Here is a 72,089-nt window from a genome sequence, read left to right on the forward strand (position 1 = left end):
TGTGATTTTAATTTACTATTTAAACCCTAGATACATTTCATTTTGTTAATACAAACACTTGAGGAAGCCCTCTGTGTGAAAGTTTTAACTTGAGTGCTTTTACTTATCTTATTGTGATATTATTAAATTTGAACTGTGCATTCCAACTGTCTCAGTTCCAATCACTTTTTGTTTTATGAATATAAAAGAACTTAAGCAAGAGGGAGTGTATAAATATTTTGGAATTGATGAAGGATGAACATAAAACATGAACACATGCGAGCAGGAAGGAATATTTTAGAAGATTAAAATTAATACAGAAAACAGCACTGACATCTAGGAACAAAGTCCAGGCTATAAATTAATTTGCTCTTCTTGTCCTAACTTACAGTTTTGGAGTGAATGACTGGCAACAAAAGATGTTGGATAGGTTGGACATGAAAACAAGAAGGATGCTTCATGCTCAATACATGATTTATAAAAATCAGTGTATACTAAGACTGTATTCCGCTGTGGTACGGCGGTAGCATTGTTACCTCACAGCAAGAGGTTCTCCCGTTTGATTCTCGGCTTGGCTTGGGAGTGCCTTCTTTGTGGAATCTGCATGTCCTCCCCACAGTTGGGTAGCTTTCAAAAGACATGTGTGTATAAGTGGGTGTGCCTTCGTTGAAGGTTGGGTGTCAAGCTGGCACCTCGGCATTTCATAAAAATCTACTGCCAATCATTAGTGGACCGGAGTTCTGCTGTGGCGACCCCTTACCAGGAAAAAGCCGAAAGACAAACAAGTGTATACTAAGACTATATATATTCCCCATTTTGAAGGAGGTATGGATACCTTTAAATTGATTATATGTATAGATCTGCAATCATAGGACTGCATACACGTCTGCTGACTTCACAAGACCCAAACATAGTGAAAGTTTTAAAACATGAGGGGAATAAGTCTAAGATGACTTCTCTGCTTAGTTTAGCAGAAGCATATCACTGTCAAGCAGGAATGGAAATCAAACCAGCAAAAATCAGGCAGCAACTGAATGTGCCAAAAAACAAAAGAAAGAATATAAGGTGATGGATTAGATGAGAAGGCAAGAAATGTGGAAATGTATAAATATGGATTTAATTATAGAAAACTCTTTGAACAACCTCATGTTGATCATGATTGAATGCAGGAATGGTTAAGGAGAGGTGAATTTAAACCAAAAGACAAAATGTTAATATTGCCTGACCAAGATAGTGAACCTCATATACGTTGATTTACAAGGTTCATTGAACATGTGGGAAAAACAGACAAATTTAGGTTTGGTAAAAAAAATTGGAAACAGTCACACATTTGGTTGTGATATACTAATGGCAGAAGGATTGTATACTGAAAAACATAATAATGTGGCGAGTGTTGGAGTGGGGATTGCACAAATATTGTAATACTGAAGTAGCTGAAAAACATTGGAAACATAAGTCATAATGCATTACAGAAAATAATGAAGTTTATATCACATGGGATCATGCACTACCCCCAGTTCAAAAAAATAGGTGAGAGAAAATCAGATATAGTAGTCCATAAAACGAAGAGAAAAGCAGCATTAATCATTGTAATTTCTACACCCAGTGTCTAGTGTCGTTCATACAGAGAGACACAAAGTCATAAAAGTCCACGATTTGCAGGCAGAAATGAGGGCAATGTGGAAGAAGAATACCCAGAGATTTCCAATAGTAGTGGGAGCAAGGGGTCTTATAAAAAGGAATTTACAATTGTACTCAGATATGTTACTGATACATGTAACTCAATATGAATTGCAGAAGGAGTCATTTCTGGGCTCATTGTGGCTTCTGTGAAGAATATTTCTGACTAACATCAAAGATTGAAACAATACTAATTTCATGAACTTTGATCATACTTTGACTTAGGAATAGGATCCATTCCCATCATGGTATTAGAAACCCAAAAGACTTTTAGAAATTAAAAAAAAGGGGAAAGCCAGAAGATATAACAAACCTACTGGCAGACAAATTCAGCTCTAATGTTATCCCACTCTTTCCCTCAACCTCCCCTCAGGAAATACTATCAGATATAACTTCATCTACTGTCACTCGGAAACAGGTCCTCAATACTCTCTCTAAGGCCAAGATGAATGCACCAATGGGCACAGAAAATATCTAAGAATGTCTTCTTAATAGCACAAAACATAACATATGAGGCACTCAGGAATTGCTATTTAACTCTATCCCTACATAAGCTTTGTGCCTCACAAATTGAGAACATCATCACTCATCCTTCTGCACAAAAATAGGCATCTATAGACCCTGGAAACTACAGAACCGTAAGTCTCACTATTCTCACTTGCAAAGCCATTGAAAAAGTTATCATGGAAATGATCAGTAATGACATAGGAACCTCCAGACACTGGACACAATTCAATTTGTTTTTGTCAGGAGCAGGTCATGCCTACTCAGCCTGGTGGACTTCTTTGAGAGGGCCACCAACAAAATGGATGAGGGCAGAATGGTTCAAACTGCCTACCTAGACCTAGCAATGTGACCTGGAAGTGTTATGGTTCAATGACTATGCATAACCTTTAGCTACCTTAGTATATTCCGTTATCCTTTCTGTCTACATATCTTTTTCCATAAAACAATAAAACTTTTTATATTTAGTTGTGTAAATAAGCCACCATTCAGGGCAAGTGGAGCAATAGTTATGTACACTACTGATGTCAGATTCTTATACTTTCCAATTTTCATAAAGCTGTGTTTAACAAACATCCAGTAAGCTTTTAATGCCTTTACCTACACTTATACATGATTTATTCTAAGATAAAGAAAATATGAAGAGTGCTTGGACTGATATCAAAAATTTAGTTTTTTTGGAAATCTTGTAAAAGTAATGCAGAGGTGTATGCAAAATAGTCTATTTCTTTGTCCAGTGCCCCTCTTGTGTAAGTAGGCCCTAAACTATGGTTCACTGGTAATTGACCACATAAAAGGACGTCTGAAAATTGGTCCTTGTTACTCTTTCCTCGTTGTTTACAAATGTGTCAGTTTTAATCACCTACTAAACTGATATTCATAGAAACAGACTCATGGCTTTAACATAAGAAACAATCGTTCAATATTTTTCAAGTTAGTAGGTACATATACAGCAATAAAATAGATGAGGCTGAAAGGGCTGGTGAAATCACATACAAGAAGTCTACCAGGAATAGGAATACCTGAATCTAGCAATGTTAAACTATTTTTATATAGCATGGCTAGACCACTGCATAAATCATTGCTAAAAGACCAACAATTTTATGACCCCCCACAATACCTGTGCATTGTATTGTTTGCTAGGAGTCAAACATTCGAAAGACAGCAAATATCTGCGTGAATAGTCTTACAATTTTTAGTATGACTAAATGCCTTTTTTCGTTAATAATTCTATTAACATTAAGAAAACATATAGTTAGGTTATCCCTTCCCCTTTTTAGCAGACCGTTGGCTACCTTTCAGTTTTCTTTACCTGGACCTTTTACCAACAGTACTAGAAGCATCTACAGTGTTTTCACTAATCTTATTTTCTTTAGAAGTCATGTCTGCTTGGCCACTATTATCACCTTCGTCGTCTGTAACATTAGTACCATGTGTGTGAATTGTTCACTTATGTCACGCTCTTTACTCACGATACTATAAAGGCTGTTGATTTTCTAACAATTTAATTTGAGGGCAGTCAAACCAAAAATTGTCAGTACTTTTGCATTTTCTACAGAATGTTTCTTGTTATGAATAGTACAACCAAACTCTGCACTGAGCACATTGACTCTTAGAACATGTTTGTATTAAATGTTCAAACGAGCCACAATCAAAACAAGTCTTCAGTTGTCCCTTACAATAGACAAAGGCCCTGTAATCAGAGTTATTAAATACATTAGAAATGTGCACAATTTGTATTGCTTACATTTTCAGTATCAGCCAAATTTCCAAAACACCTGTCCATACTTTCATGTCATCAGACATTTTTTATATCCAAGACAGAATGGCATAATATGGAAAACTGATCCTGAGTCTGAGATTGCTCCACAGTTCTAAATTGCAGAATAATATATCTTTTTGGCTGTATATTTAATCGCATTATGCCCAAAAAGTGTAAAGTTTCACTAAGTCACACAGCCAAAAATATCTCCAGCAAATGCAAATTTCTCAAAGGTGACATCGCAAAATGAATCTTTAACAACATGCATCAAGGCCCGAGTTTCTTTAACAGTAAATTCAAGAGGAGAAACAATATTCTCCCAAACTGCATACCTGTCAATTACATAATTGTTTTTAGAAGATACTTGCATTGCAGGCAGTTTTCTTACATGTTATAAAACAGAAGAGACAGTAGCAGAAGTAGATTTAAGCACCTGAAAATATGTTCTTGGAAAATATTATTCCCAAAAGCAGCAAGCTGTATACCTGCAGATGTAGACTTTGCAGTGGTAAACTGTGCCAAAGCTTGAACTCTGACCTTTATCCTCTGACACAGGAAGGAAGGCCTCTGCTCCTTCTTTAGCATACCAGTCAATTATTTGACTCCAACCTTTAGCTTAACAAGTAGCAGGTTTTATTTTCTTCCATCGGCTGAAGCAGTTTTTGTATTTGATAATCCACCTTCTACAAGTTCAGTAATTTGGGCCATGTCTTGAGCAGAAATATGTTCAGTAGACTCCATTCTTTCCTGTTATGTGATATCAGTACCCTCCTGGTTATCACTCAAGGGAAGCACTGAAAAGAGTAAGTGTACTTTATTTTATACAACATAAAACAAACTTATTATTTACATACAAAATGTACATATTTAAAGCCAAATATAAGCATATTTCTATTTGTTACCATTTATTTTTCTCAAAAAATCTTCATTGTTATTCTTCCAGAATTGACCCCCCACTCCTTCTTCCACAACCATAATCTAATTTTCAAAATATATCTGCCAAAATCCATTTTCCATTAAACAAATTTTAATTCAATCTTTCATTCCAAATTACCCATTTTACATAAAGCAAATTCTTATCTACCCTTCTCACATTGTCTTTCTTCTTGTTCTTATATCAGTACATAATCATATTCATATCTATGTTGTTTATTAATATTCTCAAAACATTTTCTTCACATGTTTTTCAGAGTTTCACCACTCTTTTACATTTAAAAAAAAACATGATCTGTTGTCGCTTCCTTCTCTCAAAATAAACACACTCTTTCAACTTTTTTTATATGGTATATTTTCCTTTACTGGTGACTTATTTATTACCAATCTCCAAAAGAAATCCTGACATTCTGCCATCTTGGTATACCACATTTTCTTGAATTTAATGGCTTTAATAACTTCTTCTGGTAAATTTTCTCATAGATTTACATATCACACTGTTATACCACATCTTTCCGTCTTTCTCTATATCATCAATTTTTATTTTCCATGTTAGTTTTTTGATAATTTTTAATTTCTTCATTTATATATTCTTTTTTCCTTTTTTCCTTATTCTCATCATTTCCCAGAACTTTTGTACTCATATTTAAACATTCTCAGCATTACGTTCTAATTTTTTTCCTTTACCAGCATTAATAATCTATACAAGTAGCAGAATAAACCACTATATTAAAAACCCTGGATGCCATATTTGCTCTAATTGCAGCTGAAAGCCCTCCAGGTGTAGCATATCTAGTAAGTGTCCCTGGACTAGCTGATAGTTTTTTTTAGCTAAGTTCTATCTGGAAGGTGTAGCCCCACTCCATTCGCTCTGCTCACTTTGCTCCCCTCCCACCCCCCCATATCATTACCTTTATACCTATCCATACAACTACACCCCCTCACTTCCTCCCAAATCCCCCACCCCTCTACTTCCTGTTCTCATACTACCTCCCTTCTTTGCTCCTCCCCACACTTGCCTATCCACTATCAAAGACTAGTATACCTTACTCCCACCCCTTTCTCTCATCCTCTGTTCTACATCTCATAAAATGACATGTCTCTTACAACTCAAACTATACTCTTACCTTCTCTACTCCTTATACTCTATCACCTCACCTCCTATCACTCACAATTACCTACTCCCTATTTCCATCCCTCAAACACCACTCTTAACTCAAGTACTACACCACAACCCTTTCTACTAATTTGTCCCTCCATCCTTTCCCTCCACCACTCCCATTCCTAAAATAAAAATATCTCTCCCTCCCCTTTAAAACAAACAAAAAAAAAACTCTACTTACTCAAATTAAAACCCCATTACAAACCTCTACTTTTATCTGGTGACATTTGTCCTAACCCAGGCCCTACAGACACTACCCTGAACAATAACCCCCTGTATCTCAACCTTCCAACCCACAAAAACAAGTACAATTCTGCTTTATCAAGGTCAGGAGCCTTGTAAATAAAGTTCAAGAACTCCGTGCTTGGATAGCTAACTATACTCCTGACATAGTTACCCTAACTGAACCATGGTTAAAACCACACCATCTGGACAGTGAAATCATCCCTCCTGGCTATAATATCCTTAGATTAGATTGACCTAAAAGAAAAGGAGGAGGAGTCTCCATGCTCTTCTCCAATTGTCTCTCCCAAATCAGTCCCACACTAGACTTACCCTCCTTCTCACCAGCTGAATTTCTACTGACCAACCTCAAACTTAACAGTTTCAACACCATAACTGTTGCAGCAATCTATATTCCCCCTGATGATAATATTAACATACTTGAGAACATCCTATCTCACCTCTCACATACTATCCACAATAAAATAATTATATTAGGAGGTGTAAATATTGATTGGCTTATGATACAAGCACCCAACACTACTTTCTGTATAAACCCATATGGGTTTGAGCAGCTAATCACAACCCCAATCTACATTAATAAATCTCACCTACCTAGCTCTCTTCTTGACTGGGTATTGGTCTCCCACCCTCAGGACTATCATAACTCCCAAACCCTTCCAAATGCCCTCAGTGACCACTGCCCTATAACAGTTACCAGACATACTCCCCACCTTACCAAACCTAACAAATTTATTACCACCCATTCACTTTTTCATTTCTGTCCTAACTCCTTTATTCACCAACTCTCCAAAATTGACTGGTCTTACCTCACCACTCTTCCTTTAGATGAAGCTGTCCACTCCTTCAACACTACATTCCTAAACATTCTTAACTCCCTTGCTCCTCTTTGCACAATTAGAATCAAATCTAATACTGCTCCCTGGCTCACTAAATCTACCATAGCCCTCATGAAAGACTGGGATAGGATATGTAAAATGTGGACTAAAACTAGGACCCCTTCTCTTCTTCAGAAATATAAAAAACTCAGAAATAAAATAAAAAAAAATCATCCATTATGACAAAATCAACTTCTATGCCAATCCTCCCTCTACTCTTAAATCAGTCCGAAAGAAATTCTGAAGCTCTATTAAACAGACTCTTCATCCAGAAAACCCTTCCTCTCCTAACCCATGTCCCAGTGCAACACCTGAAGACATAACCAACACATTTAACAATAATTTTATAAACTCAATAACCTCCATAATAAATTCCCCCCCAGAAACAACAGTAGCACCCCCACAAACTCTATACCTCTTCCAAACCCTCCTAACTCCTTCTCTCTAAAAGCAGTATCAACTATGTAAAGTCATTACTCTCTAAACTTAAACCTTGCTCCCCATCTGTTGACAAGCTACCCTCTTACTTCCTGCAGACTGCCTCTGAAACTCTTGCCTATCCTGTATCCATCTTAATCAACCGATCCATTTCTGAATCCTATGTCCCCACTATATGGAAGAATTTCTTTACTCTACCCATTCACAAAGGGGGCAACTCCTCAGACATATCCAACTTCAAACCGATTGCCATACTCTCTCCACTCTCAAAAATCTTAGAGAAATGCATTCACAAGCAGGTAATGCATTACCTTCACCAGGAAAACCTTCCCACACCCACACAACATGGTTTCCGTCCCAAGCATAGTACAACTACTGCACACATATCATTCATCAATATAGTCTCCCTAGCTCATGACAACAATAAACTTGTCTCATGCCTATTCCTTGACCTTTCTAAAGCCTTTGACACTGTCTCTCACCCACTCCTTCTAGATAAACTCACTAACTTACATTTCTCTCCCCCTACTGTCTCCTGGTTCTCCAGCTATCTCTCTACCCACCGGCAATCAGTTAAATGGCTCTCTGCACTATCCTCCCCTCTCACTGTACAAATGGGAGTCCCCCAAGGGTCCATACTTGGACCAATACTCTTTAATATTTTCACCAACTTGCTCTACTCCTCTTGTCCCCAGTCATCTGTTGTGTAATATGCTGATGACTCAACTGTTATAACCATTGCTGAAAACCCAACTGACCTCCACTCACCTACCCAGGCATCCTTCCACATGATAGAGACTTGGCTTAGTGATAACAAACTAATACTTAATCCAAAAAAAACTAAGCTCCTACTCTTCCTCCCTACAAACCTCACCATGCACAAAAGTACATTTACCATCTTATCCTGCAACAACACTATAATCTCAGCTGAATCTAGTACTAAATTGCTAGGTGTTAAAATAGATGATCAGCTTAAGTTTGATCTCCATATTACTAACTCGGTAAAAAGAACTCATCAGAAACCTGGACACCTTTTCCTGTAGCAAGGAATACTTAACTAACACTGCCCGAATAACTCTTTCCCAGGCTTTATTACTCCCAGCATTCCTGTACAGCTGCCACATATTCACAAACCTAAATTCTACACTTATTTCCAAGCTTGAAACTACCTATAATAAGATTGCCAGATTTGCAGCTAACCAAACCTACAAGTCACACCACTGCTCAGCACTACAGCAACTAGACTGGCTAGAATTCCCTCAGTTGCTCCAACTATACTAACTACAAATCATCCACTCTATCCTCTACTGACCCTCCTTCTGCCCCAGCCTCTCCACTATCATTTCCAAATATTACCCTGCTAGGATGCTACACAGCTCAAATCAAGAATTATTAGACATCTACAACCCCAAAACCAAAATAGGCTGCCTTCTCTATAACTATAACCTAGCTACATCCTGGAACCAACTCCCCTTGGAAATAAAAGCCCTCCAGCATAGCAAAAGTTTCAAATTAGCCACAAGGAAATATCTAAAAACAAAGTGGTCTTGCCACTGTAGCCAAACAACCTGAAGCCACCATCCTTTCACCTATTTCACCACCTCACTCTTAATGTATCTCTAATTCTATTCACCTGCCTCTTCTACCTCTTCCCTTCCTCTATCTCCAACTACTCTTAATTCTTACAGTCTCAAAACAACCTGTCTAGTCTGTTTTCTATACTCTACTTCCCCTACATCTCCTACTAGCCATTATTACTTTCCTTTCTTGTTTCCAAACTCCTATACATCTAGATCCTACCCACTTTAAATAAGCATCCGCCTAACTATTAACTCATTTTGCTCTAAGCAGCTTAAATAATATTGTAACTAGTCACATTTTCTTCTGCAAATTGTTTAAAACCTTGTTTGCAACAACTCACAGACTTGTCTGCCAATTGTTAATACTCTGTATAATTGAATTGCCTGAGGAGCTTTTTCTCTCTCCAGGTCTCTGTTTGTAAGATCCTATAGCTGATTGTTATTACTATGTTACTAAAATGTAATAAATTGTTTTCTAGTCCTGATGAGCTTTTCTGCCTGGGTATCTGCTGAAAATGAGCCAAAAGCTCAGCCAGACTAATCCAGTTAACAAATGTAAAATAAAATAATAAAATAAAATAAAATAAATAAATAAAAATATAGTAATTCTAAGCCTCTTTCATCTGCACTCATGCACCTCTTTTCACTAGGTTTAATCTTGAACCCCATATGAAAGAAAATACAAATTGCACAATTTCCTTTCCATATATTTGTGGATCATAAAACATTTGACATATATGCTATTTTCCCATTAATACAGAATTCCCTGAATAAACTTTTTTCCTGACTGACCTCCACAGAAGACATATTCCTCTCTTTTATCATTAAATGGTATCATACCTACATCATCTTTCCCAAATTTTATGCCTTGCAACGACATCTCATTCATTGAAAAATACACCCCCCAGTTTTCACCACATCATCCAAACCCTTACTTTTATCTTTATTCAAAGTCATTCCCGTTTCCTTTAAACATCCATTCAGACAAATCAAAACTTGTCTCATCCATATTTTGCTCATAGCAACTAAAACCATATTGTCTATGTATGTCAAAACTACTGGAATCACCACCTTCTTTTGCATCACATATCTCGCAACTTTCATTTTATAAGCTACTCCACTCACTATCACACTCATTACTGTTGCAAACAATATTCCACTCTTGGGAAATCTCTGTCTTATACCACACTTTATGCATATTTTTTAACTCTGCCACCAATTCATTAACACTCTCTACCTATTATTTTGATATGCTGACATACACACTCCCGTAATTATATTACCGATTCCATACTTCTCCAGAACATCTAACAAAGCATCACGTCCTACTGTATTAAATACCTTGCTGATCTTACAAACCATAAACTTCACATTCTCCCTTTTACTTATATCATCCACAGTTTCTCTCACGATCAATAACAGTTCTTGATGCCCCTTCCCTTTTATACATATATACTTTCTGCCATGATATCTCTTGTCTTTACTTCTATTCTCCTGTTCTTTGTATTCTCAGAAAATGCATAATGTGCATTTAGTCTGATGGGTCTCCATTTTTTATTTAATTCTTCACTTCTTTCTTCCATATTACTTTTAATACCCCATTACATAACCATCATAAACAAGCCCTTCCTGCAACCATTCATTCAGTTCATTTACAAAATACTCTCTTTGCCACTAATTTCTTGTACATTCTATATCCTATACCATCTGGGCTTGATACTAAACCAACATTTACTTTCATACGTACTTAATCCAATTCACTAATAGTACGTTATTTTTCAATGTCTTTCTTTAACCAATTCTGTTTTTTTAACTTTCCATTCTCTCTTATTTTCCTTCTTTGTACTCTTATACATATTTTCCACATGCTGTATGCAATAGGCATAATTTTATAGTGTGTTCATTTTACTTCTCCTTTTACATTTTTAATTTCCCAGCATTATACTAATATCCTCCTTTACCATTTTACACAAAATATGCATATACCTCCTCCCTTCTTCCTTGTAAATAATATTTCTGCCTAAACAGTAATGCCTTATTCTTTCTTGATTTCTTTTCTATATTCCTTTTTCTATATCATAATGCTCTATTGTATTATTCTCTCATTTTTCTAATATATTTCTACATATTTTACAATACTTCAGTTTCTCTTAATTTCTTACATCATCCTGCCATTAAAAAAAAACACACTTTTTATACTTCTATTTAAATTCATTTGGATCAGATCTATATAAGTTATTCATGGTTATATGATCCTTCCATACTTGCAATACTTTCCCTTTCTAATTTCATCCCATAATCCCTCATTTATTCTTTTTATTCTATTTCTTATTTTAATACATTCCCTTTCTTCCATCACCTCCATTCATTCTGCTACATGGTCTGAAAACCTCGTCATAACTGTATCACCAGCTGCTGACCCCAAACTTTCCAATAAAATAATATAATCAATTTCAGATTCAATTGCTCCCTTCTATAAGTCCATTGACTTTTGTTCCACATAGTTGATTTATCACACTTCATCATTTCCAGTATTTTTACATATTTCCCTTTCTTTTTATATTTTCCCTTAAATCACAGATACAGTCCCCTGCAATTATAATGTTCATGTTAACCAACAGATAACCTAATATTTGATATAATAGATTCTCTCACTCTCACTCCTTGCTAGTTATATATGTATACATTGCTGCAATTCTGTAAACATGTTCTGTCCACCTCGCATCCATAACAGTTAACTTTCCCATCCTTACCAATGTTACATCTAGTATGTTCACTGTTTTTTTTATACAACACAGACACTCCAGAACATTGTTCACCTCCTATGTTCTGTAGAATATTTCCACCCTACAATTTTTGTCTGTTTGCAGTCTTTCTTCACTTGTCAGGAGTCTTACATCCTCTAACTGAATAACGTCCACATCACATTTAGCATACCATTCCAGTATCCCTATACTTCGTACAGTGTTAATACTACTTTTGACATTTACTGAAAGCACTTTAAAGTTGGTGCTTTCCCTTCTTTTTAAGTTTAGGTGAAATATTTTAAAATTTTAATTTTCTTATTTTTACTCTTTTCCTCATAGAAATTTTTACCTGGGTTTATGTACAAATAATCCTTGATCCTCAGAATCAGATTTTTCACTTGCTAGAAATTCAAAAAAATATTGGTATCGATCCCTTCTCCTGGCATATCTTCCTGCATGTACTCTCTCTCTCTTATTTTCCCCTCCATATTTTTTACTTCAGTACAGTTTCCTCTTTACATATGTCACCCTTTTCCGAGCCTCTGTCCTTCCTTGTGTATGTTTTCTTTCCTTTCCACTTTGTTTTCAATTTTTACTGTTTGTTCTTGACAATCCATCCATGTGTCCTTTTTTTTACATAATCTGCATTCAGGCACACATCTTCTTGCTGAATGTCCTTTCTCCCCCTTACTAGTTACACTGTACCTTGTCACATTTATTAATTAAATGAGAAAATTCCCCATAAATGAAAAATGTTTAGGTTGGACAGCATATTTTAATCTTCTCCTATGACCAGACACAAAAATAACACTTAAGTGTTGCACCGTGTTTTTTTTTTCACATTTCAAAACAGCTTCTAATCACCACCCTCCATCCCATAAGTTTCTTTCATCTCTAAATTTTGCAGTAATATTAACAGTTTCACCCAGACCTTGCATGCATTTTTTTAACATTGTCTTCTTCCAGTTCATCATTTCTAAACTGAAAAGTTATATTTTTAATCATTTAAGTTACTAACAGAAACAAATAATTCTTCAAGGATAAATGTCCTTTTTGTTACATCTGGATATTTCATCATCAGTCTATCAGTTTCAAATGTGAAGTCATCAAAAGTCTCTGTACAAATATATATATATATAAAACTTAATTTATTGAGCTTTAGAGCCCAGAACAGACACCAAATTGTCCCATACATAATAGCTGTCTATTATGATGTCATTTTGTATTCTTATTCTCACAGTTGGTCTTCTCTTCTTCTTAAAAGTAGTTTTACTTACAGTTTGTTGCTACTCTCCTTTATGCCTGCTGCTACTACTGCTGCATAAGTTTTAGTTACTGCATCAAAGCCAGATACCTTCTCAGTTTGTTGCTGTTTTTCTCTTTTATTTTCAGTCACTGCTGCAAAGGTTTTAATTGCTGCATTTTCTGTTGCTACATCACCTAGTTCCTTTTCCATATGTTCATAGGTTCATACTATGCTATCTGCCCAAGGGCATTTATAATTAGTTTGAATAAAAACTATGCCTATCATTTTAGCAGTGACACTCTCCCATCCATTGGTCAAGATTCCTCTTGAACAAGGCCAGGGTGCTCTGCCTCACATGTACCGGGATTTTGTTCCACAGCTACAGAGAGTTAGTTTTTGTTTGGGATTGCCTGATCCATGCAGTCCTACCAGTATCCCATGTTTATGATGATGAGATCAAGTATGTTTTAGTTGTTCCATGGCATGGACTTTCATGTTTTGGGGGGTTACCTGATGGTGACTAGTTGTTTCTTTGCATTAGAGTTTATGATCTTAGGTAGTGTAGTCGAAGTATGGTAGTGTGTCCAAGTCTATTTATATATTAGTGTTTTGTGTACATTTATCCCCATGTGTTGAGTCCTATTGATGTATCCTGTTCTCAGTGTGAGGAGGTGGAGAGTTTCTGAGTTTGAGTTGGAGGCTCACACAAATGCAGAATTGCAGAGCTATGGTTAATTGCACCTGGATGGTCTCTAATGCATCTACGACGTGTGTTGCCACTGACCTTGGTATGTGTGGGTTCCTTTTATGATGTTGTCCACGATTTTTGGCGGTGTTGTGAATATTGGGTGCTGGGGTGCTAGTGCTGAGGTGAAACTAGGAGTGCTGGGCTGCACAGGAGCCGATGTTCTCCATATTGGCTACAGCCTAGACATTGCATCTTGAGATTGAGACTTCTGGTGCGGAGCAGCATTACGCTGATTGTTTTTTGGCATTTTCTTTTTCCTTCCTTAGTTTAGGTGGTAGGTTTAGTGTTCTAGGGTGGTAGGTTTAAGGGGGTGCAACATATGGCAAGGCATTTGCGAAGCCCAGGAGTAGGTTGGCAATATAGTGTAAGTAGCCCCCCAGCAGCAATGTTTGTCCAGCATGCGGCACATGTCAGGCAGACTTGTTGAGCCTCCAATGAAACACACACCAGAATTTAAGCCATCTTAAAAAGCTGATCATCTTATCACTGTATTGTGGCATCATTGAAGGTCATGGTAGGAGAAAGGTCACTGTCTAACAAGTCATAGGGTCATACCCGCCTAGAGCTCAGAGCTCCCCCTTTCATGTAGTCCAAGGTACCTCAGGAAGGACTCTAGGCTCAGCTGGACGACACCAGCGTGAGCTGTTGAGAAGCACCTTCTGTACCTGTTGAGAGACCTGAGTGGATGCTGCTATGTGGATTTATTTACTGTGACAGCAGCTGACTCACCCTTTTCTCCCTCTCTCAGGTGTGAGCTGGACATCAGTGTGTCTGACTATGGAATCACCAATGACAAGTGTGTTTTTGCTTTTGTTGTTTTGGCTGGCGACTGTCTGACTGTGTGGTCCTGACTGTGTCTATGTGTGTTGCATGTGTTTGGGTGTTTGGGTGGGTGTTTGTTGCTGCTTTGGCTTGGTGGCTGCTTTTTTTTTGGTACATTTTTGATTTGAGCCTCCTGTTGTGGTGTGTGTGTGATGAATGTTTGAAGTTGTGTGACTGGGCATGTATTGTGTGTGGTTTGTGTGTGTGGTTACCTGGTCCTCCTGTGGTCTGTCTTTGAGAGAGTAGAAGCTTCAGCCCCTGTGGCCAGTTTGGTCTGCATTCTGTATTCTGTATTTGTAGGAGTGGGAGAAGGAGAAGGAGGATTGTTCACATGAGGCAGCTGTACCTCAATATCAATCAATATTCCCAGCCAGCTGAGTTGAGCTGGAGAGGACACTAGCAACCTGACCCCGATAGACTAAGAGACTTAGAAAAGACTCAAAGGAGTGGGGGGAAGAAGTTTTAGGGGCTGTGGGTACTATCTATATAAAGAGTGCTTTATCAAGGTGCAAAGTAAGTACTGTAGAGTAAGGCTAGAATAGATAGGAGAATAGTCTACTTGGGGAACAAAGAGAAGAACTTTTCAGTTGTTGGATATGCTGGTTAGATCAGCAGTACAGTTTTATTTAGCGTGTTTTAGGGCAGAAAGGGAGCTAGGAATTGGCCCAAAACGACTACTGGACTACTAGTTTCTGGCTGAAACTTCACAAATCGTCACCAGTGCTTCAGCCCACTCCCACCCACTGGTAAGCAAAGAAACTTCCTCCTTCCTAATAAGATGGAATGGATCAAGGACAACTAAAAACCGCAGGGGATCAGCAACTCTGAAACTGGACTACTCTAGTTATCCTCAGCAATTCTCAACAATAATGGTGTAAATGGTATATATAAGTTATCTGCCATCTCACTCCATGAAACAGAACTGTCACCTGGCTCATCCTACTCCATTATGTTTAACAGAACATCACCTGTAAGCCCTCCTGATGCCAGTTCTATCTCCACCACTCTAACAGACTCACTTGCTTCCTTCTCCATGGAGACAACTAAATGCTGCTCATTCATAACATCCACCATAGAACAGCATCTAAATGCTGCTCATTTGAAACATCTACCATGGAACAATCTTTGCTTACATTCTTTATCTCCACATTGAATTTTTTCTCTAAATTCTCACATTACCTCCAAACTCTCCATAGCTTTCCCTCTTTCCCCATGCAGTTACTTCCCTTAGGCCTCTTCCTTGCTGCTGTAGAAGCCCTCTGGCATCATCTAGCAACTTTAAAGAGAAGGGGTCCTTTATTTATATACAACAATAACTCTTATTTACAAATATTTACATATGTGAAAATATATAAATATACAAGTCTGTTTATATATATATCCATAGTTTCCTTTACAATCATGCTAAATTAGACCTCTACTCCTTCCTACATAACCACCATCTGATTCTACTTAATATTGTTGTTAAAATCCATTTACCTTTAAACATAATTTCAGTTATTCTTTCATTCCTTATAACCCATATGATATAAAAAACTCTGTATATATTCTTTTATCATATTTTTTACTTCCATTCTAATAGTATTTATAGTTAATCATATCCATGTTTATTTTATCCACTTATTTTATATCATCAAAACATCTTCTTTACATAGTTTTCCCATGACATTTTTACTCTTTTACATCTCGAAAACACATGCTCCATAGTTTCTTCTTCTTGACAATGTAAACATATTCTATCACTTTTATTTTATATGGCATATTTCTTTTTATTGGCAGTTTATCTATTACCAGAAAAAAGTGGCATTCTATTTTCTAATTACACCATTTGCTTCTTATTTTTATAGCTTTATTTTTTCATCTTTTAGATTTCCCATGGCTTTACATAATAATGTTTTACCATTACATTCTTATACCATACTTTTTATCTTCTTTTATATCATTATTTTTTATTTTCCACAACAATATTTTTCTTGTAATATTTTATTTCCTTGTTTATATACTCATTTTTTCTTTTACTGTTTTTACCAAACCCCAAAATTTATCATACTTATATTTACAGATTTATTAATCTTTTTCTTGTATCCACTTTAACACTTTCTACAGATTTAATGAACCAGCGTATACCATCCTGATAATTAACACTAAACCTCCTTCCTCTTTGTTTACATACAAAACTCCTCTTTTTACTGGATTTAATCTAGAACCCCATATAAACAAAACATTTTCTGCAATAATTCCTTTTCAAATACTGTTGGCAACATAAATACACTTGCTAAGTATAATATTTTCCCATGAGTACTGAATTTATCAAATAAGCTTTTTTCCTGAATGATAATTTATATGTTCTCCAGAAAAGACATTTGCGTTATTTGTTCTATTGTTTTTCCCATAGAATTCTACTTAGATCTTTATTCCCAAATTTTATACATACCACAGACATTTCTTTCATTGTAAAGTATATATCCTGATCTTTACTACATCACCTAAACCTTTACTTTTCTTTTTATTTAAACCCATCCCTATTATTTGTATCCAAAGTTTGTATTTTTGCAATTGTGTCATCTGCATATGTTAACAGAATTGGAATTCTTAACCCTTCAGGTGTTCCATACCCTACTTCCTTCATTTTGTAATTTGTTTCACATACTATCACATTCATAACTGATGCAAAGAGTATAAAACTCATTGGACATACACCGCTCTTTATATGTAACTCTTGGCTTAACCAGCCATTTACAAGTATTTTACTTTATTCTTATTATACACTGACATGCATCATTTCCTAACTTTCTCACTTGTATTATATTCTTTCATTATTACCCATAAGATTTCACATCCAGTTGTGTCAAATGCTTTAAGGTCTCCTATCATGATTTTCACTTCTTCTTTCCTGTTTATAATATCATCTGCAATGTCTCTATCATTATTTTTTGACAGCCCTTCCCCTTTATGCTATGTGTGTGTGTGTGTGTGTGTGTGTGTGTGTGTGTGTGTGTGTGTGTGTGTGTGTGTGTGTGTGTGCTGTCCTTCATAATATTTTCCATTTTAGTTTCAAATCTCTTTTGTATTTTCATAAATATCTTATTATCATTATAATCTCAAGAATCCTTCAATAAATGTGTAGTGTAAGAAAAATAGGTTTCAACTTTCTGTCAATACAAACTGCTGAGGAAAAAGTCTTGGAGTTCCAGACTGCCACTGTAGGTCATACACTACACATTTATTGAAGGATTCTTGTAATTTTTTGGCAGATTTAAAGATTAATTAATTTGTGGCGAGTTTGTTTTTTTATTTTTTTACTATAGATGTCACAATTTATTTACTTGTATCACACAAGAAATATGTATGAATGTTTTAGTGAGGTACTTTTAGATTACTTATTGAATTCATGGGCCTAGTGTTAGACAACAATTTTTTATACTTCAAGGGGGAGTACAATTGGGAAGTGAATTATGTGTTTAACAATAATATATATATATATATATATATATATATATATATATATACACACATATATATACACACACACACAAAACTGTGTTATATCTATGGCACCTGGATGACATCTTCATTTTATGGAAGGATGATGATGAACTACTTGATAATTTTATAGCCTATTTAAATAGCACTATTGAGTTCCTTAAATTTACCCATTGTTTTAAGAAGTCATCCATTAACTATTTGGATACAACAATCAGTATAAAGGATGACCATTTTTACTCTGCTATCTACAGAAAACCCACATTCAGTAACTCGTATTTACATTTCTCTAATCATCAGCCATACAAGCAGAACGTGAGTATTGTTAAAAGGCAGTTTATCATACTAGTCAGTATGATTTCTGGTGATGATTTATACAAGTTTGAATGTGACAACTTGGGAAGAACGCTTTTGGAAAGAGGTTGCCTGGGACCTTTGATTAATGAGATTGTTATTGAAGTCAATCTGCACTGACGGAATAAGTTCAAATCCCTTTTAGGTAACACCTCTGTTCTTAGTGAAACTTCTAACAACAATGCCAAAAACATTAATTCTTTGTGTAGAGCATTTACACATAAATATTGCATCAAATCTTGATTAGTGTGTAATATAATCAGGAATAACTGGGATATTTTTAAGACTAATGAAGAAGTTTTTAAGACAATGGGGAAAAAACAATTTTCACATATAAAGTTGGCAGAAATTTGAAGTCAGTTTTTGAGAAACCTCCAGTTTCCTCTGATATTTATAAAAATAATGGTGGGGCTAGGAGGTATGGAGCTTGCTCTCAATGCCCATATATTTTTAGTAATGCCTGTTTATTTTACACAACAGCATATTGACCAAGATTTTGTTTTGCAAGGGAACATGTAATTCCAAATGGATTGTGTACCTATCTAAATGTGACACCTGTTCAGCCTTCTCTGCAGGGAAAACAGATTGTGTGCTCAAAAAAAGATCTACAAATCTACAAACACATGTATGACATTAGAACAGCAAACACCAACACCACCCTATATAAACAATCATTACAGTGTACAAATTTTAAAAAGAGTTCTTTTGGAATTTTGGAGTTGGTTGATATAAACGCAAAGGAAGGCTCATGGGAGACTTGTTTAGAATACAGAGAACTATTTTGGCAGCTAAAACTGGATGCCACCTGTGCTCCAGGTATTAATGATAATATTTCAATACACCCTGTTCTTAAGCTAAGAGCAGCAAAATTATAGAGTTGTTTTGCTTTAGTCTTAAACTTACTGTCGTAGTTAATATTTTGTTTACTATCTAATATTTATTTCATGGTTATTCCACCCAGGGGTGTAGCAAGCAAATTCCACTTTGTATTCACAAACTCTTGGTGCCTCCCAACCAGGCACCTCTTGTTTAAGGAAGGACACTGCTCTCCCCAAGCATTCAATAAAGGCAACAGTTTCAGTTGTTTCCCCTAAAACTATTGAAGATATTGTTTTTAGATTAGTAATATTGCACTTGTTGTTCGAGGCATTAATTTCAACAGCTGTAGACAAAGTTTGATCTGGTAAAAACAGCCATAAAGATGTGATGATTGGATAGAAGTGTGCTCAGTGGAGTGCAAGGAGTATGCCTGGCTAGACCATTCCACCTACAGGGCTTTTCAGCATATTAAAGTTGTACTACATTTTGAATTTTTATAACAACATATTTATTCAATAATATGGGCTCTCTCTTTCTCTCTCTCTCTCTCTATAAATATATATATATATATATATATATATATATATATATATATATATATATATATATATTTTTTTTTTATGCTATCAGTGCTTGATTAGTTGTATAACATGCATTATTTTTTGTTACCATTGTACCTTTAAGACTTGAATTGCTTGAAGTGAACAAGGTTATCTGTTTATTTAAACTGGATAAATGAATATGCTTACAGTTCTGATGAAATCTCCTTTGAAATGATTAGGTGTGAAAGTGCTCAACTTTGTTTCTTATTTTGTTTTTAATTTGTATTAAATGTTTTTAACTTTTGCTCTGACTGGATTTTTACCGCAGACTTACTGCAGTTTTGGTTTATTTTACTTTTTCTGGTCCCCTGTGTGACTACTTGCCTTTTTCCACAAGTAGAGTACATTCCTTCCTATTCACCCAGACTAGACAGGTTGTTTGGATTACTGGTTGCTTTTCTGGTAGTTTCTCCTTTGGTCATCTTTGTTTGGTGTATTTTCAATTTAGTTCAGGTACTACTCTTTAGATTTTATCCAGATAAGACTCCTGCAAGAGGTAGGCCATCATTTTTGCCTCCTTATCAGATGAGCTTGGAGCTTGGCCTCATGCCTTTAAGGTGCTGCCATCATTTAAAATGAGTACTAAAGTGAAGAATATAAGCACAGGGCTGTGGTTCAGAAGGTGTAAACTATATCCTTTGGGGTGTGACATCAGAATAACCAAACCCAACTACCATGTAGATTGTTTGGATATGGAACTGCTATTATTGCAAAGTTTTTTTAAAAGGAATATTTATACATTTTTTTGTGCAATGGTACATAAAAAGTGGTTATTAAGTAATTCCTGGTGATTTAAAGAAATCCATGTAGGAATAGGGAAAGTTCTACATGGAAGGTACCATGGCCGTTTATGCAGATCCCCCTTGGCAGCACCTGACATAATAATGAAGGCATGTTACTGAGGGAGAGCTGTGTAACACAGTTAGTGAATAAGCATAGGGGCTGTGTTCATAAATTCATAGGTGTGGACTAGGCTAATGGCCCTGGAGCCTTTACAAGCTTACCCCATAAAAGTGCCCTGGCATTGTGCTGCCCAACGTTAGTTCCCAGTGCCTCTATCAATTAGAGCCACTGGAGTGATCCCCAGGGTGAACTATCTATTTCCCATCCACTCATCAAGATTTATCTTGAAGAGGCCAGTGAAGTGTTCTGCTCGACATTTATGGGACGTCTATTCCAGAACATGGGCAGTCTCTGGGTTATGAACCTGTCTCTCCAAAATGTTCTGTTGATTGTGGTAATGAGGTTGAGGTCTCTGGAGTGTGTGGTGTGGAGGGATTGGGATTTCTTTAGATGTAGCATTATTAACAGAGCTGGGTCAGACATGGCTTTGTAAGTCAAGCAGAGATCGCCTCTTTGTAGACAATATGAGACAGAATAGCTGGAGTTTTTTGAGTTTGTCCATGTGGGACATGTGGTTAAGGTCTAGAATCCTCTTCATGAGGTACTTTTGTGGGCTCTACAGCTGTTGCAGATGTCTAATGAGGTACATGCCAAATGGGGCATCTTTATTCCCAACTACCAACTTGGCTGCTGTGCGTCTCCTACCTGTGCGGGTTGGACAACTAGGATATTCTTTAGCTTTTACTATTGGGACCCAGCTATCCCTTACATAAGAATCTCTGCCCTCCTGGAAGACCAGAACTGTGTCCACTTAGCCCCAACCAAGAAATTCGTCGGGGATATCATCTAATATTAAAAGGAAAGACTGTCAAAATATTCTTTACCTTTTACTATCAGGACCCAGCTATCCCCTACATAAGAATCTCTGCCCTCCTGGAAGACCAGAACTGTGTCCACTTAGCCCCAAACAAGAAATTCGTCGGTGATATCATCTAATATTAAAAGGAAAGACTGTCAAAGTATGTTTATACTATATGTTTAATCCTAAATTTCCCACCTGCGTGCCTAGTCTACCTACTTGCCCAGGACTGCCAGCAGCCAACAGCACCAGTCCCCTACACCTTTATGACCAGACCCTCATTCCTTACACTGCCATTACTACCATTGTTATTCCTATCTCTTATCCCTTAATACTACTTTTTTTCTTACTCTTTTCCTTTTTCTATCCCCTTCCTTACCTCCATACATCTGATTCTAAACCTTTGCCCACTAGGTGGCTCCCTTCTACTTCTAGGTTCTCCTTCCTTGGCTCTTTGCTACACTTACTGGTTAAACTGACTTCTACCTGGAACTTTAGTCTATTAAATATACTTTTCCTTTCCCCTGGCCCTTGCCAAACTACCCTCCTATTTTAACTTGTCTACTACAAATCTGCTTATAACATACCCCTATACTTCTTACTATTTATACTACCTGTTTTAACTTACCTGCTGTTATTCTACCTGACTGACTGATTTCCTCTCAGCCTTTTTCTACTCCTTTGTGTCTTGCTACTACTCTTATCTTATTTCCCTACAAGATCTTTCCCTACCTATTTCACACTCCTACCTCACCTACGCTTAACTGTCCACACACCTCCCACTTCATCGGGCCACCCCCCCTAGTCTTGATACTTTTCTCCCTTTGCTTATTTTTCCCGCCTATCTCCCATACCTGTGCCCTTCCCCCTCACCTCTCCCAACCCTCCTACGCAACCTTACAAATATCTCCCCACATCCCTGGACGCCATCTTTATTCCCAACTACCAACTTGGCTGCTGTGCGTCTCCTACCTGTGCGGGTTGGACAACTAGGGTAAGCTTCATGTCATCACTTTGTTTTTGAGTTACTCCTGCATTTAACGTTTTGATATAGAATGGTTTTATATGCTGTTTATTTAAAGGAAGTGCCTCTGTTAATAGCGTCACACCAAGGCAGCGCTTTTGCTTCCCCATGCCTTTATAATTGAAAAGGATTCCAGCAACGGTTAAGCTTATATGGTACTGTGCATATGCTTTTTAAAATATATTTAACAAATTAAGCCTTTCTGCATACAACTGTTGACTACTTGGTCTTGGATGTGCCTCAGTTTGTTTAATGAACATTTTCTTATTTACTCCTGCATTTAACGTTTTAATATAGAATGATTTTATATGCTGCCTTTTATAGGATGTGCCTATGTTAATAGTGTCACACCAAGGCAGCGTTTTTGCTTCTCCGTGCCTTTATATTGGATTAGGATTGTAGCAATAGTTAAACTTAGATGGTACTGTGCAATGGGTTTTTACTAAATATTACCTAATTAATCCTATCTGCTTATAATTGTTGTCTACTTGGTCTTGGAAGTGCCTCAGTTTGTTTAACGATCATATAGCCTTATCGCGTATCTGTGAAGGCTTAGGCTTTACCCATTATTTTTGGCGCCTTTTTCAGATAGTTATGTTACCCTGGTTTACTCTGCCTATAGTTATGTTGATATTTACTCCTGGTCTTGATCACCAAGTGTTTTAACTTTGTGGATACCGTATGACAGTACAGCGTAATAGAGCTTTGTTATATAACTTAAAAGGGTCTATAACAGCGTACAGCGCTTTAGAACTTGTTTTCTTTAGAAGCTCTACAAGAGCATACAGCGATATTTAATAGCCTGTACTACAGAGTACAGCGCTCTTAATCTTTGTAGTCCCGTCTTTGCCTTGTTTCTTTGGGCTATATAACCGTGGTGACTCCCTTGGCAATCCCTATATTTTATTGATAAATTTTGCAAGGATATGTAGATATGGTGTATCCCTAGCTAGTATAATAGTAACCAATCGTTATTTATTATTTTATAAGCTTCATCTACTTTAAATTGACTGTGTCTTACTGTTGTTATTATGGATTAAAAAGGAAACTGTATTAGCTGTTTACTATAATTCACAAGTGAATGTATATTAACTGCTTTTTCATTTGAGAAATTCAAGTTAAACATAGAAATGTTTAGTACTCCATTTTAATTCATATTTGGTAGAAGTTTACAAGTACTCTCTTGTTCTTTCCTCACTATCTTTCTCTCTCTCCCAGATATTCTTTACCTTTTACTATCGGGACCCAGCTATCCCCTACATAAGAATCTCTGCCCTCCTGGAAGACCAGAACTGTGTCCACTTAGCCCCAACCAAGAAATTTGTCGGAGATATCATTTAATATTAAAAGGAAAGACTGTCAAAGTATGTTTATACTATATGTTTAATCCTAAATTTCCCACCTACGTGCCTAGTCTACCTACTTGCCCAGGACTGCCAGCAGCCAACAGCACCAGTCTATACACCTTTATGACCAGACCCTCATTCCTTACACTGCCATTACTACAATTGTTATTCCTATCTCTTATCCCTTAATACTACTTTTTTCTTGCTCTTTTCCTTTTTCTATCCCCTTCCTTACCTCCATACATCTGATTCTAAACCTTTGCCCACTAGGTGGCTCCCTTCTACTTCTAGGTTCTCCTTCCTTGGCTCTTTGCTACACTTACTGGTTACACTGACTTCTACCTGGAACTTTAGTCTATTAAATATACTTTTCCTTTCCCCTGGCCCTTGCCAAACTACCCTCCTATTTTAACTTGTCTACTACAAATCTGCTTATAACATACCCCTATACTTCTTACTATTTATACTACCTGTTTTAACTTACCTGCTGTTATTCTACCTGACTGACTGATTTCCTCTCAGCCTTTTTCTACTCCTTTGTGTCTTGCTACTACTCTTATCTTATTTCCCTACAAAATCTTTCCCTACCTATTTCACACTCCTACCTCACCTACGCTTAACTGTCCACACACCTCCCACTTCATCACGCCACCCCCCCTAGTCTTGATACTTTTCTCCCTTTGCTTATTTTTCCCGCCTATCTCCCATACCTGTGCCCTTCCCCCTCACCTCTCCCAACCCTCCTACGCAACCTTACAAATATCTCCCCACATCCCTGGACGCCATCTTTATTCCCAACTACCAACTTGGCTACTGTGCGTCTCCTACCTGTGCGGGTTGGACAACTAGGGTAAGCTTCATGTCATCACTTTGTTTTTGAGTTACTCCTGCATTTAACGTTTTGATATAGAATGGTTTTATATGCTGTTTATTTAAAGGAAGTGCCTCTGTTAATAGCGTCACACCAAGGCAGCGCTTTTGCTTCCCCATGCCTTTATAATTGAAAAGGATTCCAGCAACGGTTAAGCTTATATGGTACTGTGCATATGCTTTTTAAAATATATTTAACAAATTAAGCCTTTCTGCATACAACTGTTGACTCCGTAAAAATCACCTTGGCAGACAGGAATCCAATAAGAGAAGGCTGGATATATAAAAAAAATATTTATTGACCTCTCAATAAAAAATGAGCGCTTTCGGCGGCTAAGCTTACACCACCTTCTTCAGATTACACAACGGAACTAGAAGACATATCTTTTTATACATTAGCATAAAAAATCATCCAATAGGTTGCAAGTGCATTATTAAATGAAGTCTTGCCATGACAACCTTAAAGCCAAGTCACCCACCATGTGGAAGTTCTTATAAACTATGTATAATACAATACAGAGGACATAAAAGCCAAGATCTTTTTCTAAAATATTTCATTATTGAACCAAACCATGAATGGTGATTAAATGCGTTATGAATAAAGCAAAAACCATATCTAAGATCTACGACAGTGTGCTTATGGAACTGAATAATAGCAATACAAATTTAAGAGTGCCACATGTTTAAATAAACGCTGCATTTCATACTCTATGTCCCTGAAATTACAGCCTTACAGAAAAAAAGGAACCAGATTTTCTAGGCTAAAAGATTTTTTTATATATATTATTTAGGTTTACCTATTATAGGCTAACCATTTTAAAACGCATTTGATGGAAAGGGCCTCATTTATACCCGGTGCTGTGTGTGCCCTGGTACGAATTTGCCAAAGCAGTTCGTCTATTTCCAGCTGAACTTGCCAAGGCCCCCCCCTAATATCCTGTGTTCGTTGCTGTAAAATGGCAAAGCTAAATGCATGGCCATTATGATCTCCAATATGTCGAGCAAGAGCATTGTTGTCATCATTTTTAGAAACTGCATTCATATGCTCATATATCCTGATTTTCAATTTACGCTCGGTTTTCCCTATGTAGAAAGCCTTGCAGTGATTGCACAGGGCCACATAGACCACAGCCTTGGTTTCACAATTGAAGTACCTATTGATCTTGTATTTCTTACCATTAATGGTGACAGAAGTGTCAACTTTAATATGCCTACATTGACTGCATGTCCCACATTTATACATTCCATGTGGTCGATTAGACATTTGTTTAGACTTAGTTTTTTCCAGAATGGATTTGAGATTGTGACCCCTTCTATAAGTTATTTTAGGTATTTCACCTAAACAAGTAGTTAATGCCTTGTCCTGTTTAATAAGTTCCCAATTCTTATTTACAATTTCTCTGATATGATAGAAATCCAGAGAATAGGTATGCAAAAAGCTACTACAGTAGTTGTTCTGTTTAGATTGGGTAATTACAGGAATTTCAACTACAGTTAAAGAAGTTTCAACAACATCCATAGATTTATAAGGAAGCAAGGCAAAATGCCCTTCTTCACGTTTGTTTGAAACTTCTAAGATAATATTGCTGACCAAGTTTTTTGGGTAACCCCTTGATAGAAACATATCCATCAACTTCTTACATTCCATTTGGAAATCATTGTCGTCCGTTACCATCCGTGCTGCTCTAACTATTTGTCCCTTTATCACAGATCTTTTTTGATAATATGGATGGTTACTGGAGAAATGTAACAGGGAATTACAATAAGTAGGCTTCCTATATATAGTACTCTTAAACCTATTATTGATTGTATCCTTGACTAAAAGAATGTCTAAATAATTTATTTCAGTATCAGCAATTTGGTATGTAAACTGGAGGAATTCTGTCATTCTATTCATTCTATCAATGAAGTCAGGAATGATTTCTCTGTCCCCTTTCCAGATACAGAAAATATCATCTTGATACCTGGTATAATAACTGACATGTTGTTGGAAAATCCCATCTTTAAACAAAAATTCATCTTCCCAGTGGGCCATTACCACATTTGCAAATGAGCCTCCACAAGGAGAACCCATTGCCACCCCTGATGTTTCTAAGTAAAAATTGCCTTCAAAAGTGAAAAAATTAATTTTTAACACAAGTTCCAAAAGGGTCTCAACTAAATCGATGGTATCCCCTTTAGTATTTTTAGCTAAAAGGAACTCCCTGACCCATGTTAAACCGATGTCTTGAGGAATGACCGTATATAGGTCTTTGACATCTATTGTCATGAATACAGAATCAATAATATAAGGTTGCTTACCAATTTCCTTCAAGAAGGACCAAGAGTCTTTACAAATATGCTTGACACCTCCTATAAGTGGCTTCAATACACTGTCTACAAATTTAGCGCATGCATATGTGATGGACCCTCTGCCATCTATTATAGGTCTGAAAGGGGGGGCTTGTAGTCGCTTATGCAACTTAGGTGTGCCAAAAAAGGCAGGAATTCTTGGAGCCGTCATCTCTAGATATCGATAAGTATCTGTATCTATGAAACCTTCCAAGAATAAATCATTCAAAATACCATGAATCTTTTTATAGGCACCGGGTATAAATGAGGCCCTTTCCATCAAATGCGTTTTAAAATGGTTCGCCTACAATAGGTAAACCTAAATAATATATATAAAAAAATCTTTTAGCCTAGAAAATCTGGTTCCTTTTTTTCTGTAAGGCTGTAATTTCAGGGACATAGAGTATGAAATGCAGCGTTTATTTAAACATGTGGCACTCTTAAATTTGTATTGCTATTATTCAGTTCCATAAGCACACTGTCGTAGATCTTAGATATGGTTTTTGCTTTATTCATAACGCATTTAATCACCATTCATGGTTTGGTTCAATAATGAAATATTTTAGAAAAAGATCTTGGCTTTTATGTCCTCTGTATTGTATTATACATAGTTTATAAGAACTTCCACATGGTGGGTGACTTGGCTTTAAGGTTGTCATGGCAAGACTTCATTTAATAATGCACTTGCAACCTATTGGATGATTTTTTATGCTAATGTATAAAAAGATATGTCTTCTAGTTCCGTTGTGTAATCTGAAGAAGGTGGTGTAAGCTTAGCCGCCGAAAGCACTAATTTTTTATTGAGAGGTCAATAAATATTTTTTATATATCCAGCCTTCTCTTATTGGATTCCTGTCTGCCAAGGTGATTTTTACGGAGTTTCACTTGTTTGCTTGTTTGTGAGTTGCGTGGATGGCGACCGGAACCGGAGGGGCTTCTCCATCATTATTTTCACAACGGAACGAAGACAACGATACAAGGGACAATTCTAATTCCAACAACAAAGATAATTCTACTTGTAATTTAACAGCACTCATCGAGGCATTGGTAGGAAGGGTCGATGCCTTGACACAGAAAGTAGACGCCATGGCGCTTCCTGTTTTAAGAACCGGAGGCGGTTTACCAGCGTCGGGATTTACAACATCAAATGGAAGTTCTACATTTCCACCGAATGGCCAACAATCCCCCGTGTTTTGTAGCGGGGCAAATGGATTAGCAGCTGGTAATAACGTAACAGCAGCATCTAATGATCAAGCCGTTCCATCGGTCGTTGGCAGTCTACAGTCAGGTAACAACTCTGTCAATATGCATTGTGGTGGAAACATTGAAGGAATCCCAAATAAGCAAGGGATTCCGATGATGGCTAACTTTTTATCTAACAATAATTTCTTTAGTCAAGAATTTAATCCACATGCAGCACCCCCTTTGAGGGATGCTGCAGACAGTGGCATGTTAACAGATAAAATAGATATATTTGACAGTAAACTGTACAAATGTAAAAAATTACAGCTGGAAGTTTCATACTTGACTGAATGTATGAGAAATAAAGTGATTCCTAAAGGTCTGCGGCAGTGGAGATTCCCTGCAGGCCTTACAGAGAGTTCCCCATTTTATCAAGAATTGATTGACTTGTTCGACCGGCAGGGCATGGAATTTTTGCAAGCTCTGGTTGCATATTATTCCAAAGATATAGCTACCTTAACCGTAGAATTGGAGAATCTCGAACAAGTCATCACATCAGATAGGGAATTTTTTCGGTACAAATATGAATATTGTCGCATATTCACAAGTATCGAAGCCAGCATGGAGAAATTTTTGCTGACCAAAAAGAAAAAACTCACAAGAGATATCACTGACTATAATAATAAAAGTGCTTATCCACGCCCTTCACGGGCAGTGTCAACGGCCCCTGAAGAAACTGATGAACTGAGTAACAGGGTGAATACTAATAATATTAACAATCAAAATCACCCTGTTGATCAAAGACAAGGGCCAAGAAGGAGCCCGAGACTGAACAGTAATAATAACAATAATGCGAACTTGCATGTTCCAAATCAGGAATATGCCCAAGTGGTTAGATCTAAGGGCAATAACCAACAACAAAGCAATTCCATGGAAGGTACTGAAGAACAAATCGATCAGGGTTTTCACATGGTCAACAATCCCAAAAGGAAAAATCCTCCTCAAACTCAGAGACAGAACAACATGAGGAACAAGAGACGGGGGAGGAGGAGATGACTGTAAACCCTGATTTTGGCACTGACCCTGTTTTGTTAAAAAGTTCGTATAGTGATTTTGTTTTATATAATTACACTCTTCTGGGGATACAGCAAGACATGGTCGATTTTTTTGCTAAAGATCTTACTTTTGTTCCCACCCAATGTATGGACATAGGTAAAACTATGATCGATCTAAAGGTTTATATTAGGAAATTGAATCTTAATTTCTTAATGGGTAACAATATTCCAGTTCTTCAAAGTCTGAAAGTGTCTAGTTCCTATAACCCACCTCTCCACCCTATCTTGTCGACTTTTGAAAAAATGTGTGAAATAGATTTGTGGGCCATAAAAAATCATGGTATGTACAATAGAGAAAAACATTCCAGCAATGTATCTTTGCTGGAATGGGATTTTCTGCGTCTATTAAAAGATTGCAGTATCCGTGTTATGAAGCCCGACAAGGGTGGGGGGGTTGTGTTAATGGATCATTATAAATATGTTGACTATATGATGCAACATTTAGACACGACAGCTTACAGACAAGTATCACTGAACGAGATACATGGTGCCTATAAAAAGATTCATGGTATTTTGAATGATTTATTCTTGGAAGGTTTCATAGATACAGATACTTTTCGATATCTAGAGATGACGGCTCCAAGAATTCCTGCCTTTTTTGGCACACCTAAGTTGCATAAGCGACTACAAGCCCCCCCTTTCAGACCTATAATAGATGGCAGAGGGTCCATCACATATGCATGCGCTAAATTTGTAGACAGTGTATTGAAGCCACTTATAGGAGGTGTCAAGCATATTTGTAAAGACTCTTGGTCCTTCTTGAAGGAAATTAGTAAGCAACCTTATATTATTGATTCTGTATTCATGACAATAGATGTCAAAGACCTATATACGGTCATTCCTCAAGACATCGGTTTAACATGGGTCAGGGAGTTCCTTTTAGCCAAAAATACTAAAGGGGATACCATCGATTTAGTTGAGACCCTTTTGGAACTTGTGTTAAAAAATAATTTTTTCACTTTTGAAGGCAATTTCTACTTACAAACATCAGGGGTGGCAATGGGTTCTCCTTGTGGAGGCTCATTTGCAAATGTGGTAATGGCACACTGGGAAGATGAATTTTTGTTTAAAGATGGGATTTTCCAACAACATGTTAGTTATTATACCAGGTATCAAGATGATATTTTCTGTATCTGGAAAGGGGACAGAGAAATCATTCCTGATTTCATTGATAGAATGAATAGAATGACAGAATTCCTCCAGTTTACATACCAAATTGCTGATACTGAAATAAATTATTTAGACATTCTTTTAGTCAAGGATACAATCAATAATAGGTTTAAGAGTACTATATATAGGAAGCCTACTTATTGTAATTCCCTGTTACATTTCTCCAGTAACCATCCATATTATCAAAAAAGATCTGTGATAAAGGGACAAATAGTTAGAGCAGCACGGATGGTAACGGACGACAATGATTTCCAAATGGAATGTAATAAGTTGATGGATATGTTTCTATCAAGGGGTTACCCAAAAAACTTGGTCAGCAGTATTATCTTAGAAGTTTCAAATAAACGTGAAGAAGGGCATTTTTGCCCCTTGCTTCCTTATAAATCCATGGATGCTGCCGAAACTTCTTTAACTGTAGTTGAAATTCCTGTAATTACCCAATCTAAACAGAATAACTACTGTAGTAGCTTTTTGCATACCTATTCTCTGGATTTCTATCATATCAGAGAAATTGTTAATAAGAATTGGGAACTTATTAAACAGGACAAGGCACTAACTACTTGTTTAGGTGAAACACCTAAAATAACTTACAGAAGGGGTGACAATCTTAAATCCATTTTGGAAAAAACTAAGTCTAAGCAAATGTCTAATCGACCACATGGAATGTATAAATGTGGGACATGCAGTCAATGTAGGCATATTAAAGTTGACACTTCTGTCACCATTAATGGTAAGAAATACAAGATCAATAGGTACTTCAATTGTGAAACCAAGGCTGTGGTCTATGTGGCCCTGTGCAATCACTGCAAGGCTTTCTACATAGGGAAAACCGAGCGTAAATTGAAAATCAGGATATATGAGCATATGAATGCAGTTTCTAAAAATGATGACAACAATGCTCTTGCTCGACATATTGGAGATCATAATGGCCATGCATTTAGCTTTGCCATTTTACAGCAACGAACACAGGATATTAGGGGGGGGCCTTGGCAAGTTCAGCTGGAAATAGACGAACTGCTTTGGCAAATTCGTACCAGGGCACACACAGCACCGGGTATAAATGAGGCCCTTTCCATCAAATGCGTTTTAAAATGGTTAGCCTATAATAGGTAAACCTAAATAATATATATAAAAAAATCTTTTAGCCTAGAAAATCTGGTTCCTTTTTTTCTGTAAGGCTGTAATTTCAGGGACATAGAGTATAAAATGCAGCGTTTATTTAAATATGTGGCACTCTTAAATTTGTATTGCTATTATTCAGTTTCATAAGTACACTGTCGTAGATCTTAGATATTGTTTTTGCTTTATCCATAATGCATTTAATCACCATTTATGGTTTGGTTTAATAATGAAATATTTTAGAAAAAGATCTTGGCTTTCACGTCCTTTGTATTGAATTATACATAAGTTACAAGAACTTCCACATGGTGGGTGACTTGGCTTTAAGGTTGTCATGGCAAGATTTCATTCAATAATGCACTTGCAACCTATTGGATGATTTTTTATGCTAATGTATAAAAAGATATGTCTTCTAGTTCCGTTGTGTAATCTGAAGAAGGTGGTGTAAGCTTAGCCGCCGAAAGCGCTAATTTTTTATTGAGAGGTCAATAAATATTTTTTATATATCCAGCCTTCTCTTATTGGATTCCTGTCTGCCAAGGTGATTTTTACGGAGTTTCACTTGTTTGCTTGTTTACAACTGTTGACTACTTGGTCTTGGATGTGCCTCAGTTTGTTTAATGAACATTTTCTTATTTACTCCTGCATTTAACGTTTTAATATAGAATGATTATATATGCTGCCTTTTATAGGATGTGCCTATGTTAATAGTGTCACACCAAGGCAGCGTTTTTGCTTCTCCGTGCCTTTATATTGGATTAGGATTGTAGCAATAGTTAAACTTAGATGGTACTGTGCAATGAGTTTTTACTAAATATTACCTAATTAATCCTATCTGCTTATAATTGTTGTCTACTTGGTCTTGGAAGTGCCTCAGTTTGTTTAACGATCATATAGCCTTATCGCGTATCTGTGAAGGCTTAGGCTTTACCCATTATTTTTGGCGCCTTTTTCAGATAGTTATGTTACCCTGGTTTACTCTGCCTATAGTTATGTTGATATTTACTCCTGGTCTTGATCACCAAGTGTTTTAACTTTGTGGATACCGTATGACAGTACAGCGTAATAGAGCTTTGTTATATAACTTAAAAGGGTCTATAACAGCGTACAGCGCTTTAGAACTTGTTTTCTTTAGAAGCTCTACAAGAGCATACAGCGATATTTAATAGCCTGTACTACAGAGTACAGCGCTCTTAATCTTTGTAGTCCCGTCTTTGCCTTGTTTCTTTGGGCTATATAACCGTGGTGACTCCCTTGGCAATCCTTATATTTTATTGATAAATTTTGCAAGGATATGTAGATATGGTGTATCCCTAGCTAGTATAATAGTAACCAATCGTTATTTATTATTTTATAAGCTTCATCTACTTTAAATTGACTGTGTCTTACTGTTGTTATTATGGATTAAAAAGGAAACTGTATTAGCTGTTTACTATAATTCACAAGTGAATGTATATTAACTGCTTTTTCATTTGAGAAATTCAAGTTAAACAGAAATGTTTAGTACTCCATTTTAATTCATATTTGGTAGAAGTTTACAAGTACTCTCTTGTTCTTTCCTCACTATCTTTCTCTCTCTCCCAGATATTCTTTACCTTTTACTATCGGGACCCAGCTATCCCCTACATAAGAATCTCTGCCCTCCTGGAAGACCAGAACTGTGTCCACTTAGCCCCAACCAAGAAATTTGTCGGAGATATCATTTAATATTAAAAGGAAAGACTGTCAAAGTATGTTTATACTATATGTTTAATCCTAAATTTCCCACCTGCGTGCCTAGTCTACCTACTTGCCCAGGACTGCCAGCAGCCAACAGCACCAGTCTATACACCTTTATGACCAGACCCTCATTCCTTACACTGCCATTACTACAATTGTTATTCCTATCTCTTATCCCTTAATACTACTTTTTCTTGCTCTTTTCCTTTTTCTATCCCCTTCCTTACCTCCATACATCTGATTCTAAACCTTTGCCCACTAGGTGGCTCCCTTCTACTTCTAGGTTCTCCTTCCTTGGCTCTTTGCTACACTTACTGGTTACACTGACTTCTACCTGGAACTTTAGTCTATTAAATATACTTTTCCTTTCCCCTGGCCCTTGCCAAACTACCCTCCTATTTTAACTTGTCTACTACAAATCTGCTTATAACATACCCCTATACTTCTTACTATTTATACTACCTGTTTTAACTTACCTGCTGTTATTCTACCTGACTGACTGATTTCCTCTCAGCCTTTTTCTACTCCTTTGTGTCTTGCTACTACTCTTATCTTATTTCCCTACAAGATCTTTCCCTACCTATTTCACACTCCTACCTCACCTACGCTTAACTGTCCTCACACCTCCCACTTCATCAGGCCACCCCCCCCTAGTCTTGATACTTTTCTCCCTTTGCTTATTTTTCCCGCCTATCTCCCATACCTGTGCCCTTCCCCCTCACCTCTCCCAACCCTCCTATGCAACCTTGCAAATATCTCCCCACATCCCTGGACGCCATCTTTATTCCCAACTACCAACTTGGCTGCTGTGCGTCTCCTACCTGTGCGGGTTGGACAACTAGGGTAAGCTTCATGTCATCACTTTGTTTTTGAGTTACTCCTGCATTTAACGTTTTGATATAGAATGGTTTTATATGCTGTTTATTTAAAGGAAGTGCCTCTGTTAATAGCGTCACACCAAGGCAGCGCTTTTGCTTCCCTGTGCCTTTATAATTGAAAAGGATTCCAGCAACGGTTAAGCTTATATGGTACTGTGCATATGCTTTTTAAAATATATTTCACAAATTAAGCCTTTGTGCATACAACTGTTGACTACTTGGTCTTGGATGTGCCTCAGTTTGTTTAATGAACATTTTCTTATTTACTCCTGCATTTAATGTTTTAATATAGAATGATTTTATATGCTGCCTTTTATAGGATGTGCCTATGTTAATAGTGTCACACCAAGGCAGCGTTTTTGCTTCTCCGTGCCTTTATATTGGATTAGGATTGTAGCAATGGTTAAACTTAGATGGTACTGTGCAATGGGTTTTTACTAAATATTACCTAATTAATCCTATCTGCTTATAATTGTTGTCTACTTGGTCTTGGAAGTGCCTCAGTTTGTTTAACGATCATATAGCCTTATCGCGTATCTGTGAAGGCTCTACCCATTATTTTTTGGCGCCATTTTCAGCTAGTTATGTTCCCCTGGTTTACTCTGCCTATAGTTATGTTGATATTTGTTCTTGGTCTTAAACATCAAGTGTATTTAATTGTGTGGATACCGTATGACATAGTACAGCGTAATAGAGCTTTGTTATATAACTTAAAAGGGTCTATAACAGCGTACAGCGCTTTAGAACTTGTTTTCTTTAGAAGCTCTACAACAGCGTACAGCGATATTTAATAGCCTCTACTACAGAGTACAGCGCTCTTAATCTTTGTAGTCCCGCCTTTGCCTTGTTTCTTTAGGCTATATAACCGTGGTGACTCCCTTGGCAATCCCTATATTTTATTGATAAATTTTGCAAGGGTATGTAGATATGGGGTATCCCTAGCTAGTATAATAGTAACCGATCGTTATTTATTATTTTATAAGCTTCATCTACTTTAAATTGACTGTGTCTTACTGTTGTTATTATGGATTAAAAAGGAAACTGTATTAGCTGTTTACTATAATTCACAAGTGAATGCATATTAACTGCTTTTTCATTTGAGAAATTCAAGTTAAATATAGAAATGTTTAGTACTCCATTTTAATTCATATTTGGTAGAAGTTTACAAGTACTCTCTTGTTCGTTCCTCACTATCTTTCTCTCTCTCCCAGATATTCTTTACCTTTTACTATCAGGACCCAGCTATCCCCTACATAAGAATCTCTGCCCTCCTGGAAGACCAGAACTGTGTCCACTTAGCCCCAACCAAGAAATTTGTCGGGGATATCATCTAATATTAAAAGGAAAGACTGTCAAAGTATGTTTATACTATATGTTTAATCCTAAATTTCCCACCTGCGTGCCTAGTCTACCTACTTGCCCAGGACTGCCAGCAGCCAACAGCACCAGTCTATACACCTTTATGACCAGACCCTCATTCCTTACACTGCCATTACTACCATTGTTATTCCTATCTCTTATCCCTTAATACTACTTTTTTCTTGCTCTTTTCCTTTTTCTATCCCCTTCCTTACCTCCATACATCTGATTCTAAACCTTTGCCCACTAGGTGGCTCCTTCTACTTCTAGGTTCTCCTTCCTTGGCTCTTTGCTACACTTACTGGTTACACTGACTTCTACCTGGAACTTTAGTCTATTAAATATACTTTTCCTTTCCCCTGGCCCTTGCCAAACTACCCTCCTATTTTAACTTGTCTACTACAAATCTGCTTATAACATACCCCTATACTTCTTACTATTTATACTACCTGTTTTAACTTACCTGCTGTTATTCTACCTGACTGATTGATTTCCTCTCAGCCTTTTTCTACTCCTTTGTGTCTTGCTACTACTCTTATCTTATTTCCCTACAAGATCTTTCCCTACCTATTTCACACTCCTACCTCACCTACGCTTAACTGTCCTCACACCTCCCACTTCATCAGGCCACCCCCCCCCTAGTCTTGATACTTTTCTCCCTTTGCTTATTTTTCCCGCCTATCTCCCATACCTGTGCCCTTCCCCCTCACCTCTCCCAACCCTCCTACGCAACCTTACAAATATCTCCCCACATCCCTGGACGCCATCTTTATTCCCAACTACCAACTTGGCTGCTGTGCATCTCCTACCTGTGCGGGTTGGACAACTAGGGTAAGCTTCATGTCATCACTTTGTTTTTGAGTTACTCCTGCATTTAACGTTTTGATATAGAATGGTTTTATATGCTGTTTATTTAAAGGAAGTGCCTCTGTTAATAGTGTCACACCAAGGCAGCGCTTTTGCTTCCCCGTGCCTTTATAATTGAAAAGGATTCCAGCAATGGTTAAGCTTATATGGTACTGTGCATATGCTTTTTAAAATATATTTAACAAATTAAGCCTTTCTGCATACAACTGTTGACTACTTGGTCTTGGATGTGCCTCAGTTTGTTTAATGAACATTTTCTTATTTACTCCTGCATTTAACGTTTTAATATAGAATGATTTTATATGCTGCCTTTTATAGGATGTGCCTATGTTAATAGTGTCACACCAAGGCAGCGTTTTTGCTTCTCCGTGCCTTTATATTGGATTAGGATTGTAGCAATGGTTAAACTTATATGGTACTGTGCAATGGGTTTTTACTAAATATTACCTAATTAATCCTATCTGCTTATAATTGTTGTCTACTTGGTCTTGGAAGTGCCTCAGTTTGTTTAACGATCATATAGCCTTATCGCGTATCTGTGAAGGCTTAGGCTTTACCCATTATTTTTGGCACCTTTTTCAGATAGTTATGTTACCCTGGTTTACTCTGCCTATAGTTATGTTGATATTTGCTCCTGGTCTTGATCGCCAAGTGTTTTAACTTTGTGGATACCGTATGACAGTACATCGTAATAGAGCTTTGTTATATAACTTAAAAGGGTCTATAACAGCGTACAGCGCTTTAGAACTTGTTTTCTTTAGAAGCTCTACAACAGCGTACAGCGATATTTAATAGCCTGTACTACAGAGTACATTGCTCTTAATCTTTGTAGTCCCACCTTTGCCTTGTTTCTTTGGGCTATATAACCGTGGTGAGTCCCTTGGCAATCCCTATATTTTATTGATAAATTTTGCAAGGGTATGTAGATATGGGGTATCCCTAGCTAGTATTATAGTAACCAATCGTTATTTATTATTTTATAAGCTTCATCTACTTTAAATTGACTGTGTCTTACTGTTGTTATTATGGATTAAAAAGGAAACTGTATTAGCTGTTTACTATAATTCACAAGTGAATGCATATTAACTGCTTTTTCATTTGAGAAATTCAAGTTAAATATAGAAATGTTTAGTACTCCATTTTATTTCATATTTGGTAGAAGTTTACAAGTATTCTCTTGTTCTTTCCTCACTATCTTTCTCTCTCTCCCAGATATTCTTTACCTTTTACTATCGGGACCCAGCTATCCCCTACATAAGAATCTCTGCCCTCCTGGAAGACCAGAACTGTGTCCACTTAGCCCCAACCAAGAAATTTGTCGGAGATATCATCTAATATTAAAAGGAAAGACTGTCAAAGTATGTTTATACTATATGTTTAATCCTAAATTTCCCACCTGCGTGCCTAGTCTACCTACTTGCCCAGGACTGCCAGCAGCCAACAGCACCAGTCTATACACCTTTATGACCAGACCCTCATTCGTTACACTGCCATTACTACAATTGTTATTCCTATCTCTTATCCCTTAATACTACTTTTTTCTTGCTCTTTTCCTTTTCTATCCCTTCCTTACCTCCATACATCTGATTCTAAACCTTGCCCACTAGGTGGCTCCCTTCTACTTCTAGGTTCTCCTTCCTTGGCTCTTTGCTACACTTACTGGTTACACTGACTTCTACCTGGAACTTTAGTCTATTAAATACACTTTTCCTTTCCCCTGGCCCTTGCCAAACTACCCTCCTATTTTAACTTGTCTACTACAAATCTGCTTATAACATACCCCTATACTTCTTACTATTTATACTACCTGTTTTAACTTACCTGCTGTTATTCTACCTGACTGATTGATTTCCTCTCAGCCCTTTTCTACTCCTTTGTCTCTTCCCACTCCGTTCGCCCTTTGGGCTCACTCCGCTCCCCTCCCAGCCCCCAAATGCCACCCGCCCCTGGAGCCTCCACATTTATTCCTACGTAGCCACACCCTCCCCACCTACAACCAATCATAACTTGTTCCTCTCTCCACCCACTGCATAATAGTCTCCTCCCTCATTCACCCATCTGCTATTCTGAACACATACCTTTATATACTGTAACTAACTCTACCTATCATGTCCAACCTACACCTTCCTCTACTACTACTAACTCTTCTAACTACTCTTTCCTCTACCTATCTCATAACCTACTATGAGCAATCTTTACATCTTACTTTTATCATCCCACACAAACACACCCTAGCTACCCCCCAACTACACCCACAACCCATCTCAGTCATATATACAGTAACTCCTATCTTGAACCAAAATATCATCATCTTTCGCACATCAAATACCTTATTCATAGCCTCACAAAACATATTTACTATTGCAAACCCTCACAATTTAATCACCTTATAGTACGTTTCTCATTGATTGATGGGGACATACACCCCATGCCTGGCCCAGACACCTCCACACTATCCCCTAAATGCCAACAAATGAAAACAATGTCTACACCAAATACTAAACCTCCCAAATCTCTCTCAATAGCTCATCTTAACATCCATAGCATATGCAATAAAATCCCTGCTCTTCATGCTCTACTAGAAGTCCAACAATTTGACATTCTCTGTCTTACGGAAACATGGCTCAAACCCACAATAAAAGATAATGAAATTATCCCCCCTGGCTATAACATCCTAAGACAAGACCGCCTAAATAAAAAAGGGGGCGGAGTAGCTATCCTCTTCAAAACTGGAATGGAAGTATGTAAAACAAATCATACCCTTCCAAATGACACTACTGTTGAAATTATTATTTCCAAACTTTCCCTCAACCCTCACAAAACTATAAATATTATCTGTACTTATCTTCCCCCAGGCAACAATCCTCCCATATTAGAAGACCTACTAAACTGGTTCTCACTTAATCTCCTTCAAGAAACAATACTTTTAGGTGACTTTAATATTGATTGGAACTTATGCAAACAAACTAATCCATCTACCCTTATTAATTTGCATGGATTCTATCAAACCATTAACTCCCCAACTAGAACAAACAAAATCAATAATAAAGAAACCATATTTGACTGGATCTTAACAAATAGTCCCCAACAAAAATATTCAACAGGAACCCTCCCAGATGACCTTAGTGACCACTCCCTAACATATATTATTAGGCATAAAACACATCTAGCTATACCTCCCCTAATTCGTTTATCTCGTAGAAAAAAACATTTCGACCCCAATCGGTTTCAAAATGAACTTAGCCTAGTTAACTGGTCACCTCTAAAAACTCTCCCAATAGATGAAGCTGTTAACCACTTTAATAATATTTTTCTTACTATTCTTGATCATCATGCCCCCTTATGTTCTATATGCATGAAATGTAAGACAGCTCAATGGCTCACAAGCAAAACTAGACAGCTAATCCTTAGTAGGAATAAAGCCTGGACTAAATGGCGAACCACTAAAAACTCTTTTGATCACCTTACCTTCAAACCAAAAAGAAACATGACAAAGCTAGCTATCCTAAAAGATAAAAAGAACTTTTACACCCAACTACAACAATCCTCCACCACCAACCACATACATTTTGGAAAGCTATTAACACACTACTATCCCCTAGCAAAGTTGCAACACCCAATCCACTAGGCTCCAGCCCTGATTCTCCCTTACAAACAGCAAATGCGTTCAATACCTTCTTTACTTCAGCAATACTTAAACTAGCCAACCAACAAAGCCCTGACACCTCTATACTAGCTAACCCAAGCTGCACTCCACCACTATTTCAACTCAAACCCATACCTACCTCCTATATTCTATACTTACTTCAAAAACTTAAACCTTCAACCCCCTCAGCTGACAAATTACCAGCTGATTACCTCCAGCTAGGTGCTAAAGCTATAGCCTACCCTATCTCTATACTAATTAACAGGACCTTAAAAGAAAGTACTATACCTTCACTCTGGAAAATCTCTCACATCATCCCTCTTTTCAAAGGGGGTGATTCGTTGGAGTATTCCAACTACCGCCCTATAGCGCTGCTATCTCCGATTGCAAAAATAATGGAGAAATGCATCCACAAATAGTTACTTAATCACCTCCTATCCAATAATCTCCTTGCTAACTGCCAACATGGGTTTCGTCCATGCCATAGCACCACCACAGCCTTATTATCCTTTATTGACTCCATTAACAAAAACCGCAATAACAATATTCTCTCGTCAGCATTTTTTGTAGACCTGTCAAAAGCCTTTGACATGGTCAATCACCAACTCCTCCTACATCGTTTAAAATCTCTCTCTCTCTTGACAATTTTGCCTTAAACTGGTTTATGTCCTATCCTCATAATTGGAAACAAGCTGTTTTATGGGACAACCATCTTTCTGAACTTCTCCCTACCACTATAGGGGTCCCTCAGGACTCCATCTTAGGTCCTCTTCTATTTTCCATCTTTATTAACGACCTGTATCTTGCCACCCCTCTAACTACTTGTATTCAATATGCTGATGACACCACCATTATTTGCTCTGCCACAAACCAAGCTGACCTCCACTCCCTTACCCAAAAAACTTTTACCACTATAGAGAAATGGTTCTCCAATCACTGTCTCCTCCTTAACCCTAAGAAAACCAAACTTCTCCTCTTTTCACCCACACAGCTGACTCCCTCTATTAACTTCACACTTACTTCTAACAATGGCACCCTTATCTCTCCAGACCAAACAACCAAACTTTTGGGTATTACTATTGACAACCTACTAAAATTTGACTTTCATATTAACTCTATCATAAAAGCAACTAATAGAAAATTAGGTTCTCTCTACAGAATCAAATCTTTCTTAACTCCTGAAGCTAGAACTACCATAGCTAGAACCCACTTAATCTCTACCCTATTATATGCTTCCCCCATATACACTAATCTTTCAAAATATAACCTCAATAATCTTACATCAGCATACAACAACATTGCCAGATTTGCCACTGCCTCTCCATATAAAACTCATCATTGCCTGAATCTCCTAAAACTAGGGTGGCTGGAGTTACCCCACCTAATTCAATACTATCAGCTTACAATTGCCCACAAAGCCCTTCATCACCCTGAGAATACACCAATGCTCTCCACCCTTATAAAACCCTATAACAACCTAAAAAAACTACGCTCTTCTAATAAAATACTGATTCAAACTTCTCTATCAAAGAACACTGCGGGTGTCTCCATATTTTCCAACTCAGTTGGTAAAATTTGGAAACAACTTCCTCAAGACCTCACAGCCCTAACTTCAATTCCACTATTTAAAACTAAACTGAAACACTTTCTAACCAACCACTGGCTATGCTCTTGCAATAACCCTAGCTGATCTTTTTACCTCCTCCCTTCTCCTGCCCCCTCTCCTCTTTCTCCCAACTCTATTACTTCACACTTTCCATTTCTGTTGGGTAACTATCTCTCCCTACTAAAAATAGACTTTACTCAAATTTCTATTGTTAAACTTTTAAATAATGTAATTAATTCTGTTGCATATTATGTTTACCTGAACTTACGTAACTGCTATGTCTCTGTCTGATCACCTTTTACTGAACATCCTGTAATTGTGATTCAAACGCCTTGTTTATTATTGTACATTCTTGTATTTTATACCCGTCATGTAGTAGATAGCGGAGCTTTTCTCCCCAGGCCTCCATTGAAAATGGACATGTATCCAGTTGGACCAGCCCGGTTAACAAATGTAAAATAAAATAAATAAATAAATACTCTATGATTGGTCTAATGAGGGAAGAGTAGAGAGAAATGATAACCTCTTTCTTCCGGGATGCAAAACCCTTGGTAACAAGATGTGCCACACAGAAGGACTTTCTTACCACAATGGCAATGTGGTGGCCGAAGGAGAGGTTGCTGTCAACCTGTGTTCCCAGATCTCTTATAATGCCTTCGGTGTTCAGTGAACTCCCATCTATGTGGTAATTAGTGGGAACTGAGTTTTTCCCAAAGGGGATGATGATGGATATTTTGGCATTAAGCTTAAGGCCATAGTTTTGACACCAATCATTGGACTCAATGAGGCCATTCTGTAGGATGTCTGCATCACTTGGCGAGTTAATAATGGCTCCCAGCTTGCAGTCTTCTATGAACTTGGTCAGCCAGAGTCCCTCCATGTTGGCCTGGACTTCTGAGAAGTAGATGCCAAACAGGAGAGGACCCAGGACTGATCTCTGTGGGACTCCACTTGTGACTGGTCAGTAGTCTAACTTGGAGTCCACTACTTTCACACTGTGGGTTCTATCTGTGAGCCAGTTTGCAACCCATCTAACGATATAGGGGTTGATGCCTAGTTTGGTGAGTTTATCAATAATTCCTGAGTGAAGAATGGTATCAAAGGCCTTGGCTAGATCGAGGTAGGCTTTATGAACTGCCTTACCTTCATCCACAACTCTGGTGACTAATTCAAAGAAGTCAAACAGGTTCAGCAGGCATGATCTACCTTTCACAAAACTAAATTGTGTGGGATCTAGAGTTTGGAGATTCCCTGTATCCTTGTTAATTAGGTCCATGATGATGCGCTCCATAGCCTTACATATCAGATTCGTCAGGCTAATGGGGTGATAATTTAAAGGGTCTGTAGTCTCTCCTCGTTTATAGAGAAGGATGACTGTAGCAGTGCACCATTCGGTAGGAACAAAGCCTGAGGTGAGGCTGTGAGTGAACAGGGCACACAGATGTGGTGCCACTTCACTTTGTAATTCATGTACAACACTCCCAGTGATATTGTTGGGTCCCATGGATGTCTAGGGTTAGTTCTTAGGCTAGAATGATCCATAAATCAAAACCATATGTGTGAATTCAAATGTAGTAATTTAGTGTGAGAGTTTCAAGGCTGAAGAAGAATTGTGGATAAATAAGTTATAAAATTCCAAGTTCTTGCCAGTAAAAGCTGAGTATGGTGGCCAGGTAACCACTGTAAGTTCTTCTAAAACATTGCCAACAATGACTCTGGAATACTTGATCCTGATAAACTCATTCATGTAAAGTATCAATCTAGTAAGACCTTATTTTCACTTCTTTAAGAATACCTGCACTTTATCAGACACTCCTGGAATCTGAAGAGAATAGATCCCACCATATCAAGAGTTTTCCAAAGGTCTTATATTGATTTTTATTAATGTTCCAAAGCTCTTTGATTAATTTTTGTTAACACCACTGCATGGGAAGCATACTGCTTTTGGAATAAGTTGCCAAATATTTTTTTTTGTAGGTAAGACTATTATTTGTGCCATTTGTTTAGATATGTTTTGGTTTCTAATCATCATATGCAATGTCTAGTGGAATTAATGTATTTTGGTCTAGGTAGATGTATATTCTCCCCCGATTTTGCTAAATGGATTTCTCTTATAGTTATTTACTGGCCCAGCCATTTTCCAAACCGACTACTGGCAAGAACTGGAAAGTCTGTAGAACATCACCCTGATTAAAACCCTTGATTCACATTTCAAGCACAGCCGTAATTTATTCACATGACTAAACTTCTATTCATTTCCAATAACTCCTCAGTTGCAATCTAATCATTCATACAGTGACATTATCACAATATGGGATCTCACTAACAAGGGCTTTTTTTTTTACCATCCCTTTGGTGGCACATTCTGCTGCCCTGCATTGGCCATATCCAGGCACCCTCCTAGGTTAACGCATTTACCCACCTGACCTAACACCCACAGTCACATAAACAGAAGTCACTAGCTTCATCTTTCTAAACCAGGCCTCCATGCTCCACTTCTGTTGGTAAGAACTTGTAATTTCATAACTTATTAATCCGCTTTCCTTCCTCATCCTTGAAAGCCTCGCACTTCATTACTGCATTTCAATTCAGACTTATTGTTTTGCTTTATTGATCATTGTGGCCTGAGAACTAACCCTAGAGGTCCAAACAAATACTTGTATTAATTTGTAAATCTGATCCATATCCACGTGGTGCATTAAAATGCTTCTCCATTTCTGCATGCACGATTGAACTTTCAACCCCAGTCCAGTTATAACAAATTACCCCATCTAGGTCCATTATCTCTATTTTTCACAATCGCTTGCCCTTAGTCTTCTTTACATGATATTGTCATTGAATTCAATCCCACTAGCAAGGATTTGTATTGTTCAAAGTTGTAGTACCCTAACCACTTGCCCATCATCTTTCCATCCCTCTGCTGACACAATCCCACGGTACCCTTCCAGCTTAATGTATTGACCTACCAAAGCAAACACCCATGGTCTTAAATACAGCAGTTAAGGCAAAAAACAGCTTCCTCATCAGAACCTTTCTGCCATGCTCCAGTTCTAAAGTCACTACCCCCTCCTACCACCTGTACACTATTTCTTTGATATATTATCCCTCATTTTTTTAATTTAATTATGTTAAACTGCTCATAATAATACTAAAATAATCAAGCTCACACTATGTTTTTAAGAAAACTGTCCATAGACAAGTGACCAGATCCCTGCTCCCACACAAGCAGATTGGAAGAAGCACTGCAAAAGCATTAGCAGAATCAGTGCAAACCCTGTTATAATTAATAACCCTGAAAGGTATCAACTGAATAGAATGAGATGTTATTAAATTAATGATTCTAATATTAATGTCCACTAATCCAGATGCCCTCATTTCAACTATCTTTCCTAGATAGTGACCCCATTTGGAAATTGCAGTTTATCCAATCCATCAATGTTAAGAACACACCAGGTGTAGTGACAATGTACACAGCTGTAATGGGGACAGAGGACCAGTCATCACAAGGATAACGCAGGTAAAATTTAAGATTATTTATTAGCCACTAGCATTCTTATTGGATGGCACAGTGGTGTAGCGATTAATGCTGTTGCCTCACAGAAAGAGGTTCTTCAGTTCAATTCTCAGCTGGGGTGCCTTCTGTGCGGAGTCTGAATGCCCTCCCTGCATTCGTGTGGGTTTCGTCCCACATTCCAAAGACATGTAGTAGATGGATTAGACACTCTAATTTGGCCCTAGGTGTGAGTGTGTGGTGCACCTTCTGAGGAGGGTTCTCCCTTGGTTTGGCAACCTGATCCCGTAAAACCAGTATCTGCTACAGAAATGAGTGCTGAAGGGTGCTCGTTGCATGATGTGCTGAATGCACAGAAGTGAATCCAAGCTCCAGATCATCCTTAGTAATTTGCAGTGAGAAGTGACTTCAATTGTTATATTATTAAGAGAGAAGATTTTATTTATTTATTTTTTCATGAAAGAGGACATGGAGAAAAATTTTTTTTTGAGGAGGGTGGCAACGTATACGTACCACTATCTTTTTATTTACAAAAAATCATTGCATATATCTATTGGCATATGCACTCATGTATTACTGCATTTCAGAAAGATAAGCATAACTCAGACTAGTTTGCATGCAAAAGATTTAAGTAAGTCTGATTTTATATAAATAAGCTTAATACTGCCATATTTAGTTCTGATCAGTTGAGGTATTCTGCTAGTGTACTGAAAATGTGCAAAGTTTATCAGGTAAGATAAAACTAGCAACAAAGGTATAAATTATTAGGAAATGGCACATATTCAATTTGTAGAACAGTTTCTTTTCATTGATTTGACTGCCAAATGCACTTAATTCATGTCAATGCTTAAGATACAAGTGTTATTTATAAATGAAACTTTATGATAGTACTACTGAAATATATGGAGAAGGATTACTGGTGGTAATGTGAAAGATAAATAATTGGTATAATTTTCTACTTGTAGATTAAGCTAGGCATGATATTAGTACTCAATGTTAAGAGAGTGAAGTATGGTGTTCTGGTCGGACTTCAGTGTGCTGTGCTGTCAGGATACATGTTTATGTACCATGGAATGAATAAGAAGTTGTAAAAGTAGATATGCAGAAATAGTGGTAAGGTATGGGAAGGATTTCATCTCTGTTAGCGACAGCATAAGGTGGCAGTGTAATATCAAATGATTGCAATACTGTTATGCATTTGTGGATCATGCTGTGCAGGTTAATATTATACATTTTTAACTGGGTGAGCTTTGATTTGTAGCAGCATAAATGTTTTTGTTATCAAATAATTGATTTACTTGTGTTGAAAGCAGACATGCTTGCATTTCTGTGATGTTTGGCTGGCAACCACATCAAGCTTCAGTATATGACTTTTTTGTCTTGTTTTAGTTGAATGAGTGATACAGCAGCAGGGATTCAGCTAGAGAGAGAATAATTCCACCAATGAAGAGAACAGAATTCTCATGGTAACCCTTAGGACATATGGCAAACACAAAAAGGGGGGCCCAGACAAGAGCGCAAAGGCCTGAAACAAAGTGCTTATGGATAAAAATATTGTTAGCAACAGGAACTGCACATTAAGACAGTGAAAAGAGAGGGACAATGATGTGGTAGAATGTGGAAGAGCAAGGGCAAGGCATAATGCAATTGCCCGTGGCAGTACTGGGGAGGACAGCAAACACTTAAATGTAGTCTCCAAACAGGCTTTTTACCTAATGAATGGAGAACAGCAACAGCCATCCCTCTACAGAAAGGTAATCCATCTATAGATCCTGAAAACTACAGATCCATAAGTCTCACTAGTCTCATATGGAAAGGCGTATCATGGAAATGATCAATAATGATATAGGAAACCTCCACACATGGGACCCAACCCAATTAGACTTCATCAAGGGCACGTCATGCCTACTCAATCTGGTGGACTTCTTTGAGAGGGTCACCAAAGCAGTGGATGAGGACAAAATGGCTCACACTGCCTACCTTGGCCTGGCCAAGGTATTTGACACAATGCCCCACTCTGGGATTGTTGATAAACTCAAGAGGTTAGGTATACACCCTTCATTTACATGGTGATTAGTCTGCTGGCTACAGACAGGACCCAGTAAGTTAGAACTGGGGAGTCCACCTCTACAAAGAGGACAGTCGTAAGTAGACACCCTCAGGGATCAGTCCTGGGACCACTCCTTTTTCATATTTACTTCTCTTAAGTCAAGGACAATATCAAAGGCCTGTAGCTAACCAAATTTCAGAAGATTGCAAATTAGGAGCAGTCATAGAATCTCCCACCAACACTATTTTCTTCAGGAAGGCAAATAACTTGTGTCAGAGCCATGTACTAAAATTAAGTGCCAAGAAATGCATAATAGTATCCTTTGGGAAGTCATCTAGCCCTGGTATCTATCATATTGACAACACACCTCTAAAAGTTGACCCAGTAGTTAGGGACTTGGGGACTTGGGGACACACATAGTAATCTAGCTTTGACTATCACATGTCTAGACTAGAAAAGAAATCAATCTATGTTGTGCAACTTATAAACAAAGGTATGGCATCTAGGTCCAAGGAAGTCATTCTTCCACTGTATTCAGCAATAATCAGACCTATAATTGAGTACAATTCCTCTTTTGATATATACCTAACTACGTAACATGTTCTATACAGGCCACCTCAAAGCCTTATCCCTGTATTCTGTCTCCTACAGGCTGTTGAGGGGAGATATGCTTATCATACAAGGCATTGTCATACCCTACCCTGATGTACCTCATTCATATCAGCAAAACAAACAGCAGCAGAATCACCCATTCTAAAGACTTAAACTTTGCCTGTGATATAAATAGGACTTGCTGGAAAGATGTATGTAACCCATAGACTACCCTTTCTCTGGAATAGGCTTCCCATATATGTGAAGCAGAGTTCCTCCCTAACCCAATTCAAGTGCAACTTGGACAACTGGATGTGGAACAGGAAATTCACCCCAGAGACTGTGTATGGTAAGTGTTCTCTACATCTCATTACATAGCATGCAGTATACTCAATTATGTAAGCAATGTAATCAATTAATTATTTATTATGGCTGCTGCTGATGATGATGATGATAACATAGGCATATTTATGAGACAGCCTAATGAAAGTGTCACACGTCACAAACTTAATGACAGAATCAAAATCCCTAAAACATGCAAGTAACTCTGCAGGAATCAACCCTGGATCACAAAGTCAAATACATGGGGACATTACACAACAGATTGTAAAGAAAAAACAATGCACCTCAACACCATCTCCAGAACCACAATAACACATTATGGATGATGGTACAAACTCATAGGTGATGGTGTCCACTATGACATCTTTACAAGGGGATACTAGATCCAGGTACTTGTCAAAGCTACCTCAGGGAACATGTAAGGCATTTTCTGCACAGCATTAAATGTCAAGATATTGCTATTGCTCAGTACAGTGCCATAGAGAGTCAACTAGAGATGGTCAGAGTACTGCAGGTTATATGTGAGGATTTCCAGAACTAAATGGAAATGGCAGAGAGTAGGGATAATGTCATGATCAACCTGATGTGCAGTATGGTGGTGCACACAATGGCATGTCTATAGTACACACAATGACCTGTCTACAGTACACACAAATGGTATATTATACACACAACACATGCATGTCTACAGTACACAAAATGACACACCTACAGTACACACAATAACGTGTCTACAGTACACACAATGTCATGTCTACAGTACACACAGTGACATGTCTATAGTACACACAATGGCATGTCTACAGTACACACAATGTCATGTCTACAGTACATGCAATGGCATGTCTAGAGTATACAGAATGGCATGTCTAGAGTACACAGAATGGCATGTCTATAGTACACACAACAGCCATGTCTACCTCCATTCATACAGTAGTCAGAACATACCAGACTCAAATAGGAGTCACTGCTGGATGGGGAAGAGGATGGGGTACTGTATGCTCAAGTAGGGCATTGCACTTCACACTATAAGTGCATCTGTGGAAAGTACTGAAATTAGCAGAAGGCAACAAACACAACAGAATTTTATAGGCTCCGTTGGCATTAATCTACATATAGCAGAACCTCTTAGTCTAGGTCATGGTTCCACAGCACTGTGAGGCCAGTGTCTGTAGAATCAACTGCATCCAGTAGGTAACATCATCACAGCAAATCAACATTTAGCTCACATGAAAGCCCCTCCTTAAGATCACATGCACCTTTACCTACCTTGTCTTTAGAAGTGCATAATGCATTTGACCTTCATCTAATGTAACTCAGGTATTTAAAATACAAAGTGTTGCAATTCACTTCCATGCCTTTCAGTACACTAATGCTAGTGTTTAACTTCAAATGCAATCAAAAAATTATATGTATATAAGTAGAGTAAGTGAAGGAATATGTCTGTGTACAATGGAATCTAGTATCAAGAGGCTTTCTATGTCCATGTATTTCTTTGAATGAATAGCAACGTTTACAATAAAAGCAAATAATTTGGAAAAAAGGTAGACAGCGTAATATGAAAAACTGAATATTTAACTCTATCAAGGGCTCATTCTTTATAAGAGTTTTAATTAACTAATGTTAAATCTGAGAGCTACACAGAACATATTGAGAATAATATGCAGTATTGTTTGTTTGTTTGTGGGCAGCCATGGTGGTGCAGTGGTTAGCATTGTCACCTCACAGCAAGAGGTTCTCCGGTTTGATCCTGGGCTGGGGTGCCTTCTGTGCGGAGTCTGCATGTCCTCCCTGTGGTCACGTGGGTTTCCTCCAGGTGCTCCCGTTTCCTCCCACATCCCAAAGATATGCTGTAGGTGGATTGGACACTCCAAACTGGCCCTAGGTGTGAGTGTGTGCATGTATGTGCCTTCAGTGGAAGGTTGGGCACCGGGCTGGCAAATCGACACAGTAAAACTCCACTGCCAATCATGAGCAGACAGGTGATCTGCTGTGGCAACCCCTAACTGGGAAAAGCAGAAGAAGAATTGTTTGTTTGTTTGTGTCTTTCATCTTTTCCTGGTTAGCGGTTGCCACAGCGGAACTCCGGTCCACTAATGATTGGCAGTAGATTTTTACATGCCGAGTTTGCCAGCCCTGACACACAAGCTTCAATGAAGGTACACCCATTCATGCATGTCTCCACACAGAAGACGTTCTAGCTGAGAATCGAACGGCACAACGTCTTGCTGTGAGGCGACAATGCTACCGCAGCACCACCACCACAGTCAATAATAATATGCAGTATTAAGAAGGTAAAACTCACTTGAAAAAATAGATTACATGAATATCCTCCCATCAGCAATACCTCTGTTGTCACTTCACCCTTAATACTGCACAAATAAGGATTGCTATGTCTGAGGACATAAACTGGTCTCTATGACATAATGAAATTAATCTGATGTGCAGTACATTAATACAGAAAAGTAAATCATTTCTAATATGTCCTAGTCAAAACTGGAGAAACATTGCTTAATTAACAAAAAAAAATGTGATGCATTTTCAATTCCTGTTCAAGGTATGAATTCATATAAATGCAAGTTTAGAGATTGTAATATCTACAGTTTTGTGAAATCATGTCAATCAACTATTTAAATGACATGTTTTAATAAATTCCCATTTCTACAGACCATGGTGTCTTTTAACAAAATATTTTCAGCAAGCCACAACAAATGGCAAACTTTCCTTACATGATGCTATTTGAAATCACTGAACAGATCTCAATAAAAAGAGAGGCATAACTTTTATAAAGAGTAATATGTTTAACTGTACTATAAAACATTATTTAAAGATAAAAAGCAATTTATGATGAACAGTGGCAGTAACCAGGCACTATGCAACATAGCCTACACATAGCACACCGCATATATCAAGTATACTGTTTTTTTATAAGAAAGGAAAAACTAACTTGAATGTCATGTTTATATTTCTTGGTTAGACACCACTACTTTACCTATGCAGCATACGTTGTGCATGAGCCTGCCACATCCATACCTCTCAACATCTTATAGCAAGAAATCTGGACAACGTCACAAAAAATTGGGGAACAAAGGACCAAAAACAGGGACACTTTTTAAATGTTGCTCTTACAAACTTAGAAAGTTGATAGACTAACAGGTTTTGCATTATTGTAAATTTTCTGAAGGATAGGAAGTCTGAAACTCAAACATATGCCATTATTTTCTGACTTTAATCCTCGATAATTTGATGATTATTTGCCAGAAAACCACAATTTTATGAGCTACAGGCCAAAAATGAGTAAAAGTCTGGACAATCTGCAAAAATCTGGACAGTTGAGAGGTATGATGGGGTCTCTTGCTATTGTTGCTGACTGGCCATCACTAATCATAAAAAGACCTGCACTAGAAGCTGCGGTCACATTATGGGTCAACTCCCCACCAGCAAAGTACATGATCATGTTTTGCAGAATGCAGCTTGTGGAAAACATCCTGCATACTGTAGCAGGGTCATACTGAAAGGGCACCTCCAGACTCATCCATGCGTCTGAATTGTTGTTTAAATATTCTGAAGACTCTCTCGATGATAATAGAAGTTTGGGACTGTGCTGTATTAAAATTATCTTTCATAACTCCCGTCCATTTTCTTACAGGTTTCATGAGTCATGTCTCCAGTGGTTATCCTGCATCACCTGAAAAACAGAACAAGAAAGAGAAATGAGGGAACAAACAAAACAAAAGTGGTTTAGTATTAAGAAATGCATTTTACTAAGTATAACTAATTAGATAATAAAAATTATAACAAGATGACTATGTGGCATCCTACCATGCAGGAAGAGAGGGCAGAGAAAGCTAATACACAATACATGGGAATCTTGTGCACTGCCAGGATGTTGGGCAGACATTTGTGATGTACCCCCATGCATCTCACACTACCTGACAGTTGATGGAATGGTAGACCATCCTATTATAGTACCACTTCTCCCTAGGACCTGATGGGGTCCTAATGACAACATAGGTGTGATTTTCCTGATTTTGCTTATACTGAAAGCTTATTATAACCACTGAGTGTGTGTGTGTGTGTGTGTGTGTGTGTGTGTGTGTGTGTGTGTGTGTGTGTGTGTGTGTGTGTGTGTGTGTGTGTGTGTGTGTGTGTGTGTGTGTAATATGCATTTATTGTTTGTTAAAGAGGAGCATCCCACCATGGGTGATGCACAATATTTAAAACAAAGTTTATGCTTTTGATATAATAGAAGACTATCTCAGCTGTTGGATCTAACCTAAAATATGGAAGATCATCTTGTATACACATGGATGGTTTAAATTTAATGAAATACAGTAGTTATATTCATTTTCTGAGCTGTTTTCTAGATCAGTATCTGCACTGCTGCTTTGATAATCAAAAGTAGAAGCTGTACTTCAAATTGCAAAACTGTAGTGGCTATTGCCTGGCCTTGGTAATTACTTTGACTTAATTTTCTTTTAAACTGCCAAAGCACAAGCATATTGCCTGGAAACATTTAAATACTATATAATATGTTCTCTAGATCAGTAGTTCTGGTAATTTTAATAGGCCAATGCATATAGAGTAAAAGTAATTTTTAAAATTATACTGCTGCCTCTTACCAATCAAAAGTGAGAAAAAAATGTTAGGCATGACAACTCCTGTAATTATTTGAGCAGTGAGTATTTTACTTTCAGATGCAGCTGCTGAAAGGAAGGCTCATATTTTCAACTGCAAAAGTACATTCAGCAAGTAATGTAAAGTGGGGCAAGTGTAAGCAGACGTACTAAGGCAGTAAAACTAGCATTAATATGTTCCTATACATATTAAAAACTGAATTTTGTGCAAACTTGCACTTGCCAGAGAAAATATAAAACAATGATTATTGGACTATAAAATAATATCGCAGCAGAATATAAGCACTGACAGATAGAATAATTCCAGAAATTATTGCAGTCATGTAATTAAGTAAGAAAAAGTCGCATGCGTAATCAATCTCAACACTTGTGACATTTCATATGTATTCACTTCTGTCATCACATTCCACAAATATATATCTGTACCTATATCTATATCTCTTTATGTATATATCTATCTATATATATATATATATATATATATATATATATATATATATATATATATATATATATATATATATATATGGGTCCCCTTCATGTGGTTGACATTTCAGACTGTCAAAGACCATATGGCCGAGACCATATGATCGACATTCGAAATGTCGACCATGCAGAACTGGCATCTTCAAACAGTGCGGAATGGAAAGATTTCCATCTTCCTCACTGTAGTGCAATCTCGGAGTTGATATATTTAAGTTTTGGGGGGAGCCTCCCATGGGGGGTGCAGGTGGGTGTACCCCCCCTGCTTGCAGCGTCAAGGTAAGATTTTGTTGTGGTTGTTTTTTTTGTATGGTCGAATGTCAATCATATGGTCTCGGCCATATGGTTTTCGACATTCTGAAATGTCGGCCATATCAAGTAGACCCATATATATATATATATATATATATATATATATATATATATATATATATATATATATATATATATAGATATGTATGGAACTCTATCAGTTAATCGAGTTTTCAGAAACTCAAAATTCATATCGGAGATAATATGATCAAACTTCCAAAAGCTCAAAGCTTTTGAATGGAGATCCCAGTACAGTGAGGATTGAGAAATTTACTGTTTTCCTCAACATAGTGTGATCTCAGAATTGGTATATAAAATTTGCAGGGAGAGCAGGGGGTGCAGGGGAATTTGCCCAGCTGCAGAAATGTAAGAAAAGATAGATTTTTGTGTTTTTATGTTTTTTTTCTTTTTTATGTTTCAGAAATTCAGTCATATTATCTTGCTGATATGAAATTCAAGTTTCTAAAAATTCAATCAAATGACCATATATATATATATATATATATATATATATATATATATATATATATATATATATATATATATATATATATATATATATACACACACACACACGAGTATGTACATATATGCGTGTATATGTACAGTGGATATAGAAAGTGTACACACCCCTGTTAAAATGCCAGGTTTTTGTGATATAAAAAATGAGACTACAATAAATATTTTCAAAAATGTTCCCTCCTTTAATGTGACCTATAACCTGTACAATTCAATTGAAAAACAAACAAATCTGTTAGGGGAAAAAAATATAAAAAAATACAAAATGTACAATAAGCTGGTTGTATAAGTGATTTTTGTTTTGTTTTATAAGTTTTGAAATGATTTCTTGTAGTCTCATTTTTTTATATCACAAAAACCTGGTATTTTAACAGGGATGTGTAAACTTTTTATATTCACTGTATGTGTACAATATAGTATACGTGTGTGTTTGTGTGTGTGTGTGTGTGTGTGTGTGTGTGTGTGTGTGTGTGTGTGTGTGTGTGTGTATATGAAAGAAAAAACAAAACATTGTTAAATGTGACCTTCTGAGGCCCAGGATGTCAAGGACAACATCTTGCTCAAAGCAGGATGGCTTTTACTGATATCTTAAACATTTTTTTTTTTTTTTTGGAGAGGCACATAGACGCCGCCTTTTCTGCTAAGATCGGGGTAGTTGGTGCTGTACTCCTGCACTTAATGCAACCAGCTCTGTGTTCACTGCTTGTCAAGAAAAGTAGCCCATTTAACCAAATGGTGATAAATATAACCAGCACAAAATTTTTGTCACACATACAGACACACACACACACACACACACACACACACACACACACACACACACACACACACACACACACACATACACACACACACAAACACATGGATGCACACACTGAAAACTATACCCAGATATCTATACACAAATAAACTTAGACTACATTAATTTCCCAAAAAATATCCATTAGAAACACAACTCCCCACAATATATGCAGTTTTGGACAAATTGTTTATGAAAGTAACAATTATTCATTTTAAGACAGTAAAAATACTAATGAGAAAACATATCACATAAATGCCACACAGTTAAATTTATTTCCACTGAGTTAACCTAATGCCATAGTGAAGCATCAGCAAAAAGAATTGATGATGCAAATTATTCATTTTTGCTGTTGTGCATTTAGTTTTAAGAATTTTTGCAGGGACAAGCCCTTCCCCACACAACTTTATATATACTAACTCCAATATCACACAATATTGGGAAAGCAGAATAGTTTTTGATCATCACTACAATGTTATCTCACTCCATTTTTACTTTTGATTGAACATACCTTTCAGTGGAGCTGGATCATGGTCAATTGGGGCTCCAGGTAAGGGATTGGATCAGAGCTGTCCTGGTGTCCCATTACTTGTCTCTGTCTCCTTCAAGTACCGTAAACACTGCCCAGAACTGTTTGTGTATGTACTGTTTTCTTTTACTCTTTTGAAAAAAATGAAAAAGAGTGGAATGAGAAAGGTAAAAAAAAGATATAACAAAGTTATAGAAAGATAATTTGACTGTGAGAGACTTTTATAATAATTGGTCAGATTGCTGGATAATATTTAAAGAGAAATGTAAGAAAATGTATTTAATCTGGGAAAATAGAAAAAGACAAATATAAAAGGAGGACTATGGAGAAGTACAAAAATGTGTTTCATACAATCTGGACAGAAATGAAAAGGAATATTTTAGAAAATAAAAAGATTTATTAAAAGAATCAAGAAAAAAATAAAGATTTATTATATAAACAAAATGCTTTTTACAAGGAAAAAGTATCACCTTGTTTGAGTAAAAAAGTAAAGGAAGATACTGTTTAATAAGAGAAATGTAAAGTAAAGATGAAAAATTGAAAGAGAACAAAGAAATATTATGAACAGTGTAGTTCAGTATTTTAAAGGGAGAAAGAAAAATAATAATTGAGACTAAAACAGTTTGCTGAAGGAAAGAATAAAGGGATGGAAAAGCAAATTACAATTATGGATTTAGACATCGTAATGAGGAAAATAAAAATCAATTCATCAGCAGGGCCACATGGCATAGAATGTTTAATGTATAAGTATTTGACAAAATGGCAGAAAGAAATTTGGGTGGAAGTGTTTAATGAATGGTTAAATGACAGTATTTGTTATGAAGAAATATGTAGGAGAGTTATTTGATTTATATTGAAAAAAAGGACAGAATGTTGTTTTGTTTGTCTTTCGGCTTTTCCCAGTTAGGGGTCGCCACAGCGGAACTCCAGTCCGCTAATGATTGGCAGTTGGTTTTTATGGTGTCAAGTTGCCAGCCTGATGCCCAACCTTCAACGAAGGCACTCCCATTCAACACATGTCTTTCGAACGCCCACTCGACCGCGGGGAGGACATGCAGACCCTACACAGAAGGCACTCCCAACCCAAGCCGAGAATCGAATGGGAGAACCTCTTGCTGTGAGGCAACAATGCTACCGCTGCACCAACATGGAAATAATGACATAAAAACTGGAGACTAGTAATTTTGAACAATGATTAAAAAATATTTATGAAGATAATACAAAAAAGATTAGAACATAAATTGGAATATGTAATGAAAGACAGTATTTATGGGGTTAAAGGAAAATGAAGTTTAGAATTATTAATGATAATTAGGGAAATTGTGGATGATATCAAAAAAACAAATGGAAGCAAAATTAATGGAGGCATATACAGACTTAGCATTTGATTCAATAGAGTATGAAACCTTATGACAAATAATGGAAGGCTGTATCTGTAGTATACAAATAAAGTATGTTGAGTCAGTGTATAAAAATATTAATATTAGGATCTTAGTTAATGGATGGCTAAAGTGATGAAATTGAGATGAATAAAAGTTTAAAACAAGGATGTCCAATGAGTAGTATTTTGTTTGAAATGGTTATGAATTGTGTAGTAAATGAAACAGAAGAACCCTAGGATTCAATGAACTCCATGTATGTTTCCTGCAGAGCCTACACAGTGTTTTTGTATATGTGATATTATTCATCACGCAGCATCATGCCATGCATATTAATGATGAGCGGCGAGTATAAGCAAGGTTTCGCAGCTCACACCGGTGTTTCTGGTCATGAAACCTCTAATATGAATGTGGATCATACCTCCCAATCATTTAGTGCAAAAAATCTGGACAAAAATGAAAATAATGGGGGGACAAAGGCCCAAAAATTGGAACAGATTTACAATATTGTTCTTATACATATAGAAAATAGCTAGAATAATAGGATGTGTGTTAACGTGCATTTTCTGAAGGATATGAACTATGAAACTCAAATGTATGGCATTATTTATTGACTTCAATCTTCAGTAATCTTCCAGGAAAAAACAAGTTTTAAAAGGAACAGCCCAAAAATATGATGCAAGCATCTGGACATTCTGCAGAATTGTGGACATTTGGGAGGTATGATGCGGATAGCATTTCCATGTAAGTTTTCTGGCTGTGAAAGCACATTGAAGGACAGAACAGCAATTGGTTTTCCGTTACCTGAGTTTTCTTCATTAAAATTTTTTGGGGCACTGCCATAGATTGTTTTTCCTCATTTCAACTATGTCTCCATTTTTTTTTTGAGGCCAGTGTTTGTGCAGTGCTCCACATAGCTCAAATGTGTTTGGCTGTCCTCAGCTGGTTTGCATGAAGTGCAGCAGTGCACAAACTGGAGGAATGGACCACCCAGGTTGTAGACAGGACCCAGACAGCCGCAAACATAAACTGGATGCATTCAATTAATACTACTGGCCATTGTACAGACATGATAAGTGGTGTTGCACTGTGATTAACAGTGAGAACGTTATAATGAATACTATGGTATCGATATCATATCACTAATCCTGTGGCAGCAGGTGTTAAGTGAAGCTGTGGAGTGCAGATGGTCTGGGGTTCTAGTACAGGGTGTGCAAAGTTTGTTTTACTGTTGTTACATTGCAGATTATAAGAAGAACGTGCAACATATACAACTGTTTTCTCAACCTTCTTATGACAATAGCTGTAAGTGTAGGACGACCGTAAACACTTGGAGAAGTATATCCCAAACAGCAGGGGGCCTCAAGACTGAGTTCTGGGGGAATGCTGCTCATTACGGGTCTACTACTTGAGGTAGCTTTCCCTATTTTGACTGAGTGAGTTCTATTAGTGAACCAGTTAGCTACACATCTGCTCACATAAAGATTTGTACCAAGCTAGGATAGTTTATCTATTATGCCTGAGTGGGGAATAGTGTTCAAGGCCTTGGCCAGGCCAAGGAAGGTGGTGTGCACCATATTTCCCTCATCCATGGATTTGGTGACTGACTCAAAGAACTCTACCAAATTTAACAGGCATGATCTCCCCTTGGCAAAACCAAACTATGGGGGATCAAGCATTCAGAGGTTTTCTGATGTCCTTGTTAATCTGGTCTAGTTAGGCTGATGGGTCTATAATTGCCTGGATCAGTAGATGCTCCACTTTTGTGCAGAGGGATGATGGTGGCTGTCCTCCACTTGGCTGGGATGAAACCAGTACTCAGGCTTAGGTTGAATAAATGATGTAAATGTTGATTTAAATGATAAATGTTGGAATGAAAAAAATGGAGAAATAGTTCAAATGAGGAAAAACAATCTATGGCAGTGCCCCAAAAAATGGTGCTGTGAGTTCCTGCCTGAGTTGATGCAGGATGCAGCCTGGGATGTTATCGGGTCCCATGGAAGCTGTGTATTTAGCCTTAGAGAGGGTGGTAATGACTTGTTCCCTAGAGATAAGTGGTGGGGGGCAGGTGTTGTGGATATCCTGGATTACTGATGGGGGGACAGAGGAGTGAAGTTTTCACTGAACCTGTCTGCCAGCAGGTTGGCAATATTCACAGCATTTGTGTACTTGGTGTCCTTGATCATCAGTTTTGAGCAGATTTGGATGTTTCCTAATAGATTGCTGACATATGTGAAGAAGGTCTTGTGATTGTCTTTAGTAGATGTGGCCAATTTGGACTCAAAGTTACCTTTGGAGGACTTCACTGATACCCTTATTTGCCTGTTTAGGCCAAGGAGAGATTTATTTCATTTTGTCACCTGTTCCTTCGTGTTCCTGGACAACAATTTTTACCTTTTGCTGTAGAGTTTATTTATAGCTGATGTCCACCAGAGAGGTTTGCTCTGTTAATGCATTAATCCATTCATTTTTGGGGTCAGATGGTACTGGATTCGAATCCAGGTGTATGTAACAGTTTCAAATACGTTTACATGTAAATCCAAATTCTAAAGAGTGATAGTTATTATGGCGTCTCTAAAATATGGCTAGTTGGTACTGGTCTCCAAAACAGCTGTATATAACACTTATAACTGCTTTTTGCCATAGCCATGCATTAGTGCTCAATGTGTACCATTACACAATTATGCTTTAAAGAAACAAAATGGGAAATATAAGAAAGTGGTAAAATGGAGAGCAAGCAGGGGGAAGAACAAAGTGAAAGGTGGGCATGAATGGGCAGGAGGGATGTAGGAATGAATCATAGCTATCCATTTCTTCAACAGTAAAAAATGTTCAGATGTGCTGAATATTAGCTGAATTTGCAGTGTCAGCCCCAGAGAGAGGGTTGACCACAACATAATCATGTTGTATAGCCAATTGGATGGAATCAAGTGTATCAGGATGAGACTTGGGCAAAATGAAGAGCTATGGATGGGACAACATTTTGTTTCTGGGACAGGTGTCCTTTTTTTTGAGAGACAGAGGAATGGTGGGAAGGGACATAGGTATGTCTGAGTCAGGAAGGTTGGGTAGGTGAGGAAGCAGTTGCAGACAGACAGGACATACAAGGCAAGACACAGGAATGGTGAAGGACACAATAGGTGGCTAAACACCATGGTTGAGGTGAGGGTGGGGACATCCTGAATCCATGGACGTCAAGTGGGGTGACAATGAGAACTGAGTCATCACCCATTTGACTGCCATTACTGTCACTTCTCTGTGCTGAAAGCTGCAGTGTCTGCATCTCCTCATGTTATTCATTACAATGATGGACTGTGTGGTGCATAATCCTACACAGCAACCCTGGCAGTTCATCGCTGGTGATAAAATCACCACCTCTGCTACTGCTCATGGAGGGAACCACTGGCCAATCCTGTGTAGCAGAATTACCTGACGGGCCAGGTAGTGCAGGGGAAGCAGAGTGAGTGCTACCAGGTTGCATCCCAGATGTGCCGGGCCTAGATGCCATAGCCAGTGGAGTGGGGGCAGGTGGATTCTGTGGGGAAGGCCAACCATGCTGTGCTGTGGGAAAAAACAAAAAATAAAAAAATAAAAATAAAAGAAAGTAGATAGGGGTTGGGGTGAGAGGAAAAACAAGGGAGAACATTAGCAACTTCATATGTGACATACAATGCATTGATAAGATTATTTGACTCTATTCTGTTACCTTTACTTTTAAGACTACCAACGCCTAACACATAACTTTTTTACTGTTAAGACTACCCAGCTCATAACAGATAAAAACTATACCACAGATAGCAGTAAGTAATCCTTGATGTGGACATATATTGCACATATGCATGTTCCAATTATACTGATTAAAGTTTACAGCAAGCCTTACTGCCTTAGAGGTCTGAAGTTACATTGCAATATTGATGAAAACTTAGCAGTACTGTATATTTGGTAAGTGTGGTTTTTGAACCCACACCCTCTGACTACTCTCTAATATTGAAATATTATTTTGGTCTACTGACTAATTCATGCATACTTTACTGTTACAGTTGAAAGAGTAATGCTGAATTTGATACAGCTGTATAATAAACCAATAAAGGTGTCTTTATTTTTAATGCTAAAATAACAGTATTGTTCAGATGTATACATACTACATCCTTCTCACATCTGTGCCAATCTAGCGTCATGGGTTCACACATTCAGTTCTCGGTCCGTGACAGCTGCAGAAAAAAATAACAGAACAGAATACCATTATGAGTACCAATCCTGACTATATCCAGCTTTTAATTCCTACAAATAGTCTCTCTAAGTGATATTTACACATCTGTGAAGTACCCCTGCTCCCACATTCCTTGACCGAGCATTCCAGAGTATCCCTCTTCCTCATCCAGAGGTCTCTGTAGTGATTCCTACATTGTTCACCAGTGCAGGAGAGACCAGTAGCACTGATCAAAGCCTGGACAAGACTATTCCATGCCTCTGAATTGTAATCCAAGCCACGTTAGTCCCTCTGCAAATGCTCATGCCCATGTTCATTCACTTGAAGTCCAACAAACACTTTGGACTCTTGGACACCCCATCCTTTAGCACAGAATCTCAAAATCTCTCCACAAATGCCTTCCATACCTACCACAGATCCAATATAGAATGATGTTTCCCCACTAATTGCAGGTATTGTACTTACTGAGAGTGCACAATTTTTGGTTTTGCAACATTTTAAGTGTTGATCATTGCTTACCACAGCTCAGACACAGTGCTCGAGTGTGCACTGCCAGGCATCAGGTTTATGTGATGGCCAATAGTCTTAACTGAATGCATCCACTTTGTTTGTGGCTGTCTTGCTCCTTGACCAGTATGTACACTGCCACTCTATAACCAAAACTGATCAGCATAGCTAAACATGTAAACATGTTGGTGATAAGTGGAGCATCACGCAAATAGTTGCCCCAAAATAAAAAATAAATAAATAAATAAATAAATGAGAAAGAGTTGAAATGAGGAAAACCAATATATGACATACACAGTAGAAAATATTAGTACACAAGAGGGGTCCATTTTCTAATCTCAAAATACTGAAATCTCGAATTTCAGTATTTCGTGACTAGAAACTTGAAACCTCACAAACAAGAAAGTACAAAACAATGAACGATTAAAATACGAAAAAGAACACAACACAAATAAAAATCCAACCCTCCACCCAAAACAATGTATGAACACTAAATACCTCACAACAATGCAATGACCATATATTTCTGCAGGAGGGCAAGCCCCCCTGCACCCCCCATGTAGGGGGCTGTGCTTCCCACACTCCCACTACTTATATATACCAACTCTGAGGTCGCACTAACTTGAAAAAAAAAAAAAACACAAACCTTCCCTTACTTGCCCTACACTCCCATTGCAGACAATCATATTTACACTTACTAATAAGATACACACACACACACGCGCACATGCACACAAACACACACACACACACACACACACACACACACACACACACACACACACGCACACACACAAACACACACACTACACATGTACAAAAGTCACCACATTTATCACTCACACACATACACTCTCACCTACCTACCCCAACCTACTCCTACAACTCTCCACAAAACTTAAATAATAACAAATTTCTACCAAAACCCTTAAAAGTTAAACATTTGCATGCATCTCCGTACATAAATGAACATTGGCTGCCAGACCACAATACCCTTAAAGAGACAGAACACACTAAATTACACACCTCAGCACACCTAACACGGAGTCAGGAAACTGAAATTTGATACAGTGCAGTTTTAAATAACTGCACTTTTGACATTCTGGTCTCAAAATACTGAAATTGGAGATTTCAGTATTTCGAGATTAGAAAGTGGACCCCACATGAGCTATAGCTACATAGGTCTGGATCTCAGCTCTCACTCCAATGCACCACCAGCAAACAGGATGGGTGCCTTATCCATCTTTGCCACAGAAACAGCTTTGCAGCAATCAAGTGCAACTGAATGGACACTGATATCAAGACATAAACTGTTATTTGTACATTTATTATATTTGGGAATAGTGCACTTAGTGATCACACAACCTGTTATGATTATTTCTTGCAAATACACAGCTCTGTCTTACCTTTCTGTGTTTCTTGGTTATTCATCGGTTATCTGACCAATACTCAAAGACATGCAGTGTGTAAGCCAGTCTATATCATTTACCTTAAATGTGTGAGGATATTAACTGGGAATACTATGATATGCAGTTGCCATCAAATGAAGGGCAGGTTGGATGGCACAAACAAACATAGACTGCTGTTTAGGGAGGCAGGGAGGGTGGGGCAGCAAAGGTGGGTTCTTGTTATGGCACATGGAAGGGTACACTGTTCTTTTTGGTGAGGCCCAGACTGAGCTAATGTTATGGCACAAACAAGGATATGTTGCTCTTGTTTTGCATCCTGCCTGTCTGATCTTGTGAGGGATGTGAGGTCAGAAACCCCAGTATGTCTCATTACTTTCTAACTTTTCTCTGCTATGATTTCTCATTACAAATGTATGATGCTAAACTGAGGGCATGCAGTGATCATCAGTACATTGGAGAGATATGAATATGTGAATCTTTGATGTCTGAGGCCTACTACTTGCTAATGGACAGTTACAAGTCAAATAACTCTCTGCTGTCACGTTACATTAATTTCTGTACAAATCTCCCACCTTTTACTTGCTTACTTTACCAAGTGATACATGGATGCCATAATATTGTTATACAATAGAGTATATGTTCAGGACTTATCTTGTAAATGCTGCAGTTGCCACATTGTTAGTTCAGGGCTGGCTGCGATGCAAGCAATACACAGCCAATACATGGAGAGGTAAAGGCTCTGGCTCTGAGTTGAGGCTGGCGGAGGTCGTAGATTTCTTGTATTGTGTTTCTGTCAACTCTGTAGCACTTTACAATGTACAATGTCCATATCATGCATGTTGTGATAAGCAGCTCCTAATATTCTGTCCATTACTTTTGAAATCCACAGGAAAATGCAGTATGGAGTCTACATGGTTGCTTTATAACTTCTTGAATAACTCCACCATATTGGTTGATTAGCATGCAGTTCAGCTGCTTATGCTTTAATTAGCATCTCTAAAACACAGGCTAAGACAGATTCAATCCATTAATAATCTACTCCATTATAAGAAATCAAATGTGTAGCAAGCGAAAGTGATGGTGAGGACACTTGCTACATGCTTGCAGGACTTCACAAAAGTGAATTTCTTCCAAAGATATTGTTACAGAGAAGTACTGAACTCCAGGAGGTATCCTCACATTTTGCTATCTAGATAATGCATATGCTGGAATATATTGATGAATAATGTGAAGAAAAGACTTTTACACTTTTATCTCTATGGATTAGTTAGAAGTGTACCGGTGGCATGGCCATGTTTGTCAAGCTATTTCAGACGTACACATAATTGACAATACATGAAAATAGAATGTTGTCTGATAATTATGTATGAATGTTTCAGTGACATGTCCTCTGAAAGCACTTTTAGCATTTCAATGATGTTTTATTAGCAAAATGGTTCATTTGCCTGTACTTTTCTGGGTGAGAGAGCAAAAAAAATAGTTACTATTATGTCACAAACTAGAATGGCCTGTTCTTTTTGGGGGAGTACAATGAGTTACTGCTACGGTGCATACAAGGATATGTTGCTCTTGTTACTCTCCTTGTTTTGTATGCTGTATGTTAGTATTTCACATCTGTAGACTGTTTTATGTTTTTCCAGTGAATACTACTGTCTACCTTTGCTTTTTCATCTGGAAACAATTACTTTGTAGTTATGTGATATTATCTTTCTGTTGTCTTTAAGAATGCAAACAATGTCAGTAAGGTGGAGAACCCCATTCAGTGAAGTTGAAACAATATCATTAATGACACTTTCTGTCAAAATGGGGCATTTCTACTGGTAAGGGGTCAGCCCAGTATGCAACAAAGCCTACAATTATGCCAGCATATTGCTGACAATATCAATTCTTTAGGTGACCACAGCCAGACATATGAACAGGTGCACCACAAGGCCTCTAACATGATTACCAATACACGGAGGTGAGTAGCTGCGATTACCCGAGACCAAATGTTAACTGGGGAGGGCCAGCTACAGATCAACCTCTTTCCCCCGGTGAAGAGTTCCTGGGGAATATCCTCCAACATGAGAGCTGAATATTGTTTTATATAGTAAAACAAATGAAATAAAAGTTACTTCTGTGTCACATCTTTTTTTTTGGGCGGTGGGTGGGTTGAAGATTGCTACAGTTATAAACTTAGCTTGGAGTTGTCAGCCACATTCTTGTTGAACGAACAGTTAACACAGATATAGAGGAGTACATGTTTTGCCCCCTGTCTTACTGTTAAATGTGATGATCCTGCCCTTACCTCTTGCTTAACTTATTTTAGGACAGTCAAGAATCCAGCAACATATGCCACCTGCAGATGGTAAGCCAAATAAATGTATGTCAGTACTGCAGATCAATTTAAAGAAATATCATAATGTGTCATTTTGGGCTTCTCGTGTGTATTGCTGTACTGTCTGTATTAGTGGCAGCACTGTTAGTTGTTTATCATATGTTGCACCACAGCAGTGCAGGTGGTATTAATATATGCCTGTGTTTCTTCCTTTTATCACAGGTGATCATGACAGGGGAGTGTGGGCCCTGTGCCACCTGATGTTAGCATCTCAGCAGACACTGATGATGATGTTGGTGAAACTGAGGCACAGTTAGAGGGTGCAGATGTTGAATCTGATACAAATGTTGATATCCAGCCACCCCTTCATCTTCCCTGCACACAGCTAGTAGGCCTATGCCTACCCACTCCACTAAGCCCACAGATATTGAACAGATGGAGAGCAAGGACATTGATCACAGAAGTGTGGCTACTGTGGCTTCAGTGCCCATTGACTCTAGCCATAGCGAAAGTGTGGGCTAGGTGGCATGATGGGGGTGCTTGGAGTGGGCCTGCTGTCCCTCCTCCATCTGAAGCAGGTGTCTCTTCCTGTGTCTCAGTATATGTTTAAGACCAAGCATGTTCAGAAATGTGCTCCAAACAAATGCTCAGAGTTGTAGATGTGACACAGGCTGACATGGACGATTGTCTCCATTGTGTTGCTGATTCATTGGATCTGATGAATGACAAATTGGAATGAGGGGTGCCTGTGATGGACCAAAGGGGTGTCTGTCATGAAATGAGCAGTATCTGTGATGGAACATCTACTGGGAGGAGGACAATATCCTTGTGGGAATAGGTAAGCCACACCTGTTGATAGCCAATTTGGCCATAACTGATAATGCTGCCATAGTGGCAGTACTTCCACTGGTCCATCATTGAGTGTGCTGTCCACAACCAGACATGGCAGATCATGGGGTCATGGTCCTGGGCTTTCCCATGAAGACAGCACATCCAGCAGACATCAGTCCCATTAAGGTAGCAGCACTGCATCTGACCTTGGGCATGGAGGTGCAAGTGCAACTCCTGGTAGGGCCAGTTCTCATGGTCAGGGGTGACAACGATGAACTGCCACCTCTGCCATGCATGGCTCATACCTGTCTGACATACCAAGATGTATAACAAGCACTGAGCTTGGCTGTGTTCATGCAGAATTTCACACACCACTTTCACATGGAGGACCCTTCCGACATGCGCACATCAGTTACATGGTTCAGCCTGCCTGCTTCCCTGTCTTACTCACACACACACCAATCTTTTGTGTCAGCCTAGTTTCTTGTCCCACCCCAAACAACAGCCTGTGCAAGTGTTGATAACTATGCCATATCCATGTTTTCTCTCTTTTGGATTCAGGGATACAAAAGCTTTGTGTCTGATGCACAGGGTGCATAGCTACATTAGTGGTTAGTATATCTGAATTTGTGTTGTTGACCTGATAATTGTACCTGCCAGTTATATTTGTCTTGCCAAGTTACACAATGGATAGCATCATGTCAGTACTTTACTGTGTATTCTCTTGTAAAGGTTGTGAAGTTAGGAATTGCAATGTGTCTCATTACTTTCTAACATTATTTAATGATTTTCCAGTACATACATATGATGCACATCATAAGTCATGCCATCACTTTCAAATCTTAGGATTGTATGACAGCACTTTAGTCAAATCTCAGTAGAACAATAATACAGTATAATGCTCTCTCTTTTGCATGGATCTCACCAGACACATACAGCAGCTGGACAGATTCATAGGTTCATAGGTTCATAGGCTGGTACTAGGCTATCAGCCCTAGGGCCTATACAAGCCTAGCCATAACAATTCCCTGGCTATTTCCTTTCTCCCATCCAATCGTCAAGGTTCCTCTTGAAGAGGTCCAAAGAGGCACTCTGCTTGACATGTATGGGCAATCTATTCCAGAGTCTGGGGAGTCTCTGGGTCAGGAACCTATCCCTCCAACATGTTTTGTTTATATTGATGACAAGGTTTAGATCCCTGGAGCGTGTAGCTCTGAGGGATTGGGATTTCTTTAAGTGTAGCATGTCCAACAGCTCTGGGTTTGACATGGCCTTGTATGTTAAGCAGAGATTGCCTCTGAGTAGACGATATGCGACAGAGTATAGCTGGAGTTTTTTAAGGTGGTCAGCATACGGCATCTGCTTTAGGCCTGTGATTCTTTTAGTGAGGTATTTCTGAGGCCTTTCCAGTTGTTGCAGATGTCTTGAGAGGTACATACCAAATGGGGCGTTGTATTCTATAATGGGTCTAATGAGGGTTGAGTACAGTGGGACAATGACCTCCTTTTTTCTGGATGAAAAGCCCTTCGTGATGACAGGGTTTTCACATCAAGATACCACAGGGCCTACTAACCATGCTATGATGTATGTGGATAGATTAAAAGGCATGTCACTGTAATCTGTCTGGTATCGGATGAGGTGACATCTGCCTGGGCTCCAGGCCAGTGTCTGATCATGCCCTGGTGGGATGACTGCAATTGCAATAATCTGATATAGCTGATGATATCAGCATTGTCTGTTGAGCATATGGTAATAACAGTGTCCCACATGCTGATGCAAAATGCTCTCTGTAATGTCAAGTAACAGCTCATGCACAGTTAACTACAGTGAGAACAGATCCCCTACCTATCTATGTGCAGAAACTACAGAACACAGTACTCTAGTCAAGTACCACAGCACAAGTCTGACTTTTATATGGCACACATCAGCTTATAGTGGATGACATCAGCAGTGCAATGTTGGAGAGAAGAAGTTGGGAGGCCTGCCTAAAATGGATCTGTAGGCAGGTAAGAGTATCAAAATACTGGTAAGCCATGCCATTGGAGAAGTAACTGTAGGATACCATGCCTACTCTGCTGAGTATGAATACCCCCCACACGCACACACAGTTGACTGCAGTGGGAATAGAACCCCTACCTGTTGCTCATCCGGTCAGGATAAAACAAACAAGCAGTTGTGGGTCTGTTCAAGCAGCTTTATTACACACAAACACATCAAGAATGAGGCTTTGTAACTTAAACATAAATAAACTTATAAACAGACTGACTACCACACTCATACATGTTAACACTCTGGCTGTTCTCTCAAAATGGCATTGCTGCCTGCACGTGCTCACTATTTATATGCACATGCTTACAGCTGGAAATGTTTCTTAAAATTAAATACACACACTATACTCTACAATCTTTCTCTTTTAGAAATCGATCATATGCAAAATGACAATATCCAATAACATGCAATTACACAGAAATGATCTCTTGACATGCAATTATACAGAACAAATTCTTTGACATACAATCATACAAAATTAGACACATATAAAACAATAATGTCCAGGTAGGTGTGTATTTTACACTAGGTCTGGAAACATGACCTGATCATGTAACATAAAAGTCAGAATTGGATCTAGCAACAGGGACTGTCTTCAAGGAATGTTCAACTTTGGGGACAACTAGGACATCATCAGGAATGGGAATGGACACTGTGACATGTTCTTCGGTATGAACACTGTCAGGGTTGCTCTGAGATCTAGAGTCTGTATCCCAGGTACAATGCTGTGATATAATTTCTGACACAGGAAGATGTCTATGTTTTTTCCTGTATTCTATACCCTCATATTCCACTAAGTAGGATCTTGGCTCGGCACATATACCTCTTGCTTTACCAATTCGATCAAAGCCTTTCGCCATTTGTATCTTCACTGGCTCTTCTTCTTTCAATGGCTGAAGAAATCTACTCATTTCATCATATAACTGAACTTCTGAAAGGAACACTTCTTGAAAGTTGGGCATTAACTGCTCTGTTGTTTTTAGCAGTAGGCACCAACAAACTAGAACTGATAGGCAAGGTTATTCTGGTTTGCCTATATAGAAGTCTCTGAGCAGGCCAGCTAAGTAGGTTGTCATGGGGTATATTACTGAGATTAAGCAAATTCAAGAAGATATCAGTATTGTCATGCTTTGACCTCTCTGGTAATTGCTTTGCACTCGGTACTGCACGTTCAGCAAGGCCATTTGACTGTGAGTATTCAGGACTACTAGTAACATGGATAAAGTCCCACTCTTTTGCAAATTTCTGAAACAATTGACTGGTAAACTGGGTACTGTTGTCAGAGATAAATTTGTGTGGACTACCATGGACTGAGAAATTATGTTTCATCTTACTAATAACAGCACTGGATGTTAGGTTAGGTAGCAAACCAATTTCAAACCAGTTCAAATAAGAGTCTACCAACACTTAGTAATGCTGATTGTTCCACTCGAATATGTCAGTGGCTACTGTTGACCAAAGTAGTTTATGAATTTGGCTTAGTTGAAGTGGCTCTTTCTTCAAATGTGGTTTAGTACTGTTGCATACTGAACAAGAAGAAAACACTTTATCAAGGTCCTTTGATAGAGAAGGCCAAAATATAAGTCCCCTCACCCTTCTTTTATTTAAATCGGAATGTGGGTGGCTACGATGCAAAATCTGAATATATTCACATTGTAAGGAAGTAGGAACAATAACCTTTGGATCTTTGAAAATGATGCCATCTTCCATTAGCATCTCATCTCTATATGGAAAATAAGGTTATACTTCTAGCGGTAGACAGGATTGCTTTGATGGCCATCCAGCATTGATGAACTGGTTGAGCTTTTGTAAAATTGGCTCAGTCTTTGTTTGATGTCTGAGCACATCAAGTCTCATGGTAGAAAACTTGTGCACTTCCATGACATCAAAGTCAAAACTCTCTGCATCAAGCTGCTCCATGGTATTTCTGGGTGATCTGGATAAGGCATCAGCCACATAAAGAAGTTTGCCTTTAGTACAGACCATTTTGAAATTGTACTTTTGTAATCTGAGCATCATTCTTTATAGACTTGCTGGAGCTGCATACATAGACTTCTTTAAAATAGTGACAAGAGGCTGATGACTGGTTTATATTTGAATAACTTGGCCATAGATATAATCATGGAACTTCGAACATGCGAATACAATTGCCAAAAGTTCCTTCTCAATTTCAGCATACTGCATCTCAGTTTGGATCAGAGTTCTAGATGCATAGGCAATAGGTTTGCCCTCCTGAAGAATAACTGCACCAAGACCAAGCTTTGAAGCATCACAGGAAAGAACTACTGGTTTGTGTGCATCATAGTATCTCAATGTAGAGGGGTTGTCAATTTGTCATTTGAGGTTATAAAATGTTCTCTGGTGTTGTTCCAGCCATGACCAGGCAACATTTTTGCATGTCAACTGTCATAAAGGTGCTCATATGTCCTATGCTGCTGGCCTGCTGGACTTCACTCTCTCTCAAAATGCTCTCAGGTGACCCCTGCCTGGCTGGACATTGAAGGCCATGTCCAAGAACTGATGAACATGGAACTGATGAAATCTTCACCTCAAAAATCTAGATCCCTCAGAACTACAAGGGTGGGAGATGAAACCCTTGACACGGTTATTGATAGGACGGGACAAGACCAGAGACTGAGACTGCTGTGGCTATGCTGTGGAATAAATACAGGGAGGCAGAGCACCTCGCTGCACCCAGAGAGCAAGCTCTCTTGAAACATGGGGATGGACAGGGAGATCGAGACCCCAGTAGGGTCAGTGTGTCACTGCTTCTTGGGGCACAGCAAAAAAAATAGGCATAAGTCCAATCCCAACTAAAGGGTGGAAAAAGCCACAAAACTCTGGGCTAGGCTTATAAATGCCCTTGGGCAGATAGCCTAGTATGAACCTATGAACCTATGAACCTATAATAACTCACTAAAGTTAAGGATAAATTTGCCCAGTTAACCTACCAAGAAAACACTGGAAGGCTTGAATATTGTCTGGGGCTGGCATCTCAAGAATGGCTGCTTGTTTAGAAGGGCCTGGTTGTAAGCCTGTACTGGTAAATAAATGACTTACATAAGTAACTTCTGGTAGTCTGAATTTACATTTCAGAGGATTGAGCTTTAAGTTCACTTCACAACCTCTGTCCAGAACTTTTGTGAGGTTTCTGTCATGCTCTGCTTCAACATTGCCTCCGACCAATAAATCATCAACTATTATAGCACACAGCCTGAAAAGATTTGCTCCATTGCACTGGCAGAATTCATTCCAAAAGGCATCCTGATGAATCTGTATCTACCAAATGGGGTACTGAATGTAGTCAGTAGTGAGATTTGTGATCAAGCATTACTTGCCAAAATGAACTCTTTGCATCTAAGACAGAAAAAACAGTGGCATTTGGCATGACAGTGGCTACCTCTTTGACTGTATGCATAGGATGATGAGGTCTATTGAATGCCTTGTTCAAGTATCTTGGGTCAATGCATATTCTGATTTCATCTGAACTCTTCTTATAAGCAGCTACCATGGAAGATATCCACTCAGTTGGTTCTGTGACTGGACAAATCACACCTTGCTGCACCATTTTGTCTAAATGGACTTTGACTTTGTCCTGCATAGCTTTTGGAACTCTACTTGCTGGTCTGACCACTGGACTGAACTCTGGGTCTATTTTCATGGAGTACACAACTGGAAGTTTGTCTAACTTGTCTTTGAA

This window comes from Protopterus annectens, chromosome 7.part1 (genome assembly GCF_019279795.1).
Source record: "Protopterus annectens isolate FY-2018-M chromosome 7.part1, PAN1.0, whole genome shotgun sequence".
NCBI classification, from domain to species: domain Eukaryota; kingdom Metazoa; phylum Chordata; order Ceratodontiformes; family Protopteridae; genus Protopterus; species Protopterus annectens.